This window comes from Oncorhynchus gorbuscha, linkage group LG04, assembly GCF_021184085.1.
Source record: "Oncorhynchus gorbuscha isolate QuinsamMale2020 ecotype Even-year linkage group LG04, OgorEven_v1.0, whole genome shotgun sequence".
Lineage (NCBI taxonomy): Eukaryota > Metazoa > Chordata > Actinopteri > Salmoniformes > Salmonidae > Oncorhynchus > Oncorhynchus gorbuscha.
The window spans coordinates 33,348,495-33,420,583 of record NC_060176.1 but is presented as its reverse complement, the minus strand read 5'-3'; the positions used below and the strand labels follow the sequence as shown (position 1 = coordinate 33,420,583).

Below are 72,089 nucleotides of genomic sequence, written 5' to 3'. Positions count from 1 at the left end.
TCCCAGCTCGCCGAGTCCAGCGTTCCCTCCGCTCAGGCATTTGTCCAACGTTGTGAGCGCACCTGGAGGAGGGTGAGGTCTGCACTTTGCCGTTACAGGGCGCAGACTGTGAGAGCCGCCAATAAACGTAGGATTAAGAGTCCTAGGTATTGTCGCGGCCAGAGAGTGTGGCTTTCCACTCGTAACCTTCCCCTTACGACAGCTTCTCGTAAGTTGACTCCGCGGTTCATTGGTCCGTTCTGTGTCTCCCAGGTCGTCAATCCTGTCGCTGTGCGACTGCTTCTTCCGCGACATCTTCGTCGCGTCCATCCTGTCTTCCATGTCTCCTGTGTCAAGCCCTTTCTTCGCGCCCCCGTTCGTCTTCCCTCCCCCGTCCTTGTCGAGGGCGCACCTATTTACAAGGTACGTAGGATCATGGACATGCGTTCTCGGGGACGTGGTCACCAGTACTTAGTGGATTGGGAGGGTTACGGTCCTGAGGAGAGGAGTTGGGTTCCATCTCGGGACGTGCTGGACCGTTCGCTGATTGATGATTTCCTCCGTTGCCGCCAGGATTCCTCCTCGAGTGCGCCAGGAGGCGCTCGGTGAGTGGGGGGGTACTGTCATGTTTTGTCATATATTGTCTTGTCCTTGTGCTTTCCCTTCTGTTCGTTTCCCCCTGCTGGTCTTATTAGGTTCGTTCCCTTTTTCTATCCCCTCTCTCCCCCTCCCTCTCTCTCTTCTCTCTATCGTTCCGTTCCTGCTCCCAGCTGTTCCTCATTCTCCTAACTCACTCATTTAGTCTTTTCACACCTGTCCCCTATTTTGCCCTCTGATTAGAGTCCCTATTTCTCCCCTTGTTTTCCGCTTCTGTCCTTGTCGGATCCTTGTATGATGTTCGCTGTGCTGTGTCCTTGTCTCGCCCTGTCGTGTCTTGTCTCCTTCAGATGCTGCGTGTCAGCAGGTGTCTTAGTCTGCTACGGTCGGTGCCTTCCCGAAGCAACCTGCAGTCAATGGTCGAGTCTCCAGTCTGTCCTCGTTACTACGAGTGGATTTAAGTTTTTTCCTGTTTTGTTTTCTTCTTGAGTTTTCCAGGATTATTACTTTTGCCATATACTGGAATAAAGACTCTGTTTTCGCTAAGTCGCTTTTGGGTCCTCATTCACCTGCATAACAAAGGTATGATGTTGACATGATCAGTCCAATCAAAGCTACGGTAGTTATAACGCAATTTGACAGCATTATATCTGTGTCCAATGACCTTCAGCCTTCTTGGACGGGCACTTCTAATGTAACTCTATGGCAGCACCCAGGGGCTTGAGTTTTCAATCTCTCCCCGTAGATCTTGCGGTGAAGTAGAGAGAACACTGAGCCAATCAAGGAGCAACTAGAGAACATTACCAACCCCTACGCTCCGTATTTTCCACTGGCTCCAACCACCATAGAAAGCACTGAGCTAGGATGAAACACCTGCAGTTTGGAGCTGACTTAGTCAAGAAAGCAAAAAAGAGACCATGTTTGTATGCGGCTTTATTAGCTCAATGATTATTCTTTTTTTAATATTGTTTGCAAGCTGATGACAAAATAACATGCAAAATAGGCAAAAATGAATGATGGGTCGCCACTGACGGTTCTATTTAGCACCTTCATATCAAAGATAAATACAGTGCATTCGGAAAGTACTCAAAACCCTTGACTTTTTCTACAATTTGTTACGTTACAGCCTTATTTAAAATTGATTAAGTCATTTTTTCCCTCATCAATCTATACACTACCTCATAATGACAAAGCAAAAACAGTTTTTCATACATTTTGGCTAATTTATAAAAAACTGTTTTTGCTTTGTCATTATGAGGTATTTTGTGTACCCTTTACTCAGTACTTTGTTGAAGCACCTTTTGCAGTGATTACAGCCTTGATTCTTCTTGGGTAGGATGCTACAAGCTTGGAATACCTGTATTTTCTCCCATTTTTCTCTGCAGATCCTCTCAAGCTCTGTCAGGTTGGATGGGGAGCATCGCTGCAAAGCTAGTTTTTGCTCTCTCCAGCGATGTTCAATCGGGTTCAAGTCCGGGCTCTGGCTGGGCCACTCAAGGATATTCAGAGACTTGTCCTGAAGCCATCCCTGCATTGTCTTGGCTGTGTGCTTAGGGTCGTTGCCCTGTTGGAAAGTGAACCTATGCCCAAGTCTGAGGTCCCGAGCGATCTGGAGCTGGTTTTCATCAAGGATCTCTCTGTACTTTGCTCCGTTCATCTTTCCCTCGATCCTGACTTGTCTCCCAGTCCCTGCCTCTGAAAAACATCCCCACAGCATGACACTGCCACCACCATGTTTCACCATAGGGATGGTGCCAGGTTTCCTCCAGAGGTGACGCTTAGCATTCAGGCCAAAGAGTTCAATCTTGGTTTCATCAGACCAGAGAATCTTGTTTCTCATGGTCTGAGAGTCTTTTTTTAGGTGCCTTTTACTGAGGAGTGGCTTCTGTCTGGCCCCTCTACCATAAAGGCCTGATTGATATTTAATCCATTTTAGAATAAGGCTGAAACAAAATGTGAAAGAAGTCAAGGGGTCTGAATATTTTCCGAATGCACTGTATACCAGTTTAATCTTTGGATTCATTTGCACTTCCTAAACTATTTCCACCTTCATATTATGATATTCTGTATAGAACAAAGGAGCAATGAAATGCGAGTTCCTTTTAATGCAGCACTATTATCATTTGGAATTATTTCAAATCATGTTTTTTTCATCAACAAGAAATGTTCTAGCCTTTCACAAAATATTTGTCTCTTGAGCTTTTGTTTTAAATGGAAGATGAGTCTGAAGTGTGTGAGTGAATGCTCTCTTCACTCTCAGTCCCAACTAATTCCTTGAGAGTTTGCATATCATTCACATAGCTGGATATCTTCAATATTGATTGATGCCTATATTATTATAACTGTACTTATCGTGGTAATTATTGATTGATTACTCTTCAAAATTGTATCCAATGACAACTGAATCAGTATATGGGAATGATAGTGTAATTATAGTACATTAGCAAAGGCTCTGGCTGTACCCAAAATAGACCACATGACAACCCTTGTTACCTATTTTTAATACTGTTGGCGTACAGTGTGTCACACCCAGAGGAAATTAAATGTCAGACATGTGTTATCACATTTATCATCACAGCTACCCTCTCAAAAAAGTATTCGCTACACTGACCACCAGTGTTAATTGCCTCATGGCCAACATAGATCACTTTCTCGCTCCACACAATGTTCTCTGTGCCCCTTTCACTGATTGGCCGAAGTAAATGTTGTCATCGTTCTGCCTTGGACATGTCTGGTGCAATACTATGGGAGTGGATTACCAATTGTCTTCATTTTAGACCTCATTCAGCATGTGAGTGGTAGCTTGATTGTTGTGGTTGATTTATATGGCAATGATTTATTGAGCTTTTTAGATGTTATAACCTATTCATATTAAAAAGATCTATGTGATGAAAAGTTATTTTGGATTTTATAGCCCTGTTTATCTGAGACAGGTTAAGTTCACTATACAAAGAAAACAAAAATGTTCTATGGACAAAGAGGAGAAATTATAATAGTAAAATTCAATTAATGAATCAGATTTATTGTGAAATGTATCTATATTGTATACATCAACCAGTCATGTCAAGGTGGCATAGATGACTATATAAAACTTATAGTTTTTAAGCAAAGATAAAATAAATGCAATTCAATTTTAAGAATTTGTAGGGATATCAAAACATTTTCTGTGGGGCACATTTACATTTTTTTAGGCTAAGTGTTGTCTTGCGCAATTGTTTTCAGAGAGATAAGACAAAGGAGTAGTGGCAGTATAACATTTTCAGAACAAATACTATTACCACTCATCTGCAGTCAGTTAACACACAAAAAAACACTTAATATCAATTGTAGCTTCAAGCAGTGGCTGCGGTCCAAACACTTAAAATACACCCTCGTCCACTTACCCTCACCTTATGCCCTTGGGGGAATCTCAATGATTAGATGGCATTGAGGTAAAGTGAACTGTTGCACTTGCAATATAAAGACACTGGTTGCGGTCCAAACACTAAAAAGACACACCCTATCCCCTCAGTCCTCAAATTAAGTAGACACTTCTGATGACGTGTCATGACGTCTGACGAGAATAAACGTGCAGTGCAATGGGCAAGAGAGGAAGGAATGATTTTTAAATGGACCACCCTTGACCGGAAATTCGTCACTCATTCATCCCGCAATGATTGTGTTTTCAGCCACCGGTAGCTTGTGGGTGCTTTATATGCACCACAGTCAATTATGAGTGCATGTCTACTTATATTAAATATATCATTAATATAAGCCTACTGTATGAAAGCTAGCAAATGAATTAGCTAACTAACATTTGCCTGCCTAGCTGGAACTTCTGAAGAAGGAACATTTTTTTATTTCTACAATTTCCAAAAGATAACCAAACAAAAACACATTTACTTTTTACAAGACGTGTTTGTGTCGTCATGTGCATTAGTAGCACAATTTCAAACTTATTTGCATTTGTTTCTACTTACATTTGTATGTTGATTTCTCCATTGATGTTGTTTTTAAGTTTTCACAGACTTTTCTTAGCGGATGTACTATTGTCGCGAATTGAATTATGGGGAGTTTCAGGCCCCGGAGTGAACATAATTGTACACTTGCAAAGCCGACTAAACACTAGGGCTGAGGGGCTTACGTTGCAAACTTCCCTTGCTTGGCTAATCATTTGGACTGCCCTCATTTTACCTCAATGCCATCCAATCATTGAGGTTGTCATATGCAGTCAAGGAGTTGTCAAGAAGATGTCAAGGATTTTCTGGTCATAAATTAGAACCTGATACATTCATCAGTTTTACAAGTAACACGATCCACAGCTACCCAGTCTAGCCTTGCTGCTCTAGCCTCTCAGGGGCCACCGTCTTCAAATGTGGCGCGAGCCATTCAAATTGAATAAAAGGGGATGATATCAAATGACTGATGCGATCTAGCCAGAATGAACAGAACAAGCCAATCCTTCTTTTGGTGCTGGTGTCATTGGAGTAGTGGGGGCGATTAGAATAAGGCCAGTGTGGGAGGCCCCTAATGCTGAGCTGAGCACTACTACAGCTCTACTATAGGTCCCCTCTAAACATAATGTCATCAGACGTAACAAAGGGAAGTAACGTTATGTTTCCCCCTCCCTTCCAAACTCTTCTCAAAAAGGCCAGATGACACGAAGGTCTTATGTTGTCCCCACTTAAATAAAGCTCAGCAGGGGGCGCGGAAGAGGGGAGACTTTCATCGGCACCACATCCACCACGACAGGACTATACAGTACATCCTGTGACATTGAGGCTCCTTGGGAGAAGAAGATTCATACCCACAGAAGGTTTGTTTTTAATGATCTATGCATGCTGTTCCTCTTATTAGTCCAGCTGTTTGGAACTCATTGTCTCATCACTAATATCTGACTACATATACTGTAGCTACTATCTACTACCATACAAATACATATTCAAGATGAAAAATGTATTACTGTCAAGAGTAAACATAATTGACATTGATTTTTTGAGCCATTGAGAAATGTGAGACATTGCGTAGCTTTTTCAAACCAGAATCAAATCTAGCAGAATTTATTTGAGTCCATGTTAACTAATTAGATGTGTATTTTCTTCTAGGAAATGAATGTGGCTCTTATTCATGATAAGCTTTTTATAAAAGATCTCTGGGAACAAAAAATTGCTAAACATGACCAAAGGACAGAAACTGAAGACATGAGGAAGAAAAGTAGTGCTCTCACCAAGTAAGAATTGTTGGACATTCTGAAGGGATACACTTTTGTGCTATAAGAATACTGCACAGGATATGAGGAAAGGTTATTCAAGGGAAACAAAGGTCTATTTATTTATGTTTTTGCAGAACTTTTCTTGTTCATATTTGGATTAGGAATACATCCTGCTATGAGTGATAAAACTTCCACAATTTAGGCGATATCACTTTCGACGCACATGCTACATGTAACAGATCATGATTTTGTCACGAGCAAAATGTTAACACTAAGGGCATCTCAGGACAACTTACACTGACAATCATATTAAAGTACTTGGCCATAAGAATCTCTAACCACAAAAGCAAAAGCGCACTCTAATATCTCATAACCCCATGGCTTGTCCATAGCTAGTCCATGTAATCATGTGTATATCCCTGATCTGAGAAGGACTGGAAAAACTTTAGGGAATCCGATATGATAATCAGAGTGTTGAGTGATATTAGGGGATGCCATATTCCATGCTTAGCTGTCCTACAATAACCTGTGCTGCTTTAAGGTTAGAGGATTATCAGACACAGCAGTGTCATAGCAGTGTCACAGCAGCAACAAATGCAATAAGCCAAGTATATGTGAGGAAGGTGGCAGAGCCATCCTCACAATACTGGGCACAAGAGCATGGTGTCACAAATAATAAACCCATTGGAATTCCTAGAGGAATTGTCGTAGAAATTTTGCCTGGGTAACAATACACATACTATTAAGTAGCCTAAAGCAATATTGGAAACATATGGCTTATGGAATGTGTCTGACTTTTAAAAAATTATAATACTTTGTCTTTACATAGGCTGCGAGACGAATGGCACCGAAGGCTTGAGAGTCGAACAAAACATCTGAAGAAATTAAATGACGAACTTCTGAGGAAGAGCAAGCTTGCCAAACAGGCAGATGACACATAACGGAGTGTTGCATTTGTCACCGCTGTTCTCGTGAAGAGTGATGTATTTTTTCTGATATGAATAAAAACATGTTTTATCATGATCACTCCTGTTTTGTCTCACACTGAGGGAAGATTCACTATTGACCATACTTTTTAGTCTAGCATTATCTATACTTAGGTTTAAGGCTTACGCATAGGCTTAAGTAGGCTTAAGTGAACGAAGTGTACACACTTGCAGTTAAAACAGGTTGAAGAGTGTTGGAAACTGACCCGAGGAGTTCAGTTTTCTCAAGTGTATTCTAGTATCACTGTAAAAGGACTGCAGAAGTCAACTATATACATTGTGCCATTTCTACATGGAACAATGACACTATTGGTATGAATATAGGAAGTTTTACTGAGATCATGTATAAAAATATGAAAGTAAATGTTAGTTTGGGACAGATTACGTTGGTAAATATGCCAAATGATTTTGCAAGTTGATTTATTTCTGTTGGAAAATACTCAGTATCCTAAGCAGTCGGTGAAGGCATGTAGGTATTTATCACTTTATAAGCGGTCCTTCTGTAGCTCAGTTGGTAGAGCATGGCGCTTGTAACGCCAGGGTAGTGGGTTCGATCCCCGGGACCACCCATACGTAGAATGTATGCACACATGACTGTAAGTCGCTTTGGATAAAAGCGTCTGCTAAATGGCATATATTATTTATTATATATAAGCTATAGGCTAGTGGCTATGAGTAGATCTTTTTAAATTCTAAGGCCTAAGACACTTATGCTGATATATTTGTGATACCTCCTCAGGAGCAGCCGAAGCATCACCCAGAGGCGGGTGCTACACTGTTGTCGGTGGTGCACTAAGACATTCAGAGGAAGTATGGGGGAATGAATGTTGGAGGTGGCAAGGTGCCTTGAAGAAGAGCCTGTCTGTCAGGCTGACTTTCTCCCGGACCCTGGCTACTGTAACTATCAATACCCTTATCTTCACTCAATCCTGCCTTTCCGAACTGCCTCTACTTCTATCTGAAGTAGGCTAGAGACACCATTTGCGTTACATTTTTTTTTTTATATCTATAAATTGCTGTGCCTGTGTTTATTTTTTGCCTTGCTGTCAGGCTGACAGGGACTACAATGATAGGGACTACGATGGAAATAAGTCTCTGACTTTTGTGATATCCTTGTCATGTTTAAAAAAATGTATTTACTGTGTTCTACGTATTAACTGGTAATTAGAAATATATCTATCTACCTCTATTCCAGTGAAATTGTCAGCCACTTGTTTTGGTAGACATATTAGCCACTCTAAAATATGCAGTTTTGTCACAAAACACAATGCCAAAGATGCAATTGGAATGCTGACTGCAGGAATGTCCACCAGAGATTTTGCCAGAGAATTGAATGTTAATTTCCCTACCATAAGCTACCTCCAAAATTGTTTTAGGGAATTTGGAAGTACGTCCAACCGGCCTCACAACTACAGACCACGTGTAACCACGCCAGCCCAGGACCTCCACCTCCAGCTTCTTCACCTGCGGGATTGTCTGTAATAAAGCACTTCGGTGGGGAAAAACTCATTCCGATTGGCTGGGCCTAGCTCCCAAGTAGGGCCTAATGAATTTATTAAAATGTTCTGATCTCTTTATATGAACTGTAACTCAGTAAAATCTTTGAAATTGTTGAGTGATGCATTTATATTTTTGTTCAGTGGAGTTAGAACAAGTTGTCAGAGCACTACCACTGTGACATATTCACACAATGAATAGCCTAAAACATTGGAATATCTCAGCTGTTAGCTATTACTGTACCGACCACTTGTCAGTCTATAGAGTAGTCCTAGCCAATTTTGCATGCTGGTATTATTTTCCAAGACCAATGCTAGTTGTCCATCTTTCAACATCACTATATGGAAAATCAACAGTTTGTCATGTACAAACATTTTCAATTACAGAATGGTCAAAGAACATAAAACATATAACACAAGAAGATCATTGAAATTAAGTAAATACAGCACAACTAGAGGGCACAAGGCTCCCCAAACGCTTCTGACATGCAGCCGTTTGCACCCAACAGGTGGTCTGAAGGGCATTCGTTATCATGTCATGTGTACTCTCTGTGGTAGGCAAATATCTGACTGACAGCAGTGGCAAAATGTGTTTACTGCCCTGTCAAACTACAGATGGTATGTCACTGTATCACACTCAAAATATTGATTCCTGGTGCCAATGCTGAAAGATGTTGTCATGAGCATGATTCACTGCTACTCAGCAATAGCCCAGGTTCTCACCCTGTGTATCTTGTATAGTATGAGAGTCAAAGTCTAGACCCATGTTGACAAAAAAAAAATCCCAACTCATTATAGCAAAATAGGTATTGTAATAAAGGCAAAGTCAGCTATGCACAAAGTAAACAGCTATATGCGGCCAACTTATCACATCATATCGTCGAGTCTCAGTTTAAAGTAGGCCGTAACAGTTGGAGAGTTTGACCTCTATAAAATAATTTAAACCTTAAACATCACCACTCAAAGTACAATTTTATTTATACACTACCGGTCAAATATTTGAGGCATTCTCTCAACTAGCTTCACCTGGAATGCTTTTCCAACAGTCTTGAAGGAGTTCCCACAATTACTGAGCACTTGTTGACTGCTTTTCCTTCACTCTGCGGTCCGACTCATCACAAACCATCTCAATTTGGTTGAGGTCGGGAGATTGTGGAGGCCAGGTCATCTGATGCAGCACTCCATCACTATCTTTCTTAGTAAAATAGCCCTTACACATTTTTGTCCCATTAAGCCCAAACCAGATGGGATAGTGTATCGCTGCAGAATGCTGTGGTGGCCATGCTGGTTAAGTGTGCCTTCCAAATAAATCACAGACAGTGTCACCAGCAAAGAACCCCCACACCATAACACCTCCTCCTCCATGCTTTACATTGGGAAATACACATGCGGAGATCATCTGTTCACTCACACCACGTCTCTCAAAGACACATCAGGTGGAATCAAAAATATCAAATTTAGACTCCAGACCAAAGGACTAATTTCCACCGGTCTAATGTCCATTGCTCATGTTTCTTGGCCCAAGCAAGTCTCTTCTTCTTATTGCTGTCCTTTACTAGTGGTTTCTTTACAGCAATTCGACCATGAAGGCTTGATTCACAGTCTCCTCTGAACAGTTGATGTTGAGATGTGTCTGTAATTTGAACTTTGTGAAGCATTTGTTTGGACCGCAATTTCTGAGGTTGGTAACTCTAATGAACTCATCCTCTGCAGCAGAGGTGACTCTGGGTCTTTCATTCCTGTGGTGGTCCTCATGAGAGCCAGTTTCATTATAGCGCTTAATGGTTTATGCGACTGCACTTGAAACTTTTAAAGTTCTTGAAATGTTCCGTATTGACTGACCTTCATGTCTTAAAGATATGATGGACTTTCTTTCTCTTTGCTTATTTGAGCTGTTCTTGACATAATATAGACTTTGTCTTTTACCAAATAGGGCTATCTTCTGTATACCACCCCCACCTTGTCACAGCACAACTGATTGGCTCAAACGCATTAAGAAGGAAAGAAATTACACAAATGAACTTTTAGCAAGGCACACCTGTTAATTTAAATGTATTCCAGGTGACTACCTCATGAAGCTGGTTGAGAGAATGCCAAGAGTGTGCAAAGCTGTCATCAAGGTAAAGGGTGGCTATTTGAATAATCTCAAATATAAAACATATTTAGATTTGTTTAACAGTTTTTGGTTTACTACATGATTCAATTTGTGTTATTTCATAGTTTTGATGTCTTCACTATTATTCTTCAATGTAGAAAATAGTTTTAAAAAATAAAGAAAAACCCTTGAATGAGTAGGTGTTCTAAAACTTTTGACTGATTGTCATGTTCGCCTTAGATGGTAGTCTTCTCCCCAGTATCAGATATGAGACACTACCTTTAACCCTCACAGTATCTGGTAACCACAGTGAGACCATTTCCTTTTTGATTTTTCGTTCACCTTTTACACCTGTTGTTTTGGGTCATCCCTGGCTAGTATGTCATAATCCTTCTATTAATTGGTCTAGTAATTCTATCCTATCCTGGAACGTTTCTTGTCATGTGAAGTGTTTAATGTCTGCTATCCCTCCTGTTTCTTCTGTCCCCTCTTCTCAGGAGGAACCTGGTGATTTGACAGGAGTGCCGGAGGAATATCATGATCTGCGCACGGTCTTCAGTCGGTCCAGAGCCAACTCCCTTCCTCCTCACCGGTCGTATGATTGTAGTATTGATCTCCTTCCGGGGACCACTCCCCCTCGGGGTAGACTATACTCTCTGTCGGCTCCCGAACGTAAGGCTCTCGAGGATTATTTGTCTGTTTCTCTCGACGCCGGCACCGTAGTGCCTTCTTCCTCTCCCGCCGGAGCGGGGTTTTTTTTTTTTGTTAAGAAGAAGGACTCTGCGCCCCTGCGTGGATTATCGAGGGCTGAATGACATTACGGTTAAGAATCGTTATCCGCTTCCCCTTATGTCGTCAGCCTTCGAGATTCTGCAGGGAGCCAGGTTCTTTACTAAGTTGGACCTTCGTAACGCTTACCATCTCGTGCGCATCAGAGAGGGGGACGAGTGGAAAACGGCGTTTAACACTCCGTTAGGGCATTTTGAGTACCGGGTTCTGCCGTTCGGTCTCGCTAATGCTCCAGCTGTTTTTCAGGCATTAGTTAATGATGTACTGAGAGACATGCTGAACATCTTTGTTTTTGTCTACCTTGACGATATCCTGATTTTTTCACCGTCACTCGAGATTCATGTTCAGCACGTTCGACGTGTACTCCAACGCCTTTTAGAGAATTGTCTCTACGTGAAGGCTGAGAAGTGCGCCTTTCATGTCTCCTCTGTCACATTTCTCGGTTCTGTTATTTTCGCTGAAGGCATTCAGATGGATCCCGCTAAGGTCCAGGCTGTCAGTGATTGGCCCGTTCCAAGGTCACTTGTCGAGTTGCAGCGCTTTCTAGGTTTCGCTAATTTCTATCGGCGTTTCATTCGTAATTTCGGTCAAGTTGCTGCCCCTCTCACAGCTCTTACTTCTGTCAAGACGTGCTTTAAGTGGTCCGGTTCCGCCCAGGGAGCTTTTGATCTCCCCAAGAAGCGTTTTACGTCCGCTCCTATCCTCGTTACTCCTGACGTCACTAAACAATTCATTGTCGAGGTTGACGCTTCAGAGGTGGGCGTGGGAGCCATTCTATCCCAGCGCTTCCAGTCTGACGATAAGGTCCATCCTTGCGCTTATTTTTCTCATCGCCTGTCGCCATCGGAACGCAACTATGATGTGGGTAACCGCGAACTGCTCGCCATCCGCTTAGCCCTAGGCAAATGGCGACAGTGGTTGGAGGGGGCGACCGTTCCTTTTGTCGTTTGGACTGACCATAAGAACCTTGAGTACATCCGTTCTGCCAAACGACTTAATGCACGTCAAGCTCGTTGGGCGTTGTTTTTCGCTCGTTTCGAGTTCGTGATTTCTTATCGCCCGGGTAATAAGAACACCAAGCCTGATGCCTTATCCCGTCTCTTTAGTTCTTCTGTGGCTTCTACCGATCCCGAGGGGATTCTTCCTGATGGGCGTGTTGTCGGGTTGACTGTCTGGGGAATTGAGAGACAGGTTAAGCAAGCACTCACTCACACTGCGTCGCGCGCGCTTGTCCTAGTAACCTTCTTTTCGTTCCTGTTTCTACTCGTCTGGCTGTTCTTCAGTGGGCTCACTCTGCCAAGTTAGCTGGCCACCCCGGCGTTCGGGGTACACTTGCTTCTATTCGCCAGCGGTTTTGGTGGCCTACTCAGGAGCGTGACACGCGCCGTTTCGTGGCTGCTTGTTCGGACTGCGCGCAGACTAAGTCAGGTAACTCTCCTCCTGCCGGTCGTCTCAGACCACTTCCCATTCCTTCTCGACCATGGTCTCACATCGCCTTAGACTTCATTACCGGTCTGCCTTCGTCTGCGGGGAAGACTGTGATTCTTACGGTTGTCGATAGGTTCTCTAAGGCGGCACATTTCATTCCCCTCGCTAAGCTTCCTTCCGCTAAGGAGACGGCACAAATCATCATTGAGAATGTGTTCAGAATTCATGGCCTCCCGTTAGACGCCGTTTCAGACAGAGGTCCGCAATTCACGTCACAGTTTTGGAGGGAGTTCTGTCGTTTGATTGGTGCTTCCGTCAGTCTCTCTTCCGGTTTTCATCCCCAGTCTAACGGTCAAGCAGAAAGGGCCAATCAGACGATTGGTCGCATATTACGCAGCCTTTCTTTTAGAAACCCTGCGTCTTGGGCAGAACAGCTCCCCTGGGCAGAATACGCTCACAACTCGCTTCCTTCGTCTGCTACCGGGCTATCTCCGTTTCAGAGTAGTCTGGGGTACCAGCCTCCTCTGTTCTCGTCCCAGCTCGCCGAGTCCAGCGTTCCCTCCGCTCAGGCGTTTGTCCAACGTTGTGAGCGCACCTGGAGGAGGGTGAGGTCTGCACTTTGCCGTTACAGGGCGCAGACTGTGAGAGCCGCCAATAAACGTAGGATTAAGAGTCCTAGGTATTGTCGCGGCCAGAGAGTGTGGCTTTCCACTCGTAACCTTCCCCTTACGACAGCTTCTCGCAAGTTGACTCCGCGGTTCATTGGTCCGTTCCGTGTCTCCCAGGTCGTCAATCCTGTCGCTGTGCGACTGCTTCTTCCGCGACATCTTCGTCGCGTCCACCCTGTCTTCCATGTCTCCTGTGTCAAGCCCTTTCTTCGCGCCCCCGTTCGTCTTCCCCCCCGTCCTTGTCGAGGGCGCACCTATTTACAAGGTACGAAAGATCATGGACATGCGTTCTCGGGGACGTGGTCACCAGTACTTAGTGGATTGGGAGGGTTACGGTCCTGAGGAGAGGAGTTGGGTTCCATCTCGGGACGTGCTGGACCGTTCGCTGATTGATGATTTCCTCCGTTGCCGCCAGGGTTCCTCCTCGAGTGCGCCAGGAGGCGCTCGGTGAGTGGGGGGGTACTGTCATGTTTTGTCATTGGTTATCATGTCTTGTCTCTGTGCTTCCCTTCTATTCGTTTCCCTCTGCTGGTCTTATTAGGTTCTTTCCCTCTTTCTATCCCTCTCTTCCCCTCCCTCTCTCCCTCTCTCGCTCTCTCTCCCTATCGTTCCGTTCCTGCTCCCAGCTGTTCCTCATTCCCCTAAACTACCTCATTTACTCTTTTCACACCTGTCCCCTATTTTGCCCTCTGATTAGAGCCACTATTTCTCCCTCTGTTTTCCGCTTCTGTCCTTGTCGGATCCTTGTATGATGTTCGCTGTTCTGTGTCCTTGTCTCGCCCTGTCGTGTTTTATCTTCTTCAGATGCTGCGTGTGAGCAGGTGTCTTAGTCTGCTACGGTCGGTGCCTTCCTGAAGCAACCTGCAGTCTATGGTCGAGTCTCCAGTCAGTCCTCGCTACTACGAGTGGATTTCAGTTTTTCCTGTTTTGTTTTCTCCTTGATATATCCAGGATTATTCTTTTGTCATATACTGGAATAAAGACTCTGTTTTCGTTAAGTCGCTTTTGGGTCCTCATTCACCAGCATAACACTGATAGTGTACACCAATATACCACCTGGACCCAGGCCCACTCAATCAGTGTTTCAAATCAGACATCTTTTGTCTTTTTACCAAAACACAGTATTTGATTTGGGCAGGAGCTCACTGGAATTGAGTACCGGCACCTCAAATTTTCTTCTGCTTGACTTCCTCTACCTCCTATAGAATATTAGCTCAAAAGTATTGAGGAGTTCCTGCACCTAAATAAAAAAACACCCAAAATGAGTACTGGCACCTATTTCAGTCCAAGTCAAGCACTGGCCTAAACAGGCATATGCCATCAGATAGAATTCATAGCAAGAAGTAGGATGGGGTGGGAAAGGGATATATGCTGAATAAAAATATAAACACAATATGCAACAATTTCAAAGATCTTACTGAGTTACAGTTCATATGATAAAATCTGTCAATTGAAATGAATTAATTAGGCCCTAATCTATGGATTTCACATGGCTGGGCAGGGGTGCTGCCATGGGTGGGTCTGGGAGGACATAGGCCCATTCACTTGGAAGCCAGGCCCACCCACTGGGGAGTCAGGTCCAGCCAATCAGACAGAAATACCCCACCCCCCAAAGACATTTCCGCCAGTGAAGAAGCCGGATGTGGTCTTCGGCTGGTTGGATGTACTGCCAAATTCTCTAAAACGACATTGGACGCAGCTTATGGTAGAGAAATGGACATTCCTGCAGTCAGCATGCCAATTGCACACTCCCTCAAAACTGGAGACATCTGTGGCATTATGTTGTGTGACAAAATTGCACATTTTAGAGTCGCCTTTTATTGTCCCCAGCACAAGGTGCACTTGTGTAATGATCATGCCGTTTAATCAGCTTCTTGATAATCCATCCACCTGACAGGTGTGGCATATCTTGGCAAAGGAGAAATGCTCACTAAATGCTCACTGTAAACACATTTCTGGGAAACATGGGACCAACACTTTATATTTTTGTTCAGTGTATATTGACAATAATAATAATAGTAATACATGTTATTTGGCAGATGCCTTTCAGGACAGTCAAGAACATTGTACATTAAAAGTAGGCCTACATAAAATCTACTGCTGTACATAAAATCTATTTAATGTAGACCTATGTAATGAAATAGAATTATGGTTGATTATTAACTTGCTTTATCTTTTTGCTTTATCTTAGCCAGGTCGCAATTGTAAATGAGAACTTGTTCTCAACTTGCCTATCTGGTTAAATAAAGGTAAAATAAAAAAATAAAAAATAAAAATAATTAACCAGGAAAAACAAAGCCCACAATTTTTTTTAAAGAGACCGCAAATAGAAAAGGATGCTGGAGCATTTGCTAAGTTATTTGATATCAGTGATTTCACTATGAAGGGCCTCCAGTCACCCTCTATATCAATCACTGATTATACCAATCTAATCAAGGGTCGTAAAGACAGTTTCAGTATATTCACAGACAATTCTAAAGGTGATTTTGATAAACTCATTAAGCTTAAAGATGATTTGATGGTCAAAAATGAATTCCACTACAGCCCCATTGATGTGAATGGGGAGCTTGTTCGGTCCTCCTTTTTCTGTAGTCCACGATCAGCTCCTTTGTTTTCCTCACGTTGAGGGAAAGATTGTTGTCATGGCACCACACTGCCAGGTCTTTGACCTCCTCCCTATAGGCCGTCTCATCATTGTCGGTGTTCAGGCCTACCACCATTGTGTCGTCAGCAAACTTAATGATGGTGTTGAAGTCGTGCTTTGCCATGCAGTCGTATGTGAACATGGAGTAAAGGGAGTACAGGAGGGGACTAAGCCCGCACCCCTGCAAGGCTCCCGTGTTGAGGATCACTGCGGCCGATGTGTTGATGTAAACTTCTGACCCACTAGTCTTGTGATGCAGTGAATTATAAGTTAAATAATCTGTCTGTAAACAATTGTTGGAAAATTGCTTGTCATGCACAAAGTAGATGTCCTAACCGACTTGCTAAAACTATAGTTTGTTAACAAGAAATGTGTGGAGTGGTTGAAAAATAAGTTTTAATGACTCCAACATAAGTGTATGTAAACTTCCGACTTGAACTGTAAACCCTTAAAACATAGAAGGAAATAACTTCAAAACAATGGTTCTTTTGCATTTGGTTGTATTACTGTAAAGTCTACTCCCGAGTGGTGAAGTGGTCTAAAGCCCTGCATCTCAGTGCTTGAGGCTTCACTATGAACACCCTGGTTCAATTCCAGGCTGTATCACAACATGCTGTGATTGGGAGTCCTATAGGGCGGTGTACAATTGGCCCAGGTTTAGCCGGTGTAGGCCGTCATTGCAAATAAGAAGTTGTTCTTAACTGACTTGCCTAGTTAAATATATATATTTTAAATACTCCCATTCCTCCCCTCCGGCGTTCGACGTCGCTGGTATTACTAACCACAAGTCCTGGGATCCATCATTATGTACACCTGCAGATCATTTTGATACTCACCTGGACTCCATTTCCTTTCTGATTACCTCCCCTTTATCTGTCACTCCCTTGGGTTCCTTCATCAGTCGGTATTGTTCCTGTATACATGCATTATCGCCACTGTTGTGGTGTCTCGGTTCATGTTTGTTGTTTTATGAAATGTTGCACCTGCTTCTCGACTCACAGCGTCTACTTTACAGAATACCGACTCTAACTATGGAAGCAGGAGGAACATTGAATATTTCTGACGGTTGACGAACAGGGTTACCTGCTACTTCAACACCATAACCAGCTGGCACAACTGGGGATGGCAGGGTAGCCTAGTGGTTAGAGTGTTGGACTAGTAACTGAAAGGTTGCAAGTTTAAATCCCCGAGCTGACATGGTACAAATCTGTCGTTCTGCCCCGTGAACAGGCAGTTAACCCACTGTTCCTAGGCCGTCATTGAAAATAAGAATTTGTTCTTAACTGACTTGCCTAGTAAAATAAAGGTAACATTTTTTTTTAAATATGGAGGAGGTTCTTTGCATTTTGAAATGTCTCAAACACATCCAGGAGGTGTTGCCTTCAACCAGCAGAGGATACTCTACAACCAGTCGACCCAGCGAGCCAGCGCAACAGCCCATTCAGCAACCTGCTCAGGTCAGCTATGGCCATTTATCCCTCCCGGATGAGTATGATAGTACACCATCCACAAGCCGTGGCTTCCTACTTCTACTTTACACACCAGATGGGAGCCCCCACCACCAAGAGGTCCAACGTTGCCGCGGTTATTTCTCTACTGACTGGCGGGAGTTGGAATGGGCTACGGCCATCTGGGAGACAGGATTCCTGTGAGGGGTTCATGGCTCTGTTTTAAATGTATTTTTGATAATTCCCCAGAGGGTAATGCTCTATTGCAATTACGACAGGGGAACATGACAGCTTCTGAGTATGCGTTCACCTTCCGGACAGTAGTAGCATCCAGTGGATGGAATGAGCCGGCTATGCTATTCAGAAGAGGTTTACTCAAAGAAGCCCAGATGGAACTGGCCTGTCGAGACGATAACCTCACCCTGGACACACTCATTGCGATGGCTGTCCGGATAACCAACTTCAGGAAAGCCGGTACTCATCGCTTCTCTCCTTTCCTCAGTGAACACTCGGGATCAGAGCCTGAACCCATGGAGGTAGATGTCACACACCTCAGAGGACTTAATGAAATCACCACAAAGTATCGGTACAATCTCCCATTGGTGCCATCGAATACCGCCGCAGGACCCAGTTCTTTACCAAACTCAACTCAGCGTCTCCGTTACAATTACCAACATAAATGATCACACAATCAATATTAGTCACAAAATAATAACTTAGGTTCCTCAGTAAATGTTCCGTACCTCGGGCATAAAAAAAAGTCAGTGAACCCAAGTGACCTCAGGCACGCAATTGTCCATTCATAAAGATGAAGCGTATAACAAGAACCATGCGAAATACAGCACCATGCACATTCCCGGCCACACAACAACACAAATAAAGATTCACGATTTACAATGCCTTCGGAAAGTACTCAGACCCTTTGAATTTTTCCACATTTTGTTACAGCCTCATTCTAAATATTAATAATGACAAAGCAAAAACACATTTATTAAAATTAAAAACAGAAATACCTTATGTAAATAAGTATTCAAACCCTTTGCTATGAGACTTGAAATTGAGCTCCGGTGCATCCTGTCTCCATTGATCATCCTTGAGATGTTTCTACAACTTGATTGCAGTTCACCTGTGGTACATTAAATTGATTGGACATGATTTGGAAAGGCACACAACAGTCTATATAAGGTCACACAGTTGACAGTGCATGTCAGAGCAAAAAGCAAGCCATGAGGTTGACGGAATTGTCCGTAGAGCTCTGAGACAGGATTGTGTCGAGGCACAGATCTGTGGAAGGGTACCGAAAAATGTCAGCAGCATTGAAGGTCCCCAAGAACACAGGGGCCTCAATCATTCTTAAATGGAAGAAGTTTGGAACCACCAAGACTCTTCCCACAGCTGGCCACCTTACCAAACTGAGCAATCGGGGGAGAAGAGCCTTAGTCACCTCCCTAACCAAGAACCCGATGGTCACTCTGGAAGAAACCTGGCACCATCCCTACAGTAAAGCATGGTGGTGGGAGAATCGTGATATGTGGATGTTTTTCAACAGCAGGAACTGGGTGACTAGTCAGAAGCAAAGGAAATATGAACGGCGCAAAGTACAGAGAGATCCTTGATGACAACCTGCTCCAGAGCGATCAGAACCTCAGACTCGGGCGAAGGTTCACCTTCCAACAGGACAACAACCCTAAGCACACAGCCAAGGCGGAGTGGCTTGGGACAAGTCTCTGAATGTCCTTGATTGGCCCAGCCAGAGCCCGGACATGAACCCGATTGAACATCTCTGGAGAAACCTGAAAATAGCTGTGCTGAGATGCTCCCCATCCAAACCTGACAGCGCTTGAGAGGATCTGCAGAGAATAATGGAAGAAACTCTCAAAATACAGGTGCGCCAAGCTTGTATCATCATACCCAAGAACACTTGAGACTGCCAAAGGTGCTTCAACAAAGTACTGAATAAAGTGTCTGTATACTTATGTAAATGTAATAATTCCGTTTTTTACATTTTTTATAAATGTGTGGACTCTGTGTGGAATTATAGTGTTTAACATGATTTTGAAGGACTGCCTCATCTCTGTACCCCACACATACAATTATCTGAAAGGTCCCTTAGTCGAGCAGTGCATTTCAAACAGATTCAACCACAGACCAGGGAGATTTTCCAATGTCTGGCAAAGAAGGGCACCTATTGGTAGATGGGTAAAACACAATAAAGCAGACATTGAATATCCCTTTGAGCATGATAAAGTTATTAATTACACTTTGGATGGTGTATCAATACACCCAGTCACCGCAAAGATGCAGACATCCTTCTGTAACTGTTAAGGTTCCAGAGTTTAATGGTTGTAATAGAAACCTGAGGATGGCTCAACAACATTGTAGTTATTCCACAATATACTAACCTAATTGACAGAGTGAAAAAAGGAAGTTTGTACAGAAAACAAATATTCCGAAACATGCATCCTGTTTGCAACAATTCACTTTTTGTCATTTTTTTTTTTTTTACCTTTATTTAACCAGGCAAGTCAGTTAAGAACAAATTTTTATTTTCAATGACGGCCTAGGAACAGTGGGTTAACTGCCTGTTCAGGGGCAGAACGACAGATTTGTACCTTGTCAGCTCGGGGGTTTGAACTTGCAACCTTGCAGTTTCTAGTCCAACGCTCTAACCACTAGGCTACCCTGCCACCCCAATGAATACAAAGTTTTATGTTTGGGGCAAATCCAACACAACACATTACTGAGTACCACTCTCCTTATATTAAAGCATAGTTGTAGCTACATCATGTTATGGATACTGTGGTGTAATGTTACAAATTAGACATGCCATGCATTTTGTTACTTAGAGTACTGTCTATTGTTATATGATAGTGTTTTTTCTACTGATACAAACTGTCTTTGAGTAACTTAGTCATGTGGCCAAGGGCCGTTTGGGGGTGACCACAATAAGTGATACATCCTGTTATTTTGGTATCTACCAAGGGCACAGCTGTGTAGAGATATGCAAGAGAACAGAAACTAGCTGGAGCAGCAGCACCTAAATATCAGCAGAAATAGTAACAAAACATCACTTGTCTGCACTCTATTCTTCCACCCATGTCTTCACACATCTGCTAACTGCCACGTAGACAGAGGTTGTACTTTTCTATAAAAGCTGAAACCCAACTCTGTTTATTGGGCTCCTAACTCTGCACCATTGAGTGATTTGTTTACCGCTTCAGATTTAAAAGTCTTATAATAAAGTTGATGTTTTAAGAATCTACAGTGTCTCTTCATTTGGGTTAGAATTTCCACAATAATTATTGGAGACAAAGATGATCAGCTAATTCCGCTTGCGGATCGTTCCCAGGGACACCAAGGTTAACTGTGCATAGAGGCTAGGTTAGACGTGGCTCAGGGAGCCCACACTCCGATTGAGAGGAGCAGAAGGGAACTGCCTCGGACCCGGCAGGGAGTGAGGCGCCATCCCGAAAATACAGTGTTAAGGGTGAGACTGATTTTCTTAAACACAACCTCCAATTGGGGAAAGTTCTGTTAACTTTTAGAAAATCTTGTTCTGGAAACAGGTCATGTGTGTTAGAGATACCAGGACAGTCCTGTTGAAAGCGATTCCATGATAAGATCCTGTGGTACTATAAAGATACCAGGACAGGATCCTGATGAAAGTATTCCAGGACAAGTTCCTGAAGTAATATGCCATGGGTTACGATCGTTAGATGTAAATGCATGAGCTATGTGATTCCAGGACAGGGTCCTGAGGTAGAAATAAGAAATATTCCTGAAGGTTAAAACATTTTTTATTGTAGAAAATAAGGAATTAATTAAACAGTTGATTATAATTGGGATTGACTGTGGTGGAAGAAGAGGAGGACCAATATGCAGCTTGGTAAGTGTCCATATTGATAATTTTTTATCAAATTAAATAAATATAAATATTTAACATTCATGAAAATACAAGTATTATACATCAAAATAAAGAGTAACTTCTTGTTAATCCAGCCGCTGTGTCAGATTTCAAAAAGGCTTTACGGCGAAAGCACACCATGCGATTATCTGAGGACAGCGCCCCGCATACAAACACATGAAAAACATTTTTCACTTTTGTTCGATAAAGTCCTTCTTTATATCCATAAAAACTCAGTTTAGCTGGCGCGCTTCATTCAATAATCCACAGATTTCTCTTCTTCAAAATGCATACAAAATGAATCCCAATAAACTTATCCAAACAAGTCAAACAATGTTTATAATCAAACCTCAGGTACCCTAATACGTAAATAAACCAAATTTAAGACGGAGAACAGTATGTTCATTACCTGAGATAAATAACAAAGAACGTGCTTTCACCCACGCGCTTGGAAACACTACAGCCAATTTGTAAGTCGCTCTGGATAAGAGCGTCTGCTAAATGACTTAAATGTAAATGTAAATGTACAGCCAAAATGGGAGCCACTTAGAAAAACTACAACTTCTGGCTTATTTTTCCAAAAACCAGCCTGAAACTCTTTCTGTTGACATCTAGTGGAAGCCCCAGGAACTGCAATCTGGGAGGACTTTGCCTCATAATAAGTATGAAAGCCATTGGAAACAGTGGAAGGCTGTAGTCATTGAATGCTTATAGAGTATCTAATTGGTTAGGACCCAGATTGCAGTTCCTATGGCTTCCACTAGATGTCAACAGTCTTTAGACATTGTTTCAGGCTTGTTTTCTGAAAAATTAAGAAGAATGAGACCTTTCTCTCAGTGGACTGTAGAATCATGCAGTGCTGGTTTTGCACATGACCGAGTGTGTGCCCTTCGTTGTTTATCATTTCTATTGAATACGCAATTGTCCGGTTTAAATACTATCAACAATTGACAACCTGAGGATGAATTATAAACATTGTTTGACATGTTTCGACAAACTTTACTGTTACTATTAGGATGTATTCGTCTGCATGTTTTGACCGCCTTTGAGCCAGTGGATTACTGAACAAAACAGAGTTTTTGGGATATAAAGAGTGACTTTATCGAACAAAACTAAGATTTATTGTGTAGCTGGGACTCTTGTGACTGCAACCATATGAAGATCTTCAAAGGTAAGTGATTAATTTTATTGCTATTTCTGACTTTTGTAATTCCTTTACTTGTTGTAAAATGTTGTATGCTTTCGTAAGCAGGGCGCTGTCCTCAGATAATCGCATGGTATGCTTTCGCCATAAATCCTTTTTGAAACTGACAAAGCGGCTGGACTAACTTCTCTAGGGTAGGGGGCAGCATTCTGAATTTTGGATGAAAAGCGTGCCCAAATTAAATTCTACTCAGGCCCAGAAGATAGGATATGCATATAATATATGCATATAATTGTTAAAATAGTGTATGTGAGTATAACAGAACTGATTTTGCAGGCAAAAACCTGAGAAAAATCCATTCAGGAAGCAGGATTTTTTTTGTTACTGTAGTTTTCTATTCAATGCCATTACATTGCAATATCCATTGATTTAGGACTCAAATTGCAGTTCCTATGCCTTCCACTAGATGTCAACAGTCTTCAGAAATTGTTTCAGGCTTGTATTCTGAAAAATGAGGGTATAAGAGCAGTCTGAATGAGTGGACCCTGCAGTGTCACAGAACTTTTTAATGCTTGCGACCGAGAGTGCCTTTCTTGTTTACCTTTTATATTGACAACGTTATTGTCCAGTTGAAATATTATCGGTTATTTAGGCTTAAAACAACCTGAGATTAGAATATAAACATTGTTTGACATGTTTCTATGTTACATGTTACAGATACAATTTGGATTTTTTGTCTGCCTGTTGTGACTGCGTTTGAACCTGTGGATTACTGAAGAAAACGCGCAAACAAAAGGTTTGAGGTTTTTGGATATAAAGAGAGACTTTATCAAACAAAACAAACATTTATTGAGTAAATGAATGTCTTCTGAGTGCAACCATATGAAGATCATCAAAGGTAAGTGATGATGGCGATGGAAATGCATTTGGCAGTAAATCTACTTCAATTCGGTAAATGGCACTGTGTGCTCTTTTCAAAGGATGGATCCCAGTCGGTTATGGGTTATGGGATACAGGGGGTCGAGGGTGGTCTGCCGGGCATTGGGATGACAAACCAACTCGGGATGGGGAGGGCTTTTAACGGGTGGAATAGTAGGGACCAATTGGAGGTTTACTTAGTAGAAAGGCAAAATCATGGTACAGCTATATAGACACTCAATCATCATGTTACTTTTTAATGGTACGTTTACAAACATATATTTTGATAAAAATAATTGAAAGATGTGTCTCATTATGGTAGGTGGTGAAATAAGTATAGCCAGTTACAATTGTAATGGCCTAGCAGATAATAAGAAAAGACAATCAGTATTTACCTGGCTAAAAGAGAAGGAATATAATATATATATTGTTTACAGGAAACACATTCAACAGTTTGAGATGAAGTTTTGTGGAAAAAAGAACTGGGGGGGCGAAATATACTTCTCCCATGGGTAAAGAAATTCAAAAGGGGTGATGGTTTTAATCAACAATAATTTTGATTCAAATGTGTAAATTGTCCAAACAGATCCTCAAGGTAGATGGATTATTTTGAATATGTTATTGGACAATAAACAGATATGGCTTATTAACCTATACGGTCCAAATAATGATGATCCAAGCTTCTTTGAAAATATATATAAGAATCTATCAACTCTACAAGCAACACTAGACTCTATTATTATGTTGGGAGAATTTCATACGGTCTTAAATACCTCTGCTTGAGGCAATTGGGGCCTTTAAGGATGGGAAAAATCCAGGGCTGGATGGCATACCAGTGGAAGTATACAAAACTTTTTTTGGTATACTCAAAGGACCATTATTGGCTTGTTTCAATCACTCCTATATAAATGGTAGATTATCAGACACGCAACAAGAAGGTCTGATATCATTATTACTGAAACAGGACCCAAGTGGTATATATAAAGATCCAGTCCATTAAAAAAATTGGAGACCTCTTACACTTCAGTGTTGTGATGCAAAAATCCTAGCAAAATGCTTGGCACATAGACTTAAAAAAGAATTGTCAGATATTATTCATCCTAATCAGACAGGTTTTTTACATGGACGATACATTGGTGATAATATAACACAAGTACTGGAAACAATAGAACACTATGAAATATCGGGGACACCAGGCCTGGTTTTCATAGCTGATTTTGAAAAAGCTTTTGATAAAGTACGACTGAAGTTTACATATAAATGGCTAGAATATTTCAATTTTGGAGAATATCTTTTAAAATGGGTTAAGGTTATGTATAGTAACCCTAGGTGTAAAATAGTAAATAATGGCTACATCTCAGAAAGTTGAAAACTATCTAGAGGAGTAAAACAAGGTTGTCCACTATCAGCATATCTATTTATTATTGCCATCGAAATGTTAGCTGCAAAGATTAGATCAAACAATAATATTAAGGGATTAGAAATCCGTGGCTTAAAAACTAAAGTGTCATTGGACGCTGATGATTCATGTTTTGTTTTAAAACCACAATTGGAGTCTCCCCATTGCCTCATAGAGGATCTAGATACTTTTGCTATCCTCTCTGGATTAAAAGCAAATTATGATAAATGTACCATATTACGTATTGGATCACAAAAAAATGCACATTTTACATTACCATGTAGTTTACAATTAAATGGTCTGACGGAGATGTGGACATACTCGGTATACAAATCCCAAAAGAAAGAAATGATCTCACTCCAATACATTTTTATAGAAAGTTAGCAAAAATAGATAAGATCTTGCTACCATGGAAAGGAAAATACCTGTCTATTTGTGGAAAAATCACCCTTATTAACTCCTTAGTTATATCACAGTTGACCTATTTGCTTATGGTTTTGCCTACACCTAGTGACCTGCTTTTTAAATTATATGAACAAAATTTTTGTATTTTATTTGGAACGGCAAACCAGATCAAATTAAAAGGGCCTATTTATATAATGAATATGAATTCGGTGGGCAGAAATTCTTAAATATTAAAGCATTAGACTTCTCACTAAAGGCATCAGTCATACAAAAGTTATACTTAAATCCAAACTGGTTCTCTAGTAAATTGGTACAAATGTCTCATCCTATATTCAGGAAGGGCCTTTTCCCCTTTATTCAGATTACACCTGCTCAATTTCTGTTGTTTGAAAAGGAAATAATCTCCAAAATATCTTTATTTTTTAAACAAGCCTTAGAAAGTTGGTTGCAATTTCAATTTAATCCACCTGAAAGGACGGAACAAATAGTACAACAAATATTGTGGTTACATTAAAATATACTAATTGATTTAAAAAACTGTATTTATCGATTTATTTTTATTTTTAAGGTATACTTTTAGTGAATGATATCATAAATAGGACCGGTGGAGTTATGTCACACATGCAGCTAACACAGACATATGGAAATGTCTGCTCTACCCAACATATCAGGCGAAACCCGAGGACAAACCATTCAGATTTTTGGTGTTTCATTGGGAATCCAGATTTCTAAGGGACTTGCTTTCAGTTCCTACCGCTTCCACTGGATGTCACCAGTCTTTAGAAATTGGTTGAGGTTTTTCCTTTGTGTAATGAAGAAGTAGCCCTGTTCAAAACAAGGTACTATTTGATAGAGGTGCGTGACCAGAAAGCTGGCGTCAGTTTGTTTTCTTCCTGTATTGAACACAGATCATCCCGTCTTCAATTTGATCAATTATTTACTTTAAAAAATACCTAAAGTTGTATTACAAAAGAAGTTTGAAATGTTTTGGCAAGGTTTACAGGTAAGTTTTGAGATATTTGTAGTCACGTTGCGCAAGTTGGAACCAGTGTTTTTCTGGATCAAACACGCCAAATAAATGGACATTTTGGATATATATGGACGGAATTAATCAAACAAAAGGACCATTGGTGATGTTTATGGGACATATTGGAGTGCCAACAGAACAAGTTTGTCAAAGGTAAGGCATGATTTATATTTTTATTTATGCATTTTGTGTCACGCCTGCAGGGTTGAAATATGTTTTCTCTCTTTTGTTTACGGAGGTGCTATCCTCAGATAATAGCATCGTTTGCTTTCCCCGAAAAGCCTTTTTGAAATCTGTCATTATGGCTGGATTCACAACACGTGTAGCTTTAATTTGGTATCTTACATGCCTGATTTCATGAGCGTTTGATTTTTATAGGAATGTATTTGATTTTGGCGCTCTGGATTTTCTCTGGCTTTTGGCCAAATGGGACGCTACTGTCCCACATATCCCAGAGAGTTAATATCCTTTGCAAAGACAAGGGCCTCAGTATTGTACTACCCCCGGAGAAATGTAATATCGTGATGCTGTCCGACATGGTCTCATTGGCATTAGTTACTGACCATGCGCCCCTCACGTGGATGGCTGGTAAGAGAAACAATAACAACAGAATAGCCAGATGGTTTTTGTCTTTACAACCGTTCTCTTTCCATGTCATCCACAGGGCCGGATTGAGGACACGACCAAGATGGTGCGTCTGGAGCCCGACCCTCCGGTTCGGTCCTGGGGGGGAAGGTATGTGGAAGGCCCACCAGAGGGCAGGCTGGGCTCACGGATAGTAGCCCAACAAGGCATGGGAGACAAGGTAACCAGAGGCAATTGAACACAGCTGACGGTACTAATGACATATTCTCCTTCCCCTATAAAAGAGAGAGAATGGAACCAGTAGAGAGGGGAGGGGAAAACTATCTCTGGAAGATGGCCACCTAGACAGAGGAGCTATCCAGGAAGAACCACTAAGATGGTGACAATACCGTGACTTTTGTTGTAGTTTAAAGATAATCCTATCGCGTTCATGTTTCATCTGGAGAAGATGTATGTTTTTCCTTGGAAGGTTTTAATTGATTATGTTGGAGTGTTTGTGTTTACATTTACATTTAAGTCATTTAGCAGACGCTCTTATCCAGAGCGACTTACAAATTGTGTTGACCAAATGCCCTCAATAGAGAACTGTGTTCAATCAAGAAAACCCACTCCTGACTCGTTTATTCCACCTTCCCGCTTTAGAGTGACGCCCAATTACTTGGTCAGCTCACATTAGTAACAGTAATGCCTCTGATGGACATGCGTGGATGTGCACATCGTACTACTGGTTTAGCATCTCATGAAATATTCACACGAAGACCCATGAGAATACTAAACACCCCATTCCCACAGAATAGGCTGACACTGATGTACTGTGAGGACCAAATGGTAAGTTACTGTCCTGCACTTAACAATGTTCTGAAATCTATTCTCACCCAGGGTAAAAGCTGCTTTACCTGGACCACTCCACAAACTTCAGCCAGGCGATTGGGTGGTCATCAAGGACCTCCGCAGAAAGACTACGCACCAACCGCACTGGACTGGTCCATTCCAGGTGCTACAGACAGCAGTGAAGGATGCAGAGAGATCTACTTACTCACGTCAGCCACTGCAGGGAGGTTCCCCACAATCCAGGTGACGAATTGTCGTCGGCGACTCTAGTGGCCATAGGAAGACCAGGACTAGACTCTAAGCATCATTTCGTACACTAGAGTTGAGGAACAATGGGAAAGTAATTCTGCTTTGAAAGTTGATCAAGTTAACCTCACTTTTGAAAAAAATGGCCCTTGAATGTTTTGGTAAACCTACTGGAGAGCTCTTCTTTGTCTACACCCATTCAGCATCGTTCACACCCTCTTAAGCCTTAACCCCGCTCAACACTTTAAGGATTAACATGTGAGGCCATGTACTAAACAACCAAATATTTCAAGAATAGAGGCTGGTTTATACTACGGGTGTATTTGTAAATTGTTATGGAGATTCACATGGTTAAGGTAATGGTAAGATAATGACTAAATGATTAATACGTTCCAATTAATGTTAAGGCCATAACTAACAGTATTCCACCCTGTCACTGTATAATGGAGTAAAATGTGTTTGAATCATAAGACTAGAATTCTTGATTGTATGTGCATAAAAAAGAGGAACTGTTAACAGACAAGAGACTGTGGCAGACAACTTGTGACAACTGTGAAACTGATAACAGGGAAGGAGGTCTCCCCACCCAGGAAGGGGAGAAACCGTTGTGCTTGCAGTAGATTGTGTAACATGTTGCAGGATATGATAAGCAAGGTATGTGTTGGAGAAACCTTGTAAACATCATTTCCAGTGTTAGAGGGGCATTTATATTACCAAATGTGAGGTATAAAAGGCTATGTGCATTGTATGATTTTTAGCGCTCTCGTGAATAAACCTTCTGACTATTATAAGCTTGTCTGTTTCATTCAACTAGAATCTTACAAATTCTGGGTTGCAGACTGAGCAGTTTATGAACATAGAGAACATAAGTGCGACCTGGGCGTTCATAAACGTAGAGCTTTGTCAAATTGCCCTTTTGTAATTTCAGAGCATTTCGCTCTCGGAGCGTTCAGAGCGCACACTGGATGCTCTGGCCGAGGAGTAGGGTTGATCCCAAGCTAACGTTGGCTAGCTTGCTAGCTACTTCCAGACACATGAGAGAACAGCTCACTGACTTTTTTACTCGCCCTAGCAGAGCTGGTTAGGCTGTTATGTTATGACTGTAACTGTGCTGCTGGCAACAATTTAATTACACTTTTCTGCCAACATTTACTTAGACCGGCCATATTCAACAGGTATTGAGCATTCGCAAATGTGTCAGTTATTCTGCGCTTTGGCACACTCGGATGAGAGTGATCTGAAATCTGAGTAGATAGTGAGAGCGAATTTACCAGCTACCTTCTGACAAAATTAGAAATGTGTAACTTAAAATATAGCTAGCTCTATCTTACCTTATCATGGATAGACACTTCTCCCTCTCTGTCACGGAGGCCATGGATGCCCTTAGTTTGAAGATGTAATCCAGAGACAGGCGTTTTATACAGCCTTTTGTGTTCTTTTTGTCTCCCTCTGCATATTTGCAATCAAAGGCCAGAATTCTTCTTAGCTATCATATTCAAATTCCTCCGGGCCTTTCAGTAATTTCAAACCTCGGTCCTCCAGAAAGGGGAGATCAACACTTTGATATCATTAAAAAAAGCTGCATTAGAAAGGATTACCTACAAATACTGACCAGCTCATGTTAGACAGAAGCGTGCTACATGGCAAGACCAATCTGAAGCCAGTGTAGGGAGGCTAGCACAAATTTATTTGGCACTAACTGAAGTTCATTTAGTGCTTTATCCGGGTAGCCGGAAAGTAGAGCATTGCAGTAGTCTAACCTAGAAGTGACAAAAGCATGGATTCATTTTTCTGCATAATTTTTGGACAGAAAGTTTCTGATTTTTGCAATGTTACGTAGATGGAAAAAAGCTGTCCTTGAAACAGTTTTGATATGTTCTTCAAAAGAGAGATCAGGGTCCAGAGTAACGCCGAGGTCCTTCAGTTTTATTTGAGACGACTGTACAAGCATCAAGATTCATTGTCAGATTCAACCGAAGATTTCTTTGTTTCTTGGGACCTAGAACAAGCATCTCTGTTTTGTCCGAGTTTAAAAGTAGAAAGTTTGCAGCCATCCACTTCCTTATGTCTGATTTACAGGCTTCTAGCGAGGGCAATTTTGGGGCTTCACCATGTTTCATTGAAATGTACAGCTGTGTGTCATCTGCATAGCAGTGAAAGTTAACATTATGTTTTCTAATGAGATCCCCAAGAGGTAAAATATATAGTGAAAACAATAGTGGTCCTAAAACGGAACCTTGAGGAACACCGACATTTACAGTTGATTTGTCAGAGGACAAACCATTCACAGAAACAAACTGATATCGTTCCGACAGTTAAGATCTAAACCAGGCCAGAACTTGTCCATGTAGACCAATTTGGGTTTCCAATCTCTCCAAAAGAATGTGGTGATCGATGGTATCAAAAGCAGCACTAAGGTCTAGGAGCATGAGGACAGATGCAGAGCCTCGGTCTGACATTCTTTAAAGGTCATTTACCACCTTCACAATTGCAGTCTCAGTGATATGATGGGGTCTAAAACCAGACTGAAGCATTTCGTATACATTGTTTGTCTTCAGGAAGGCTGTGAGTTGCTGCACAACAGCTTTTTTTTTTTAAATTGAGAGGAATGGAAGATTCAATATAGGCCAATAGTTGTACAAATATTTTCTGGGTCAAGGTTTGGCTTTTTTCAAGAGATGCTTTATTACTGCCACTTTTAGTGAGTTTGGTACACATCCGGTGGATAGAGAGCCGTTTATTATGTTCAACATAGGAGGGCCAAGCACAGGAAGCCGCTCTTTCAGTAGTTCAGTTGGAATAGGGTCCAGTATGCAGCTTGAAGGTTTAGAGGCCATGATTATTTTCATCATTGTGTCAAGAGATATAGTACTAAAACACTTGAGTGTCTCTCTTGATCCTAGGTCCTGGCAGAGTTGTGCAGACTCAAGACAACTGAGGTTTGGAGGAATACACAGATTTAAAGAGGAGTCCATAATTTGCTTTCTAATGATCATGATCTTTTCCTCAAAGAAGTTCATTAATTTATTACTGCTGAAGTGAAAGCTATCTTCTCTGGGGGAATGCTGCTTTTTAGTTCGCTTTGCAACAGTATCAACATTTGTTTTCGGGTTGTTCTTATTTTCCTCAATTAAGTTGGAAAAATAGGATGATCGAGCAGCAGTGAGGGCTCTTCGATTCTGCACGGTACTGTCTTTCCAAGCTAGTCGGAAGACTTCCAGTTTGGCGTGGCGCCATTTCTGTTCCGATTTTCTGGAAGCTTGCTTCAGAGCTCGGGTATTTTCTGTATACCAGGCAGCTAGTTTCTTATGACAAATATTTTTAATTTCTAGGGGTGCAACTGCAGTCAGGTGGCAGATTTTATTTTATTTTTTATATATATATTTTTTTGTGTCTGGAAAGGCATCAAGGAATCTTTGGGTTGTCCGAGAATTTATAGCATGACTTTTGATGATCCTTGGTTGGGGTCTGAGCAGATTATTTGTTGCGATTACAAACGTAATAAAATGGTGGTCCGATAGTCCAGGATTATGAGGGAAAACATTAAGATCCACAACATTTATTCCACGGGACAAAACTAGGTACAGAGTATGACTGTGACAGTGAGTAGGTCCAGAGACATGTTGGAAAAAACCCACCGAGTCAATGATTGCTCCGAAAGCCTTTTGGAGTGGGTCTGTGAACTTTTCCATGTGAATATTAAAATCACCAAAAATTAGAATATTATCTGCTATGACTACAAGGTCCGATAGGAATTCAGGGAACTCAGTGAGGAACGCTGTTTTTGGCCCAGGAGGCCAGTAAACAGTAGCTATAAAAAGTGATTCAGTAGGCTGCATAGATTTCATGACTAGAAGCTCAAAAGAGGAAAACGTTGTTTTCATTTGTAAATTGAAATTTGCTATCGTAAATGTTAGCAACACCTCCGCCTTTGCGGGATGCAAGGGGGATATGGTCACTAGTGTAACCAGGAGGTGAGGCCTCATTTAACACAGTAAATTCATCAGGCTTAAGCCATGTTTCAGTCAGACCAATCACATCAATATTATGATCAGTGATTAGTTAATTGACTACAACTGCCTTTGAAGTGAGGGATCTAACATTAAGTAGCCCTATTTTGAGATGTGAGGTATCACAATCTCTTTCAATAATGGCAGGAATGGAGGTCTTTATCCTAGTGAGATTGCTAAGGCGAACATCGCCATGTTTAGTTTTGCCAAACCTAGGTCGAGGCACAGACACGGTCTCCATGGGGATAGTTGAGCTGACTACACTGACTGTGCTAGTGGCAGACTCTACTAAAATGGCAGGCTGGCTAACAGCTGCCTGTCCTGCAACCTATTTTATTGTGAAGCTAGAGGAGTTAGAGCCCTGTCTATGTTGGTAGATAAGATGAGAGCACCCCTCCAGCTAGGATGGAGTCCGTCACTTCTCAGAAGGCCAGGCTCGGTCTTGTTTGTGGGTGAGTCCCAGAAAGAGGGCCAATTATCTACAAATTCTATCTTTTGGGAGGGGCAAAAAACAGTTTTTAAACAGCGATTGAGTTGTGAGAATGCTGTAGAGCTCATCACTCCCCCTAACTGGGAGGGGGACAGAGACAATTACTCAATACCAACACATCTTTCTAGCTGATTTACACGCTGAAGCTATGTTGCGCTTGGTGACCTCTGACTGTTTCATCCTAACATTGTTGGTGCCGAGGTGGATAACAATATCTCTATACTCTCTACACTCGCCAGATTTAGCTTTAGCCAGTACCATCTTCAGATTAGCCTTAACGTCGATAGCCCTGCCCCCTGGTAAACAGTGTTTGATCGCTGGATGATTCGTTTTAAGTCTAATACGGCAGGTAATGGAGTCATCAATTATACCCTGATGAAGACAGCTTGGCTCTCGAAACGTTGGTATTAAATTTTTGGATCTGAGCTCCAAGAGTGTGCGGCTTTCTTTTATTGTCAAGTTTCTACTCCGCTAGCCAGCACCTCGTCTTAATAGGTGTGCGTTTCTTTTTCTTCTAAATGGAGTCACCAATGACTAGGGTTTTCAATTTGTCAGAGCTTCTGGTGGGAAGCTTCGGCGTCTCAGACCCCGTAATGGGAGGAGTAGAGACCAGAGAAGGCTCGGCCTCAGACTCCGTCTTGCTGCTTAATGGGGAAAACCGGTTGAGCATTCCTACAGCATTTCCCTGCGAGGGGATTTGTACTAACGTTACTATCTGTACTTACTGGTGGCACAGACGCTGTTTCATCCTTTCCTACACTGAAATTACCCTTGCCTAACGATTGTGTCTGAAGCTGGGCTTGCAGCACAGCTATCCTCGCCGTAAGGCGATCGTTCTCCTGTATAATATGGGTACATCGACTGCAATTAGAAGGCATCATGTTAATGTTATTACTTAGCTTCGGCTGTTGGAAGTCCTGACGAACCATGTCCAGATAAAGCGTCCGGAGTGAAAAAGTTGAATGAAAAAGAAAAAGTTGAGTGAGGGAAAACTAAAAATATAAATGGTAATTAAAAATTTAAAACTTTTAAGTTGTCGGGCATCAAATAAGGTTGGCAAGAAAACTCACAGCGACACGTAAACAAGTCTGCAACCTCAGTCACTCAATTGTCCTCAATAAACAGTGCATGAAACAAACTTTGATCCTTTCTGCTTTAATCCTGTAGTGGTTCTGCCACCAGGGAGAAGTTTGACACAAACCGATGGTACCATCCTTCCATCCCAAGGAACCGTTGAAGGGCATTGAGGGTGGTTGGCACAGGGAAGTCTTGGTCTTTTCAGGATCTACATGAATGCCGTCAAGAGGTCACCATAGGAGCTTCAGGGAGGTTTGGCAGAAGTTACTCTTCTTCATGTTCAATGTCAGACCAGCTTCTCTAACCTTGTCCAACAATGCCTGAAGATCTTGAAAGTGTTTTTCTCTGGTCTGGTGTTGGGAAATAATCAGAATTGGTTGGTAACATAGGTAAGATGTTTTATATTCATCATATGCTTATGAGTTATTTCTCATAAGAATGTATTTTGTTGTACTATAGTGGTGGCCATTGGCAGTTATCTGTTCTATGTCAAGACTAAGTTGCATGGGCCGCAGAGAGGGGAGAGGTCAAGGTGTCATCGTGTGAACATATCTTTTGCTCCACTGTGTCTGTGTGCCAGTCACTCCCTACTTTTCCCATCGGGGAGAGGAGGATGGCAGTGTCTGGAATCATTCTATGCTCTCTGTGAGCTTGTCCAGGATTGGTTGTATTTAGAATTGGTTGTATCTAAATTACAGTTTGATATATACATGCCTGTTGATATGGAGGATTGGTTTATGATTCTGGGTTTGAGGAAGGAGACAAAGCTGAACGATTTATTATGTCTATGCTATCTGACTATATGTGTTCTTTGCTATTAAAGGATCTCAGTTGCAATGTAGAGGGGGCTCTCAGAGAATTCATTGATAGACACTGAATTGATCTGAGAGTCACAGGGTTGTGATAGAGCTCATATAATTAAAGATGGACTTTGATAACTAACTCTGACTTGTGTTGTGGTTTGCACTCATGATTTGGTAAATAGAGGACATTTCCACAACACTGGGCATAGATAATAACAGTATATATTCCAGGTAGGTGAAACAGATCTTCCCTTTGAACTCACCTAACATAGTCTACCTGACTCTTTGGATGGTGGCAGGCGCATTCTTTAATCCAAAAAGCAGGAATGTTTTGTGCTTCAGGAGTTTGGTGCTTATCAGGCATTAACTGTACCAGAGCAATGGCAGAGAAGACTGCCACACTTGGACCCCAATCATGTAACTGTGTAGCTTCTGCTTGGAAGAAATGCTTCTCGCTCTGATTGTGTGGAAATCAGTAGTGCGATGTCCATCTGGACACCACTGAACCACATGAAATCAATTTCCAACACGACAGGAAAAGTAATAACAGAAGGAATCATATAGGAGTGGTTACACAGGCGGATTCCCACCTCACTCCATCCGGGTGGTCTTTCAGCCTCACCGTCAGCCAGATATAATGGACCTATTGTCCATGGCTTCCTGTTCTCTTGGGGACCTTTCACAGCTTCTCATTGAACAGCGTGTAGGATGATCCAGTGTCCAGGATGGCTCTTCCTGTCCAAGGGCCTATGGACAAGGTTAACACCAGCTGGTGCGGTATTTGCTGAAAGGAAGAGGATGCCGATGGGTGGGCGTAGGCAGTGACTCTTGGGGTTTCAGCTCTGGTCAGAGCACCCGGAGTAAAATGGTCGTTCTTGTGATGAGAGTTAGGTGTGTTGGCCTGTTGTGACTTGCTGTACAGATTGTGGTTTCTGGATGAGTTTACTTGATACTGATTTGGACATGTAGCTGGAGAATGTCCCGCTTTGCTACATCTCCAACAGAACACCGGAGGGATCGATGGCATGGCTTGGGTATTTGTTTGGGTGTCTGTTTCTTTCTCTGTTAATATTGCTGATGACATTCACTATCATTCTTCAACAGCTGTCCCAGTCTAACCAGTCCATCTACAGTGGTGACCGAGTTGATAGGCTAGCAGAGGGTTGTTTTTTTCCCTTCAAGATCAACTTAATAACCTCTTCCTCCTCAATGCCAGGTTTTCACTCCTGCACAAGGAGTAGTAACTGTATGCAAAGTCACGGATGCTCTCACTCTCTTCTTGAACTCGATTCCTGACTGTCAGCCAGCTCATCTGTGTAGTCCTCAGACAGAAAGGTAGAAGACGCAGGCCTCTATAACTCTGCCTCTTCCTTTTTCTAGTATCAGGGATTTGGGCCTAGTCCAAGATGAGCAGTATTTCCTTCACCGCCGACTAATTGAAGTAGAAATCCTCATTGAAGGTTAGTGATCACTGTTCTGATGTCAAGAAGATATGTTCGGTCATAGGAAACAACGGCAGAAACATTATCTAAAGAAAAGTTACAATAAGTAGGAAAAAACACAATAGCACAATTGGTCAGGAGCCCCTGATGAAAAATCTGAAAATACATTTGAAAATGACATAATTCATGTATTTTGTCATTTTTCATTACTGTAAAACATTACCATTGTTAAATGTTATTTGACATAATCACTTGTGTGATAAATGTGTTTTACATCTGGAGGAAACCTGGCACCATCCCTACGGTGAAGCATGGTGATGTTTTTCAGCAGCAGGGACTACTAGACCAGTCAGGATCGAGGGAAAGATTAACAGCGCAAAGTACAGAAAGATCATGGATGAAAACCTGCTCCAGCGCGCTCAGGACCTCGGAAGGTGAACCTTCGCCGCAGTCTAACAGTACAACGACCCTAAGCACACAGCCAAGACAATGCAGGAGTGGCTTCGGGACAAGTCTCTGAATGTCCTTGAATGGCTCAGCCAGAGCCAGGACTTGAACCCGATCAAACATGTATGAAGAGACCTGAAAATAGCTGTGCAGCGACACTCCCCATCCAATCGGACAGAGTTTGCGAGGATCTGCAGAGAAGAATGGGAGACATTCCCCAAATACAGGTGTGCCAAGCTTGAAGCATCCTACCCAAGAAGACTTGAGGCTTTAATCGCTGCCAAAGGTGCTACAACAAAGTACTGAGTCAAGTGTCTGAATACTTACGTAAAAGGATGTTTTTTCGTTTTTATAAATTACCATTTTCTAAAAACCTGTTTTTACTTTGCATTATGGGGTAGTATGTGTAGATTGAGGATTTAAAAAATACATTTTAGAATAAGACTGTAACGTAACAAAATGTGGAAAAAGTCAAGGGGTCTAAATACTTTCCGAATGTCCCTATACTTGTGTCTACCATATTGATCAATCTGTGTAGGACGTATTTGCACTGTTGAAGCATAAATTGTTCCAATTGGCAAACACATGTAAGTAAAAACAGAACAAATTTAAATTATATTTCATGAATTTGGTGCTTTAATGTTCCCTATGTCATATCAAGTCAGGCATGGCATGAATTACACAAGAAAAAAGATTTAACAGTTGCAACTAAAGAATTCTAAGTAAAGATTTTCTGATACAGAAAATACAGAATCAAGGAATGACATTTTCTCTCTCAGGGACACCAAATACTTCACTGGCCTTTCTATGAGGAAACAGGGTGGTTTATATGCATTCACAACAGGGAATATTAGAAACACAATAACACAACATAAAATAGAGAAACAAATCATCTTTGCACAGGGTTTCTGGGTCAAAAGGAAATAAATAAAACCAAATATATATATATATATATATGCATGCATACCAGTCAAAAGTTGACACAGCTACTCATTAAAGGATTTTTATTTAAACTATTTTCTGCATTGCAGAACAATAGCTTAGACAAACTATGAAATAACACATGGAATCATGTAGTTAGCAAAAAAAAAGTGTTAAACAAATCCAAATATTTGAGATTCTTCAAAGTAGCAACCCTTTGCCTTGACAGCTTTGCAGACTCTTGGCATTCTCTTAACCAGCTTCATGAGGTAGTCACCTGGAATGCATTTCAATGAACAGGTGTGCCACGTTAAATACATTTGTGGAATTTTTTTCCATCTTAACACATTTGAGGCAATCAGTTGTGTTGTGACAAGGTAGGGGTCGTATACAGAAGATAGCCCTATTTGGTAAAAGACCCAAGTCCATATTATGGCAAGAACAGCTCAAATAAAGAGAAATGATAGTCCATTATTTTAAGACATGGTCAGTCAATGCGGAAAAAATTCAAGTGCAGTCGCAAAAACCATCAAGCGCTATGATGAAACGTTCTCCCATGAGGACCACCACAGGAAAGGAAGACCCACAGTTACCTCTGCTGTGGAGGGTAAATTCATTAGTCAGATTGCAGCCCAAATTAATGCTTGAAAGAGTTCAAGTAACAGACATCTCAACATCAACTGTTCAGAGGAAACTGTGTGAATCAGGCCTTCATGGTCGAATTGCTGCAAAGAAACCACTACCAAAGGACATCAATAAGAAGACGAGAATTGCTTGGGCCAAGAAATACAAGCAATTACATTAGACAGGTGGAAATCTGTTCTTTGGTCTGATGAGTCCGAGATTTTTTGTTCTAACCGCTGTGTCTTTGTTTGACGCAGAGTAGGTGAACGGATCTCTGTATGTGTGGTTCCCATCAGAAAGCATGGGAGAGGAGGTGTGATGGTGCTTTATTTATTTAGAATTGAAGGCACACTTAACCAGCATGGCAACCACAGCATTCTGCAGCGATACGCCATCCCATCTGGTTTGCGCTAAGTGGGAATATCATTTGTTTTTCAACAGGTCAACGACCCAACACACCGCGTGGCTGTGTAAGGGTTATGTGATCATGAAGGAAAGGGAGATACCTAGTCAGTTGTCCAACTGAATGTATTCAACTGAAATGTGCCTTCCACGTTTAACCCAACCCCTCTGAATCAGAGAGGAGCAGGGGGCTGTCTTAATCGACATTCACGTCTTGCTCAGGGGCAGAACAACAGATTTTTAACTTGTCAGTTCAGGGATTCGATCCAACAACCTTCCGGTTACGGGTCCAACACACTAACCAATCTGCCGCCCCTAAAAAGGAGGGTGATGGAGTGCTGCATTAGATGACCTGGTCTCCACAATCACCCGACTTCAATCCAATTGAGATGGTTTGGGATGAGTTGGACCGCAGAATGAAGGGAAAGCAGCCAAGTGCTCAGCATATGTGGGAACTCCTTCAAGAATGTTGGAAAAGCATTCCAAGTGAAGCTGGCTGAGAGAATGTCTAGAGTGTGCAAAGCTGTCATCAAGGCAAAGGGTAGCTTCTTTGAAGAATCTAAAATATATTTGAGGGTCTTCAAACACTTTTTTGGTTATTACATGATTACATGTGTTATTTCATAATTTTGACGTCTTCCCTATTATTCTACAGAAAATAGTAAAAATAAAGAATGAGTAGGTGTCCAGATTTTTGACTGGTACTGTGTGTTATATATATATATATTTAAATACATTTAAAATGACTATAATGTGAATGCTTTTAACATTTTACAAAGTGTAAACCAAATAAGTCTTGTGTGTAGAAGTAGAGAATGAAAAATGTCCCACACCATGTCTAGCTAATAGGTAGCCTACATTGTTGGCCAATAATCATTAAAAAAACAAAAACAAATATATTTAGGGTACATATTAATTCTGAGGACGCAGACAGCATTGCATAGCACAACAAAAACTTACACTTGACAGTGTCAGGATGTTGAATGAAGACTTTGGTATTGAATGCCAAACATTTCAGTTAAATGCAAACACTGAAAATGAGGTTTCCCAGACACAGATTAAGCCTAGTCCAGGACTAAAAAGCAATTTCAATGGAGACTCTCCATTGACCATGCATTTTAGCCCAGGACCAGGCTTAATCTGTGTCTGAAAAACCTGTCTTAAAATGTCACATGCTGCTTCAAGTCTCTCCTCCTTTTTCAATTAGTAGGCTTGACTACACATACCATGCTCACTCACACATATGTAATCATGGCTATCCAAAGGAAAAAGCACAAAAAAACACAAAAAAATATTAAACGAGGACCATCTCCTGATTTTTGAAATTTCCAAAATGTCAAACACCTGTACCAATGTTTCCCTTTTTTAATTGATGGCATTTGCATTTCCAAAGAAATCATCTTGATTGCCCATCATGAAGTCCAAGTCCTCCCCACGAGTTCCTCACCGCCTCTTCTGTGTGTAAACTGGGTAGGCGAGCGTGACATTTAAAGAATCATTGTGCTGTACGAGTGACGTGTGGTGGTAATGCAGGACTAGTTCTTTTAGGGAACCATACAGGTTATATGGCTCTGCAAATCCATAGCCCGTATGACTCTTGTTGATAACACAATGCTTCACCTCACCCTCAACACTGCAAAGATAGACATTTTAAATTAGAATACATCAAGTTCAGAATACATCCAAATTCAATGTATGGACTATTTTACATGGTTCTGAAAATAAAGAATGACCTGGTTTTGTTACATGTTGTCAACTTGATCATTTAGAAACACACCAAGGTCAACTTTTCCTTCTTCCTTCAGTCTCTCTCAATGTGTAGCATGAGGAGAATCAGTTTGTTTATTATGAATATGATCTAGCATGACAAATCTGATCAATATGCTAATCAAGTTGCCAATATACACTCAATACTAATGCTGCATATTAACATCAAAATCTGTCAACACATTAAGACTGAATAATCGGATCTCATTAAATAAGATTGTTTAGGTCTTAAATTATTATGACACTAAACTCAAATCATGTGTCTCATGTGGAATTTTTTTCAGGGTGATTAGATAGCCTAAAAATCTGTCGCTATTCCCTTGAGCACGGCACTTAACCCGAATTGCAACAGCGGTGCTATTACAATAGTGACCCTGGCACCAATCCTTACGGGTGTCTCAGGGGGGAGTTGGGATATGCAAAAAAACACATTTCCATTAACAGGACAAATATAAGCACCCCGCAAACTTGTATTATTAGATACATACACAACACTGCAGGCGTAGCAGCCAGCTTTGCTACTGTCCCGGACCAGGAATGTTCCGTCCTTCTTCCCCCGGAGCAGAGCTTCTGCCTGCAGCCGGTTGATGTTGCCTAGCCTCCACGAACGTTCATCATGATGTGGGAGGTCCTCGTCGTCTTCAACCATTGAGTACTCACTGGAATACAATAATCACATTAGTTTTATACAACTAACTTTTGTTTGAATTACTCCTTTAAAAAGAGACATGCAAAAGGAGACAAAACTTTGAAGTGGATCTTTAAAAAACAATCAAAAGTAAAAGCGTGGGAAATGGATACTTACTCCTCTGGGTTTTCATTCTTGATACCCAACCATTCATTCAGCTTCTTCTGCCTCACTCCCTTTTGTGTCAGCCACCTACCATGAGAAAATAAAAAAAGGTTTTGTGTCAGTCATTTAGTAACGGGACATTATAGACAAAATATTTGATAACAGCAAAGACTGGTGCTATACTTACATTAGGTAATGGTCTCTGGTCTTGCGGAGCTGAATTAGATCAGGTTTGATGCTGTTCATCTTCTTATCGATCTCCCTGTAATCCGCTGCTTGCTTTTTCAGATCATCCTCCAGGTGCCGTTTGCTGTCCACAATCTCACTTATTCTCGATTTCAGTTTGTCGTAGTTTCCCATGATTCTAGGAGAAATAATTATTGTTGTCAAAAATACGTCACCTATTGTCAATATATGAGACAGCTGTTGTACTTCTATAAGAAAGGCACATTTGGCTTCTCCAACAGTGAAGCAATCTGAGTAGTTGTAGCATCAACAAAACTCCAGTGATTCTGTGGGTATACAAACTTCTACTATACTATTACCATTAGTGATGCACCGATATGACATTTTTGGCCGATACTCAATACTTTCCTTGCCAAAAAAAAACAATACCGATAACCGATATTTAAACATTTAGTGGCCTTTTAAGCATTCTAGTACAGTTAAATAGTTACACACACACTGACAAAGCGGTTTAAGGCACTGCATCTCAGGGCAAGAGGAGTCACTACAGTTCCTGGTTTGAATCCAGGCTGTATCACATCCGGCTGTGATTGGGAGTCCCGTAGGGCTACACACAATTGGCCCAGCTTCGTCCGGGTTTGGCCATTATTGTAAATAAGAATTTGTTCTGAACTGACTTGCCTGGTTAAATAAAGGTTTTACACACCACACAGTTATTTTGTTGGTCCCCATTACCAGTAAAACATAATCAAAAGCTATTTCTTTCACTTACTTGCTGCGCTGTTTCTTTGTTCAATCGTTTCATTCTCAACCAGGATTTCTATGGAACACCATTTGGGCCTTTGCGTGTCAAATAAGCTTGTTGACCAATCAGGACCTGAATATGACTGCATGTCACATAATATTTGAACACGTTTGATTTTTTTACGTAGTGATTACACTATCATCTGTATTTAATATGTCACAACGATTCCTTGATATTTATGCTACGATGCTTGTAAAGTTGTCTCGCGCACCTACATTGCTGGTCATAAAAAAAAGCTAGCTAGCTCATGGATGCAAACAATGTTCTTCCCCCAAAATATACCAAAAAGACAATGTTTCAGTAGCTATAGTTGGCTGGCTAACTATATAGCTAGGTGTCACCATCTAAAATAACCCTAATTTATAAGACAGTTCTTATTTGATGAATGGTGGTCGGACTCATCTATGTGAAGATAGCCACAATAGTGTACTTTGCAGTTAGCCTTAAAAATAAAAGAATGTCAGTGACAGAGATGCAAATGAATACAAATAGTAGAATAAATCATGCTAAACAAGGTTGGAATGTTATATAAAACCAACAAAAGACAATTAGTTAATTTGACAAATCTGAAATCACACAATATATTTTACTTTAGAATTGCATTGGGAGGGGGGGCATACTTATATCACTGTACACTATTACCTATGGATTGTGGATCAATGACATGGGGTTTCAGTCTACTCAGTGACACCCAGAGAACATTAGTGTCGTCGCTCTTATTGCGGGACTCAAACAACTTGAGCCACATTTGATCCACATTTATTTAAACCTATGTGTATTGAACACTATTCCCGAGGAAAAACCATACTTTGTGGATATTTTGGAGTCCGATAACTCTGAGGATGTTGGGAAAAAATAGCTTGGGTATTGAGTAGACCAATACCCAATTTCATTGATCCCCAATCCTTACGTAAAGCTGTACAATATGAATGTCAATACACACAATAGGCTGACTGGGGAGGTGATTTCACAGTCACAGTCCCGCGATAAGAGGTACAACGCTAATATTTGTGTAAACTCTTCAGTTGTGTTCTGTGGGTGTCACCGAGTAGACGGATACCCCATTTCATTGCTTCACATTATCTAGTCTAAATATGGAATGATTCCACCAATTGTAACCTTCTGCATCACTTTCAAAGAAGGTACTTTTATTTTGAAGGCAAACTGCAAATTCCCCTATTGTGCCTAGCTTAATAACACATAACCCGGTCCTGTCGAGCCTCACTAGCCAGATGAAGCTAGCTGGCTGCTTATAACGTTAACTTTGGGCAACAGGGTTAAGTAGTTGACTAGCTATTTATTTTCATGAACTGAGGTTCAATTTCAATAGGTGAACAACAAGTGGCTACCTAGCTAATACTTACCAGGATTCCTAAATCATTGTTAAGAACAATGAAAAGGACTGAAGTTTCGACTGGTCATTGTTTTCAGGCTGGTTGTATTGGTGCTAGCTAGGTACCACGCTAAAGCTAGCTAGCTACCCCAAAAGTTGCGGTTGAACAAATAATGCTTTATTACCAACAGTGTTTTCTTGTTTGCAGACTTTTTATACAGTTTTGACAGTGCTACTGATAGTAGTGTTGGCGCTTGGCTTGCACGTGCAAATTCAGAACACACAACATTCTATAGTAGAACTGTCAAATAAAAAAAGCGTATTAAACACATCAAATAGTGTTATTGTCAAATAGTGTTATATGACATGCAAAATACCCAAATGGCGTTCCATAGTATGTTGTGAAGCTAAGTGGAGTGACGCTATTACTGTGTAACTCCGGTAGGGCAACATCTGAAAAATAGAGCACTTGGTAGTGTGTGCTGGTGCTCGACCAGTCGCGAAAGTCAACATCACCCACGACAGAGAACGGTTGATTGTCAAGGGCAATGAATTCCATAATCTTGGTGTTAATGCATTTCGCCTTTGAGTTGTCTCGCTGAAATGTTCTTACTCTTCCAAATGACTGCTCAAATTGAACTTGTTGGAAGCGTGCGCTTAGTATTTTGCTGCTTTTGTTCTGTGTAGCGCTGTATTTTTCATGGCGTCATTACATGATCTACTTATGTTATATATAGGTATGCACGTCAGCTTTGACATCGGTTTTGCACATCGGCGCTAAACTAGACATCGGGCCGATGCTGGCATTTTTAGCTAATGTAGGCTGATTCGGATACGCTCACCGATACATCGTGCATCCCTAGATATTAACCACTTTATCATAGAACTGAACTGTGATTAATGTTAGCTACATCTTTGGTTGAAAAGATAATATAAAAGATCATTTTCATTATTACCTCTGGATTTCTTTATCGTTACCCTCTCTCCTGAACTTTTCAATGTACTCCTTGCTATAGCGCTCTTGGGTTTGGCACTGCTCCTCAAAGATCTTAATGGTTTCATTGAATGCCTCAATGGCCGTTCTCTTCATTTGAATTTCCTGAGGAAAACAAAGAACCGGAGGTTGGATACAGTACAATCAAAAATGATTCAATCACAATTGAATGACAATAGCAATTCACCTGTGATGTTCTTGTATACTCCTCGTACAGACGATCGTACTCTCGGTTCTTCTCCTGGAACTGAAGGTGGTACTCCTGCAGCCTTTTACCGACAGCTTCAATGTTGTCCTCTTTAACAACCTGGTCCTGCAGGAGACAACAAAGCAGTTAGAGGAACAAATCTCACTCGGTCATCTGGCAAAAAAAAGTTCTGGGTGACACTCAAATGCCGGATATGAAAATGAAGCACTGACTGTGCTCATAGAATAATCTGACCAAGGGATCTCTTATCTTTGAATACGTGTAGCTTCCATTTGTGTTTAAATTGTGGAGGCACCCTTACCTGCTGGAGCCTTGACACTGGGTACAGCAGTCTCACGTCCAGCTTTGGGTTGTACTGGGCTAAGGACTCGTGTCTGTAGTGATTGATGAGCTCAACCACCGAGTTGAATGTCAGTGGGTCCGAGAAGCCGTATTTCCCATCCCGATGGAATATTTTGATCAGTTTGTTATTTCCTCCTTTCCTATGAGCGAGATCAAAAAGGGAACTTTGAAAATGGCCATATGTCTTTAGGCCAGGGTTTAATTTTAAATATACCGGACATTTGAGAAATATACCGGACCCATATGCATTGTGTGATTAAGGGCGTCCACCAACGGTGCTCAGAATGACAGAAATCACATTTAGATTATGGTAATTCATCTTAACAGAACATGCAACTCTAGGATGCAACGGTGTGTGTCCTTCTAACCGAATTCTGATGCGCACTTTGAAGACGTTAGAATAACTGCCACTTTTCCTCAGCCAACAAGACGAGTTACAAACACCGAAATTACTAGCCTATGTCAATCTACTATTCGCCATAGTAGAAAAGTTTACCTATTCTCTTGGTCAGTTTGCAGTTCTAGCCTATTCCAAACAGACTAAGACAGTTGTGGGATCCCTAATTTATATAACCAATTTAGCTACATAAGAATAACGTTAGAAAGCAAAATCAGGCTGATGCAACAGATTTGAACGTTTAGTTTAAAATGTTGATAAACTATTATTTCTTCGCATTATAAGCTCACGAATGCTTGTTCCATAATTTAATTAGCCGGGAAAATACCATTTCCAAAAGCGCACCGAACATAAGAGCGGCAGAGATCAAAATATCCGTTAGAGATTAAGAAAGAGGGAAGATCTAATGATGCAACAACTAGGCTTCTAATATGACTAGGATTGTGTCTTTGGCTACTGGACAATGAAAAAGTTTCTTTGAAAACCATTCGAACACGAGCAAAAAAATAGGCTATTAGTTTCAATGGCATATGGAAGTCTTTATAAAGCAATTGTTTATATGGTCAGATTTTGGCTAGGCTACTTCAAAGCAAGGTAAGACATGCCTCATAATATGAAGCAAAACAATCATGTTTAAAACAATTAAGTTTGTTTTTTAAATGCATACTGCCCCTAGCTCATTGCAAAGTGACACACTGAAGCCTGCCTGCCTACCCTTGCCTGTGCACTTGAATGGCAAAATGGGAAGCGTGCGTCAATGACCAGTTGAAAAATAAGTTTGCTATTTAAAAAAACAGTTTTGATGGCCACTATTTAACATGAGACTGCGTTTAAAATTGATGCGCAAGTTATAAAAGCATGTTTCACTCCAGCAGAAAGGAACGAGCTGTAGTAGCAGCTCTCGTGTGCATTATCTGTATGCTGCCAATTGAATTCCACTCGATTATGCAAATTAACCTACAGACCGATAAGCATGACTGGTCAAATGTATTTCCATCGACTGGTATTTCCATCAATTAATAGGCTAAAAGCATTATTTTGCTATGGGATTTTTTTATTTTCTTATGGACAATTTTATTTATTGGCTTTTCAATTATTTGATTTAAAAATAGTCTATTACCAGTTAACAGAAACCCTGCATTAGACAGAGCAGGATATTAAGAGTTCCATATTTAGCAACCATGCGATTCACAACGTACCTCAGAGTCAGTGTGTAGTCTCCATGCATTTTGGTGGATGCATCTCGGACCAGAAACGTACCATCAGCTGTGTCTCTCAGCTTCTCATTCACCTCCTCCCTACAAGAAAACGAAGGGTTATGCTACAGTTTCTTCACAAATCCAATAGGACTCATTATCAAACTGGAAACCAAGAGATTTTCATCACAAGACACTGACCATTATTAATTGAATTATCATTAAGATCATAAGGGCTTGCCTTGAGATGTCTCCCCAGTACCACTCCCCGTCTTGCAAGGCCATGTTGTTGTTGAACCCGTTGTTTGGAACTGGGGTAGTGGCCTTTGGTGGTTTCGGGGGCAAAGCTGCGGCAAGAAGAGAGAATGAAGCTGTAAATTTCCAGTCTCACAGCGCATAACTTACCTTTTCTGAACTTGTGAAATTTAAGTTGACTTGATTAGGTGAGTGAGGAAGATAGCTACCAGAAACAGGCTTAAATTCCTCAAAAAAATTGCAATGGTTCATAATAATGAGTGTAATGGCTCAAAACTAAATACCTACATGTAGGCTATTGTTTGGTTTATTTGTGTCAACTACTGCATTACCAGTTAAGTAGCTACACTTTGTTGCATAAACATAATGACCAGAAAAAAAGGGGGAAAAAAGTGGAAATGTGTTATTTGGCCACATTTTAATGTAACAATATCAAAATATTATGATGACAGACTAAATAAATAAAAGAAACTGAGAAAATGAGGACTGAATGCAAAGACATTAAATCCAAAAAGAAGTACGCCTCTGTACACCATAACTACTCCTGTGTGAAATAGTAGTACTTCGCTGCAGTTCATCTGCTCTCCCAAGCTATCAATGTAACATAGCCTAATCATCACAATGCATGTAGAAATACCCACAATTAAAATACGTTATACAGCCTAATGGTAACATCTCACAAAAAAAATTATGTAGGAGGATGCCAAAGAAACACATGCAAACCACAGATGGCGAACAGATGTTGCGCTGGAGGGGATGGCTCCCGTTTTATGGGCTCTCAACCAACCATGTTATTCGTTATTTATTTATTTTTCGCATTGTTTGTAAATCATTTTGTACATAATGTTGCTGATATGATATGATCTCTTATGACCGAAAAGAGCTTCTGGACATCAGAACTGCGATAACTCACCGTGAACTGGACATTTTTTTTTTGCTTTGATGAGTTGGATTTACTCCAGACAAGGAAGGCCCTCATCCACAACATTCGCAGGAGAAAGGGACATATCGCGGAAGGAGGCCGGGGTGCCTTGTGAGGATATGGCGGAGAGCGGCTAATCTGCCTTTACCATCTTTACTATTGGCCAACGTACAATTGTTGGATAATAAAGTGGACGAACTACAAGCACCCATATCCGGGTCATTAAAAACTGTAATATCTTATGCTTCACTGAGTCGTGGCTGAACGAAGACATGAATAACATACAGCTGGCGGGTTACACTGTATCGGCAGGATAGAACAGCAGCCTCTGGTAAGACAGGGGTGGCGGTCTTTGTATATTTGTAAACAACAGCTGGTGCACAATATTTAAGGAAGTCTCAAGGTTTTGCTCGCCTGAGGTAGAGTACATCATGGTAAGCTGTAGACCACACTACCTACCTAGAGAGTTATCTATATTCTTTGCAGCTGTCTATTTAACACCACAAACCGATGCTGGCACTACAACTGCACTCAATGAGCTGTATACAGCCATAAGCAAACAGGAAAACATGACTGCCTGACCAGGCACGACTCAAACACCATCAAGTTTGCCGATGACACAACAGTGGTTGACTTGGAGCCTCAACTCGGGACTCGACTGATGACTTGAAATGATCTGGTCAGGTTTTGTAAAGTTGTCACTCATTGTGGCACACAGTCTCCGTGGATTACTGGTGTTCTAAAATGGCAGACGGAAGGGAGGGTGGTGCGGCAGGTGCCGCTTCTCCTACGAATGCTGTTATTTTATCTAAAGCATCAGGTGTACGCCGACCCCAGCTAAGTAACTCATGCAAAGATTTAAAGCTCAATGTGTTTTTATCTCCAGTACATTGCCATGATTGTCAGTTATGTAGCTGCTCTACTGATAATCTCAGTGCGTCCTTGCTGGGATGACAATCAATCTACTGGCGGAGAATATCAACACCAAACACATTGGTTCAATGTTCCATGGGAGAGGACAGTACACAACATACCATGGGAGAGGACAGTACACAACATACCATAACGTTTTGAATAATAGCCATGTCTACCTCGCTCCCTATTCCACTGAACCACTTAGGCATAACAAAGACAAGTCTAACATTTATCAGAAACTGTTAAACTACCTGTTCACTACCCTCCTGCTCTCCAGGGATGTGCAACTGAATCCTGGGCCTAACATCACCGAACCAGCGATACTCACCGGAGTGGAAAGCAGTGGATGGCCTTATCCACTGATCGTCTCCGCTATGGAAGTGGGTGAGTGCTATGATCCCATGGTTTAACTCGACTCCAGGATGGAATTTAACTCTTCAAACATACCCAAGTCACTATATGCAATCCCTGACTCTGCTTCTGGTATGCAAGCCGTTTTAATTAGCTCCCCGCATCCAGTGCAAGCAGGAGGGATAGTTAATTACGCTACCGAACTGCCCCTAATCAAAACAAAACAAAAACGGCCTTAACCCAGCCGTCAGAAAACACAGAAGATTTTACTTTTTTTCAATGTGTCAATCACTCTCGAGTCATCTGGGACCCACGAGCTAAGCCCATAAGTGTCATTCCAAAAAGTGATCAAATTCAACAATGACTTTTACCCTTATTGGAATGTATAGACCACCTTCCACCAAAAGTGTGTTCTTTCGATAAGTTTAATAACATGCTTAGGGAATGTGATTTTGGGAAAGAGGTCATCTTAATGGGAGATTTTAACATTAATTACGAAGACAAGTCTTGTAGGAAAACCCTCAAACGGATCACTAATACCTTTGACCTTACACAGCTAGTTAAAGGGCCAACCAGGGTGGCTATAAAACACAGATTGATTTAGGCTATCATAATCTGACACTTATAGCCAGAAAGCTTTCTAAGAACAGGTTTAACCTCTATTGTTAGAAGGCTGGATCAACTAAGAATACCTAAGAGTGAATGAAATTATTTTGAAAAGGAAATTAAGGGAATTAACTGGAATGATCGGTCCTATACAGATGTGGAAGCTGAAAGAAAAGCCCATCTACAATCCAGACTGACTACAATAAATGGTTTCCTAAAAAAAGTCTAATCCAAACCTTGGCTAAACGGAGAAATCTGGAAATTGATGGAAGAACGAGATTATGCTCTAAACAGCCCTAAAATCCAAATTAAAGCATGACAGACGTATGTTTACCATGTTGAGAAATAAGGTGATGTAAGAAATCACAGGCCAAGGCAAACTTTTTTATTAACATAATTGGTGAAGCAAAGGGAAATTCTAAATTGATCTGGGAGAATCTAAAAAAGTTAACAGGGAAAGACCACAGTAACACTGCAAAAAGACTAGAAATCATGGTGAATAACAATCTAACACAGGATGCAGTCGAAATAGCAATAACCTTCAATTCCTACTTTATTGACTGTCAGGGTACTGACACAGAACCCCTCTGCTGCAGAGGATAAGTTCATTGGAGTTACCAGCCTCAGAAATTGCAGGCAAATTAAAGGTACACAGAGTTCAAGTAACAGACATCTCAACATCAACTGTTCAGAAGAGACAGCATGAATCAAGCCTTCGTGGTTGAATTGCTGCAAAGAAACCACTACTAAAGGACACCAATAAGAAGAGACTTGCTTGGGCCAAGAAACACGAGCAATGGACATTAGACCAGTGGAAATAAGTCCTTTGGTTTAGAGTCCAAATGTGAGACTTTTGGTTCCCCAACCACCGTGTCTTTATGAGACGCGGTATGAGTGAACCAAAAGATCTCTGCATGTGTATTTCCCACCATAAAGCATGGAGGTGGTGTTATGGTTATGGTGTTGGGGTGCAAACCAGATACACCATCTCATCTGGTTTGGGCTTAGTGGGTCTCAGCATTGGTTTTTCAACAGGACAATGACCCAACACCTCCAGGCTGTGTAAGGGCCATTTGATCAAGAAGGAGAGCGATGAGTGCTGCATCAGATGACCTGGCCTCCACAATCCCCCGACCTCAACCCAATTGAGATGGTTTGGGATGAGTCGGACCACATGATTCCACGTGTGTTATTTCATAGTTGTTATGTGTTGACTATTATTCTACAATGTAGATAATAGTAAAAATAAAGAAAAACCCTTGAATGATTATATGTTCTAAAACCTTTGACCGGTAGAGGCTGGAAGTAGCACAGGGTCAGCCGCAGAGAAGCTCCACTTGAGCAGGTTAAGTGCCTAGCTCAAGGGCACAAAGGCAGTAGATTACATCAGAGATTCTGGTACAAGCAACCCTTCAGTTGTCGGCTCACTCAAGTTTACAAAGTGAACTCCAGTAACTGAATCCTTCTCAGTACCAAGATGCTTCTATAAAACAATAATCAGCGCCATCAGTCACTATCATCAGTGAGCCATGCTCTTATATTGAGCTTAAAATAGACTACATCTTTACCAAATAGCTACAATACTCTATGGTTACAGTATTCGCTCTCCCTCTCTTGCAAACACAGAACAATCATTCAACCTTAAATTCTCACCAAAAAAAAAGATCCATAAACGATACTAATACGCATGAGCATCTCAGAAAACAGTTTTTGTACTTGATAGTTTAATCCAGCACTAGAACATATACTGACACTATTTAGTAATTACTAAAAGAAAAAGTAACCAGCTATGGCCCATGCAAGAGTTTTCTATCTTCGAGATCTTGTCAGCAATTAGTTCAGCAGACATGAAAATCACATTAAATTCCAAATATGAAACATAAAAAACATGACTTGTATTACCTGGAGCAGCCTGGGTTTCACTCAATTCACTGTTGACCAAGATCTCTAGAATCTTGATAAGGGAATCCAGGCTGGCCTCACAGCTGAGAGATAGAAAATGGTTACATTTATTATCTGCTGCATCCTTATTTCATTGACCTGTCAAAGGCTTTCGATACTGTTGATCACTCACTGCTAATTCAGAGGCTTTCCTCAATTGGTCTTGACCGGGATGCATGTAAATGGTTTAAACATTACTTGACAGATATAACTCAATGTATATCTACTGATGGTGTTAAATCCGTCTTCCTGGATATTACGAAAGGTGTGTCGCAGGGGTCGATTCTGGGTCCTGTAGCTTTTACCGTTTACATTAACAATATTGACTTGTCTGTAAAAGGTTGTAACCTGTACTTGTATACCGATTATACTGTTGTATATGCTATTGCCCCCACGGTTGACCAGGCACTATATGAAATACAGTCTTCATTGTATTAAAGATGAACTTTGAGCTGAAATTAGTTCTGAAAGCGGGTAAAACTAAGTATATGTTGTTTTCTAGAGCGCATAAAAATAAGTTTGATGATTTAAGCATATGTACTTTAGATGGTGTCCATATTGATCGTGCCCCTGTTTACAAATATCGGGGCATCTGGATAGATGAAAATCTGTCTGAAAAAGCATATTGATGAGTTAGTTTAGAAGCTGAGAATAAAAACGGGCTTCTTCTATAGAAATGGGTCCTGCCTCTCGCTAAATTGTAGACCGTGTTTTTTCTTTCTTTCTGCTTGCATTTTGTATTTATATTCTGATGTGTGTATTTTCTGTAATTTATGTCATTCAGGGCTCATCTGTAAAAGAGACCTTGGTATCAGTATGACCCCTTGATCAAATAAAGGTTAAATAAATTTGGTATGTGTATTTAAACACACAAAAAATAATCTGTTCACATTCTACAGTTACTGTGAGTGTTACTGTCTCTATGACATGTTGTTCTTATACTGCCCTCATACATAAAAGCATTCCTGTCAGCATAATTGCCCCTTGTGGGATAAATAAAGTATTTCAATTGTAATTGTATACTGACCTTGCTGGTTGAAGCCTGAAAAGCACAGGGCTAAAGATTTCCGCCAAGTCTCTGACACAGAGTTGGTTTTTGCTGGTGTTCTGAGAAATCCGGCAGAAATGTTTGATGAGGCAGTAGAACGTGAGGCAGTATTGGGGCGGATGGTTAGATGAGCTGGCTATTCTGCGCAACAACTGGGCACAGTCCTTTGGATCCTTTACCTCTGTGAGCATGAAAAGAGGAAACAGTTACACAAGGTAAAGATTAAATCAATGACAACCACTATTAACATGTACTGCACAGCATTGCCCTGGAAAACTTGCCACAACATACTATAACTTTATTTGTATGGTGAGCCACCATACGGTCCGTGGGCCGCTTCTTGAGTATACATTTGGTTTGAGGGATTCTATTAGTTTTATAGCCATCAGGTCTTACTTACCCTGTGCTGCATGAATCATCTCACTTTGGAGAGAGGTGGGAACAACTGGATTAGGCAAATCCTGCAGGTATCTCCAAAGGCCATCACATAGCGACTGTAGGTCCAAAGGCTCCAAATCTGTAAATGCATCAATAAACTTAGATAGTAGAGATGAACGCAACAAATTTGACAGTTACAACAATCACTTGGTTAAGAAAAAAAATCAAAATTCTCAAGAACTATTAAAAATGGGAGAAGTAGTATGGTGGAAAAATTGCAAGATTATGTTATAATACTTTTATTGCATCAAATGGCTGTTTTAAGCAACAGAATAGAGTATTCTGTTAACTATTGTGTGTGTGTTCTACTGAGGACGGGCCTCTGGGAGACAACACTGACAGGAGATTTACAATGTTTTTTGGGTGATAAAACCTAAAGAGCATTCCAGAGCATGAGTTAATGTTTCTGTTCTATACGGGGCCAGACACTGGTCTCTATACAGTGAAAACTGTTGACACAGCAGATACTGTCTGTTATGTATTATAGAAATCTTCCATACAAATCTTAACCTTGTGACCCATTCTATACATCTTTTGTTCGTCAGGGGCGGCAGCGTAGCCTAGTGGTTAGAGCATTGGGACTCGAATCCCCGAGCTGACAAGGTACAAATCTGTCGTTCTGCCCCTGAACAAGGCAGTTAACCCACTGTTCCTTGGCCGTCATTGAAAATAAGAATTTGTTCTTAACTGACTTGCCTAGTTAAATAAAGGTTTTAAAAAATAATAATTTAAATGTAGGTTGGAAGGGGTGTATCTTGGCTATAAAATACCTTTGTACTTTTGTCTCGGGGCTCTCAACTAATCATCTGAGTGTAAATTGTCAACCAGCCATCATTATCGTAGAGCACTCAATCGATTCACTTTATGTGTGTGCGTTGTATTGTCCTGCTCCCTTATTAATAAGTGATTCAATATTTAGTTTAAGTATAACTCTGATTTGTGTGATAAGTTTGTCTCGCCTCATTTGATAGTAAAGAAATTAACCACCACATTAAGCACAATCTGCCACTCACTCACCACAGTCAGTGAACTGTCTCATATCCAGCCCAGAAGCTGCTGTGAAAGTTCTATAAAGGGTTGGACATTCCAAACCTGCAGGACAGAAAATAGGATCAGGAGGTGGATTTGATTAACCATTTCAATGTAAAAGCAAAACATTCACCATCGTTAACTACTCCCATGCACCAGGCCACAGTCTCTTCTTACCTTTGCCTTCTATTGCCTCCAGAAGCTTGACCAGGATGGGTGATGCAGTCTCTGGAGGAGCAAACTGTTCTGGCAGATCTGGCAACATGAAGCCTGTACAACAGAAAGATGACGTACCTGAAGCTTTCTAAACTGCTACCGGACAGTTGATTGTTACCTGATAACAAATACCCATCTTGCTCACCTTTCCTTTATAGGCATTCAATTAAAATGAAGATCTTAAGATCTTACACACAGCAATGGTTGTGTCGCATCTAACAAGCCTGCACAGATATTCATTTTTCCATGCGGAGTCACAGCACTGTTGTAGGTATAGGCCTGCCTTACAGTAAATTATTAGTATCAGATCAGAGTTACACACAAGCATTTGCTGTTTTGCCTCTTAAGCTTCCTTTGTAAAAGCTTATGAAGCACTCTAATCCTCCACATCAGCGTTTTCATAGATCCATATTCAGCACAGCTGCTCTTCCTTGGCTTGCTGCACATCTGCAGCTCAGTGCTTAATACTAGTTGTAACCAACTCAAACTGATGAAACAGCAAGCCAAGGAAGAGCTGAAACACAAACTACAGCCTGAAATTCATGTCTATGCACAATAACATTCATAATCAACAGTGCAAAAAGATAGGTCACGGTAATTTAAAATCAAATTGGTAGTACAGTACTTTAAAACCGACAAGATAAAAACATCAGCAATGTAACCTGATGTACAACTACTTACCCTCTGATTCTGAATCTGTCCTGGCTAGATCTGATGTGGAAGGAAGAGGCCTAGGTGGCCTTGGTTTTGGTGTTGGTGGTGAAATTACTTTTCTTCCCACAAACTCAACGTAAGTCCCGGGGAAGTCACCTTTTTCATGAGTTGTCTCATTGAATCCTGGCAGCCACCCAATCTCATCTGGTTTTTCTTCAGCCCAATTAGGGCAGCCTAGGGCCAGCAGAGCACCCTTGCTCACCACAAGTATATCGCCTACATGCAAATCAATGTCCTCCTCCCTCTCCTTTTTATAGTCATACAGTGCTCTGTACTGGTATCCTTCTGAAGTCATCTTTATATATGATATCTTTTTCCCAATACACAATTTAAGACCAATAAGATTTGGCCTGAGGTTAAAAATCGACTATATTCTTTCTAACAACGCATGTTTCCTCCATCTCCATTTTATGCAGATCTTCTTCCCCCAAAAGTATGCAGATTCAGCACCTCCAAATGTTAACATTAAGGTTCTGTCCTGTTTTTCAATACACCCTCATTATGCTTCATGCAATACAATCCCAAAGGCATCGGCATCTGTAGTCCCATGAAAGCATCTGTCCAGGATGGAGACAAAATGTATATTCAGAAATCAAAATCAAAGAACTGTGGTAGCTAGATTGTTGAAATCATGTGTTGTTTCACAAGCTAACGTTTTTAATGATTTCAATCACCAACAAAACGGTGATTGTCTATGAATAAGAAACGTTAATATCTAGCTAAAGTTACTGCATACTTGAAGCTATATAAGGTTCCACATTTGATAAAGCAATGTGTCTTTGTTCGTAACAAAGCTAGTTAGCTTGGACATACTGTACTAGCTATACACCAATAGTCTTAGCTGGGGATTGGGGAAGTAGCTAGCGGTACTAGCTAGCCGGGAAGCTACGTCTATTAAGACACCTCCACAAACCCGGTGCGCACACACCATCCAAAGGACAAACACAAAAGTAATGTAAAAATACAAATGATAAAAACATTTAGATTGAAGAAGCCATGCCATTCGTTGTGTAACTAGTTAGTATGTAACATTATTAGCTAACGTTAGCGAGCATGAACACAGGCCCGTGAAAATGTGGAATTTCTACGGCCTCAGATTTGGCAGATGGCTACTTTAGCTAGCTAACGTTGGTTGAATAGTTACCTTGTTGTTATTTTCCTCTGAAAAAAAACTTCCGAAAACACATAAATCAGATTTCATTGGGAAGTGCAGGATAGACGCGGTCTCCAAACCATAGCTAGCTATGATATCGAAAATGCATCCGGGTGCAGTAACAGCTAGTAGCAAACCGCAGTGCAGCTAGTTAGCCGGTCGTCACTAGTTAACACAGCCACAAAGTCAGGGATTATATGTCCGAGATAAAAAGTAGTGGATATTCGCTTCTCTCAGCAATAGCTATTGAACCAAGCATGCCATGACAATAAAGATATTCTGAATAAGGGGAGGATGGTCAAAAATCCACAACTTGTTTTTTTGTAGAGGCAATTCAGTGTATATTGTATTTCTTGCATGGCATGACTATGAAAATTATATATTGTGAAACGGGAAAGGAAGGACAAAAATCCACAGCCCAGCCCCCCAATTCTAATGTCAATTAAAAAATTTAAAAAATTGCAGACAAGTATATTTCTATAACATGTTTGAGATTGTAAATTGATCATGCAAATTAAAGTTGTGAAAAGACAGTAAAAAGAATAGTCACGAGCCTCCATTGAATCGGTGGCCACTAATTATTTCTGTTTTGTGGTCAAAACAACAAAGAGAAGAGGTGCGTAACTTGCTACAGTATACAAAAGTTTCGGTCTCACAACCTTTACGAGACAAAGGTCTAAAGTTGAATGATGGGGAAATGTAACCAAACTCTTAAACAGAGCACTAGATGCAAGGACTGGCAGTCCCTGATAATGAATTAAACTATGAAACATAAATCAAATTAAGATAAAGGGGGGCTATTAAGGAACCATTCAGCAATTGTGTGATTTTGTTAACAGAACCACTTCACTCGTTCTGCTTCCACTGTGGGATGGAGAACCTGGAGGGCAAAAATATATTTGATTGGCTAAGCGACTACACAAGTGTATATATTATATTGATGTCATTACATAGTTAGGAAAGCAACACATAATTAAGGAATCTTATAGAGAGATACTGTAGTTAAGGATAATGAGTATTATATTGGAAAACAGTAGATAATCTGCTTATGTACTGAGTTCTCCCCTGCTTGGTACAGAGGGCATCTCTGATTAACCCAGGAAGCACACTAGCTGACCCATACCACAATTTCTCCAGGGACACTAACGTAGCTCATTGCCATTGCATTCTACCATTCTGGTGAGCATGGCAACAGGGTTATCTCATCCAGCGATAAAGCCAGTTACGGAAGTCTTTGAATGCAATATAAAGTCAGTTTGATTATCTTGTCTTTATTGTAAACTCAAATACATTTTTGTAGACCTTAAGTGAAATGCTTACCAAAAATACCACCGAAAAAGTAAGAGATAAGAATAACAAATAATTAAAGAGCAGCATTCAATAACAATAGCGGGGCTATATACAAGGAGGTACCGGTACAGAGTCAATGTGCAGGGGAACCGGTGTCGAGGTAATATGTACATGTAGGTACATGGGGGGCAATGCAAATAGTCTGGGTAGTCATTTGATTAGCTGTTCAGGAGTCTTATGGCTTGGGGGTAGAAGCTATTTGGGAGCCTCTTGGACCTAGACTTGGCGCTCTGGTACCGCTTGCCTTGCGGTAACAGTGAGAACAGTCTCTGGAATCTTTGACAATTTTTAGGGCCTTCCTCTGACACTGCCTGGTATAGAGGTCCTGGATGGCAGGAAACTTGGCCCCAGTGATGTACTGGGCCGTACGCACTACCGTCTGTAGTGCCTTGCAGTCGGAGGCCGAGCAGTTGCCATACCAGGCAGTGATGTAAGCTGCAAAAACCTTTGAGTATCTGAGGTGAGGACCCATGCCAAATCTTTCCAGTCTCCTGAGGGGGAATAGGTTTTGTCGACGGTCTTGGTGTGCTTGGACCATGTTAGTTTGTTGGTGATGTGGACACCAAGGAACTTGAAGCTCTCAACCTGCTCCACTACAGCCCAGTCGATGAGAATGGGGGCGTGCTCGGTCCTCGTTTTCCTCCACAATCATCTTCTTTGTCTTGATCACACTGAGGGAGAGGTTGTTGTCCTTGCACCAGTCAGGTCTCTGACCTCCTCCCTATAGGCTGTGTCATTGTTGTGTCATCAGCAAAAGTGATGGCGTTGGAGTCGTGCCTGGCCATGCAGTCATGAGTGAACAGGGAGTACAGGAGTGGACTGAGCACACACCCCTGAAGGGCCCCTGTGTTGCGGATCAGCTTGGCGGATGTGTTGTTAAATACCCTTACCACCTGGGGGGCGGCCCGTCAGGAAGTCCAGGATCAAAATGCAGAGGGAGGTGTTTAGTCCCAGGGTCCTTAGCTTATTGATGAGCTTTGAGGGCACTATGGTGTTGAACTCTGAGCTGTAGTCAATGAATAGCATTCTCACATAGGTGTTCCCTTTGTCCAGGTGGGAAAGGGCAGTGTGGAGTGCAATAGAGATTGCATCATCTGTGGATTTGTTGGGGCGGTATGCAAATTGGAGTGGGTCTAGGGTTTCTGGGATAATGGTGTTGATGTGAGCCATGACCAGCCTTTCAAAGCACTTCATGGCTACAGACGTGAGTGCTACGGGTCGGTAGTCATTTAGGCAGGTTACCTTAGTGTTCTTGGGCACAGGGACTATGGTGGTCTGCTTGAAACATGACAGTATTACAGACTCAGACAGGGAGGTTGAAAATGTAGAAGACACTTGCCAACAAGTAAGTCTATAGGCTACTAGAGGAACTAACCTCTGGCTGTTGTGCCCTTGGGCGGAATTTAATAATTAGAATTCCCTTCTCCCAACTGCCGTGCTCCCGAAGCACCTCACACTCACATGGCTCTCTCAGATATCTCAATTCTTATTAGCTAACGGACATCATGTGATGGGGTCCTTTTCAAAGGTATGACACATCATGACACAACTGTGCGAGTCCCTCGTATCAAATTCCGAGGTGCATATTGAAGACATTCACATTTACTTTGTCAGCCAACAAGATGAGTAGGCCTAACAAACAGCAAAAGCACTAGCCATGTCAAGCTACTATCCCCAATAGTACGAAAGTTGACCTATTCTATTGGTCAACTTGTCCTTCTGTGCAATAAATAAATATTCAAAACATGCTCTGGGACAGTTGTGGGATGCGATAGATCCCAAATTAATACACCCACTCCCATAAAAAAAGGTTTAAAAGCAATGAGGCTGATGCAACAGATCAGAACATTTAGCTTAAAAGGTTAAACTATTAGGCTATTTCTTCACAATATTAGCAAGAATGTGTGAAAATGCAATCAATTAGAAGGAAAACACTGTTCTCAAAAATGACAGCAAATGCCATGTAATGCTTTATTATCATTGAGCATTTTTATGGTGAAAATGTTCTTCCCCAAACTTGAAACTGTATGCCAGTAAGGCTCTACACCGGTTATAAAGTAGATTAATGTGCTTATTTGTAAGAAGTTATTTGGCCACTTTAGTTGTGATACAAACCTAATCAAAACATATACAGTGCCTTGCAAAAGTATCCAACCCCCTTCGCGGTTTTCCTATTGTGTTGCATTACAACCTGTAATTTAAATGGATTTCTATTTGGATTTCATGTAATGGACATACATTTTAATATTCCAAGTTGGTGAAGTGAAATAAAATTTTAAAACTTTTTTTTTTAACTCTAAAAAATAAAAACGGAAAAGTGGTGCGTGCATACAGTGGGGCAAAAATTATTTAGTCAGCCACCAATTGTGCAAGTTCTCCAACTTAAAAATATGAGAGGCCTGTAATTTTCATCATAGGTACACTTCAACTATGACAGACAAAATTAGAAAAAAAGTCCAGAAAAATCACATTGTAGAATTTTTAATGAATTTATTTGCAAATTATGGTGGAAAGTAAGTATTTGGTCACCTACAAACAAGCAAGATTTCTCTGGCTCTCACAGACCTGTAACTTCATCTTTAAGAGGCTCCACTGTCCTCCACTCGTTACCTGTATTAATGGCACCTGTTTGAACGTGTTATCAGTATAAAAGACACCTGTCCACAACCTCAAAGAGTCACACTCCAAACTTCACTTTGGCCAAGACCTAAGAGCTGTCAAAGGACACCGGGGGGGGGGAATAGTTATGCATGCTCAAGTTGTGTTTTTTGTCTTATTTCATGTTTGTTTCACAAGAAAAACTATTTTGCATCTTCAAAGTGGTAGACATGTTGTGTAAATCAATAGATACAAAAACCAATTTTAATTCCAGGTTGTAAGGCAACAAAATAGGAAAAATGCCAAGGCGGGTGAATAAGGCACCGTAGGTGCATTTAAGAATCAGCTGTCAGAGCAGCTTACCTGTACACAGACAATCTGTAAATAGAACACCCAACTACCTCATCCCCATATTATTACTTACACTCTTGCTCTTTTGCACCCCAGTATCTCTACTTGCACTTCTATCACTCCAGTATTAATGCTGAATTGTAATTATTTTGACTCTATGGCCTATTTATTGCCTACCTCCCTACTCTTCTACAAGCTGCCAGTCCTCAATGCCTCATTGCCTGCATCCGTAATGGGTCAGCGGTCAAACGACCTCCACTCATCACTGTCAAACGCTCCCTGAAACACTTCAGCGAGCAGGCCTTTATAATCGACCTGGCCGGGGTATCCTAGAAGGATATTGATCTCATCCCGTCAGTAGAGGATGCCTGGTTATTTTAAAAAATGCCTTCCTAACCGTCTTAAATAAGCATGCCCCATTCAAGAAATGTAGAACCAGGAACAGATATAGCCCTTGGTTCTCCCCAGACCTGACTGCCCTTAAAACATCCTATGGAATTCTGCATTAGCATTGAACAGCCCCCGTGATGTGCAGCTTTTCAGGGAAGCTAGAAACCAATATACACAGGCAGTTAGAAAAGCCAAGGCTAGCTTTTTCAAGCAGAAATTTGCTTCCTGCAACACTAACTCAAAAAAGTTCTGGGGCACTGTAAGACCTCCTCCCAGCTGCCCACTGCACTGAAGATAGGAAACTCACCACTAATAAATCCACTATAATTGAGAATTTCAATAAGCATTTTTCTATGGCTGGCCATGCTTTTCACCTGGCTACCCCTACCCCGGTCAACAGCACTGCACCCCCCACAGCAACTCGCCCAAGCCTTCCCCATTTCTCCTTCTCCCAAATCCAGTCAGCTGATGTTCTGAAAGAGCTGCAAAATCTGGACATTCTGTATACTTCTGGCCCTTCTTTGGACACGGTGTTAACAACCCTCCAGGCAAGCTTCAATGCCATACAACTCTCCTTCCGCGGCCTCCAATTGCTCTTAAATACAAGTAAAACTAAATGCATGCTCTTCAACCGATCGCTGCGTGCATCTGCCCGCCTGTCCAACATCATTACTCTAGACGGCCCTGACTTAGAATATGTGGACAACTACAAATACCGAGGTGTCTGGTTAGACTGTAAACTCTCCTTCCAGACCCACATCAAACATCTCCAATCCAAAGTTAAATCTAGAATTGGCTTCCTATTTCACAACAAAGCATCCTTAACTCATGCTGCCAAACATACCCTTGTAAAACTGACCATCTTACCAATCCTCGACTTCGGCGATGTCATTTACAAAATAGCCTCCAATACCCTACTCAACAAATTGGATACAGTCTATCACAGTGCCATCTGTTTTGTCACCAAAGCCCCATATACTACCCACCATTGCGACCTGTACGCTCTCGTTGGCTGGCCCTCGCTTCATATACTCGTCGCTAAACACACTGGCTCCATGTCATCGACAAGACCCTGCTAGGTAAAGTCCCCCCTTATCTCAGCTCGCTGGTCACCATAGCATCACCCACCTGTAGCACGTGCTCCAGCAGGTATATCTCTCTGGTCACCCCCAAAACCAATTCTTCCTTTGGCCGCCTCTCCTTCCAGTTCTCTGCTGCCAATGACTGGAACGAACTACAAAAATCTCTGAAACTGGAAACACTCATCTCCCTACCTAGCTTTAAGCACCAGCTGTCAGAGCAGCTCACAGATTACTGCACCTGTACATAGCCCATCTATAATTTAGCCCAAACAACTACCTCTTTCCCTACTGTATTTATTTTGCTCCTTTGCACCCCATTATTTAACCGTAGTCTGGCTTTTTTATGGCGGTTTTGGAGCAGTGGCTTCTTCCTTGCGGAGCGGCATTTCAGGTTATGTCGTTATAGGACTCATTTTACTGTGGATATAGATACTTTTGTACCCGTTTCCTCAAAGATCTTCACAAGGTCTTTTGCTATTGTTCTGGGATTGAGTTGCACTCTTTGCACCAAAGTACGTTCATCTCTAGGAGACAGAACGCATCTCCTTCCTGAGCAGTATGACGGTTGTGTGGTCCCCTGGTGTTTATACTTGCGTACTATTTCTTGTACAGATGAACGTGGTACCTTCAGGCGTTTGGAAATTGATCCGAAGGTTGAACCAGACTTGCGGAGGTCTTGGCTGATTTTTTTCTTCACATGATGTCAAGCAAAGAGGCACCGAGTTTGAAAGTAGGCCTTGAAATACATCCACATCCTCAGCTATCAGAAGCTTCTAAAGCCATGACATAATTTTCTGAAATTTACTAAACTGTTCAAAGGCACAGTCAACTTAGTGTATGTAAACTTCTGACCCACTGGAATTGTGATACAGTGAATTATAAGGGAAAAAATCTCTGTAAACAATTTTTGGAAAAATTACTTGTGTCATGAACAAAGTAGATGTCCTAACCGACTTGCCAAAACTATAGTTTGTTAACAAGAAATGTATGGAGTGGTTGAAAAACAAGTTAATGACTCCAATCTAAGTGTATGTAAACTTCTGACTTCAACTGTACACACACACACACAAAAGTATCGTGTTGATGAAGAAACACTTTCTCGCAAAAACCTAGTGGCTAGGTTCCCATCCAATTTGCAGCAGATTTTGATGCATATATTTCTAAAATCTAAATAATACAATATAAGCATAATCCTACCAGATGTTTCCATCTGATTGAATTTGAGGATAAAAGGCTGTGGGTGATGATACTGCACATAAAAATAAACTATTGCTGTTAAATTCTCATGTACAGAATTAAAAATACAAGTTGAATGGGTTTCCATCAACCTTTCAACTCTATTGATGGTTTTGTCGCAAAAACGTTTGGTTATATTGCAAATGTGCCCACTCTGGTCTTGGCACATGCGATCTAGCCAACAGTTCGCAGATACAGTGCGGCTAGGCTACCTACATTGAGATTATTATGGGAAAGAGTTATATTATTTGCATTTGTCAAAACAGCAGCCAAGCATCGATCATCTTGTCATCAGAGTAAGACCTTCGATATTTATTGGAAAGGAGCATCAATTTTTGTATGTTTATTTTGCAAGATGTAGGCATTTAGAATTAAATTAAGGAGTGGAGCTTTATAGTTATGTGGTGACATCAAGTTCTCTGCATACCTTCCAAATGATTTGGCAATCATAATTTATTCAAAAAACAGTTTCCAGCATCATTTTCTGCAATAACAAAAGTTTGACTGAAGAATAATGCACCCCTGTCAAATGGTGAAAAATGTTGTTGATCTTTAAAAAATGTCTCCTATCTGCTGTTTCCATTACACACATCTCATTTTTTTTGGGACATTGCTTTAAAATCGAATACACCTGAGTCAATGGAAACCTGCCTACTACAGTTAACAAAATAGATGGCAGTGACACATGGATCAAATTCTGACCATCACTAATTTCTATAAAGTGAAAATGTCTCCAAGTCTATGAACAAATAAAGTGATCTGTCCAGTGACTTGAAATTCTTCCTTTAAATAATTTCCAACATATTCACAGTATAATACATCGCAGAACACACAGATTTGTGTCAGATCCCTCTGAATGTTGGCATTGCAAGTTGGAAGCATGGAGTTCCTGATGGCCCGGTTCAGTCCTCTCCATGTATGTTCTATGTCTCCAGTGACAAAGTTCAGTTTGTCAATAACCCATTTTGCTCTCTGGCGCATGTGAAGTCCGTGCCTCCAAACAACCTTGTAGAATTGTTTGGAGAATGTTTGAGTGTTGTGAATGTATAAACCTCTCTGTGAAAAAACACTCCATGATCTTTTCACTTCCCTCTCACTATGGAGAGTATTTTTATGCTGTGCTGATGTTCCAAACTCAGAGCATGCCTGTACATGCAAGGTGGATCTCCCCAAACTGGTTAGAGCCAAGTTCTGAATGCTTTCAGCACAGGGATGAGATGTTAGTAATGGCTCAGCAGACTGCAGATGTGTTTGGATATTTTCCAAATCCTCCAGAGAAATTATCGGCGGTGACTTTAAGGGTCTAATTGGCAGCAATTTGTCACTTTCAGGTGGGAACCATGGTGTAAATACAGGCAAAACACGACAGGGGAAGTCCTCCAAGGCGTTTTCTGTTTTGTCCACTAAGATTTTCAAGCTGCCATCAATGCTTTTGTAATGCAACAAGACATCCATAAGGTTTTGCCATCTCATTCCTCACAAGTCCATATCACAGTCCTACAGAAGATTATAAGAGAAGACATGGTTAAAATCAGTATTGAATGACTGTACATCAAAAGTGCTATTTGTAAAAAAAAAATGGGTGTAACAGTCTGTTGGTTTTTTGAAGAACACGGTTTAAAAAAACCTGAAATAGCTCTGTGCTACTTTCATAGCCCAGACTGGGATCTGTCATCAGCATCTGTTATTATATTGTTGTAATGTAACACAGATATGCTGATAGGGCTGGACGATATAGCCAAAATATAATTTGACCCTATTTTTCAAAAGTTTCACGGAATTGAGTGTTTTTACATAATAAAAAAGGTCTAAATATTGGATGGGGAACTTCGCTGGACATCTATTTTTAGGTCTCTCCAGAGATATCATAACCGCCATCGATTAAAGACAGTACTGTGCAGCAGTCTTCATCGACCTGGCCAAGGCTTTCGACTCTGTCAATCACCGTATGCTTAATTGCAAAAAAATATATATATTTAAAAAAATATATATTATTATTTATTTTTTAATTGCTGAAGCTGGAGACTTACATTTCCCTCACTAGCGTTAAACATCAGCTATCTGAGAAGCTAACCGATCGCTGCAGCTGTACATAGTCCATTTGTAAATAGCCCGCCTACCTACCTCATCCCCATATTGTTTTTAATTTACTTTGCTGCTCTTTTGCACACCAGTATCACTACTTATACACCCATCTGCTCATCATCATCTGCTTATCTATCACTCCAGTGTTAATCTTCTAAATTGTAATTACTTTGCTACTATGGCCTATTTAATGCCTTACCTCCTCATACCATTTGCACACACTGCATATAGACTTTCTCTTTTTCTCTATTGTGTTATTGACTGTACACTTGTTTATTCCACGTGTAACTGTGTTGTTGTCGTTTAATTAGGCTCGTAAGTAAGCATTTCACGGTTAAATCTACACCTGTTGTATTCGGAGCATGTGACCTACACAATTTTATTTGATCTCTGAACTTTCATACCAGAAATCTTTATCACAGGTGCCGGAGTGGATGGCCACTGTTTTATGGGCTACTAACCAACTATGCTATTTTGTTACTCGCACTGAGGCAGGCAACACTGAAGCATGCATGAGAGCACCAGCTGTTCCGGACAACTGTGTGATCACGCTCTCAGTAGTCGATGTGAGCAAGACCTTTAAACAGCTCAACATTCACAAAGCTGCGGGACCAGACGGATTACCAGGACGTGTACTCAAAGCATGCGCAGGCCAACTGGCAAGTGTCTTCACTGATATGTTCAACCTCTCCCTGACCAAGTCTGTAATACCTACATGTTTCAAACAGACCACCATAGTCCCTGTGCCCAAGAAAGTGATGGTAACCTGCCTAAACAATTACCGCCTCGTAGCACTCACATTAGAAGCCATGAAGTGCTTTGAAGGGCTGGTCATGGCTCACAACACCATCATGGCGGAAATCCTAGACACACTCCAATTTGCATTCTTCTCCCCACAGATGACGCAATCTCAATCACACTCTACACTGCCCTTTCCTACCTGGACAAAAGGAACATCTATGTGAGAATTCTGTCCATTGACTACAGCTCAGCTTTCAACACCATAGTGCCCATCACTAACCTAAGGACCCTGGGACTAAACACCTCCCTCTGCAACTGGATCCTGTACTTCCTGTCGGGCAACAACATCTGCCACGCTGATCCTCAACACTGGAGCCCCTGAAGGTTGCATGCTTAGTCCCCTCCTGTACTCCTTGTTCACCCACGACTGAGTGGCCAAACATGACTCCAACACCAAAATTTAGTTTGCTGACGACACAACAGTGGTAGGCCTGATCACCGACAACGAGGAGACAGCCTATAGAGAAGGCCAAGCTTCCTGCCATCCAGGACCTCTACCAGGCAGTGTCAGAGTAAGGCTGTAAAAATGGTCAGACTCCAGTCACCCAAGTCATACTCTTCTCTCTGCTACAGCACAACAAGCGGCACCAGAGGGCCAAGTCTAATTCTAAAAGGCTCCTTAACAGCCTCTACTCCCCCCCACATTGACTCGATACCAGTAACCCCTGTATATAGCCTTGTTATTGTTAGGTAATTTTCTCAAGTTACTTGTTGATTAGATTTTATTATTTTTTATTTAGTAAATATTTTCTTAACCATTTCTTGAACTGCATTCTTGGTTAAGGGCTTGTAAGTATGCATTTCATCGGTTGTATTCGGCGCATGTGACAAATAAAATTTGCTTAATAAAAATTGAGATTTGGGACATTGCACACCGTACACATGAAATACATTGATGAAAAAATGACAGATGGTAGGCTAGTGTACAAATAGCCAAATAAAACTAAATAACTAAATTGAATTAGCTAACCTGAATTTGATTTAAATATTGTTAAACTACACTGCTCAAAAAAATAAAGGGAACACTTAAACAACACAATGTAACTCCAAGTCAATCCCACTTCTGTGAAATCAAACTGTCCACTTAGGAAGCAACACTGATTGACAATAAATTTCACATGCTGTTGTGCAAATGGAATAGACAACAGGCGGAAATTATAGGCAATTAGCAAGACACCCCCAATAAAGGAGTGGTTCTGCAGGTGGTAACCACAGACCATTTCTCAGTTCCTATGCTTCCTGGCTGATGTTTTGGTCACTTTTGAATGCTGGCGGTGCTTTCACTCTAGTGGTAGCATGAGACGGAGTCTACAACCCACACAAGTGGCTCAGGTAGTGCAGCTCATCCAGGATGGGACATCAATGCGAGCTGTGGCAAGAAGGTTTGCTGTGTCTGTCAGCATAGTGTCCAGAGCATGGAGGCGCTACCAGGAGACAGACCAGTACATCAGGAGACGTGGAGGAGGCCGTAGGACCGCTACCCCCGCCTTTGTGCAAGGAGGAGCAGGAGGAGCACTGCCAGAGCCCTGCAAAATGACCTCCATCAGGCCACAAATGTGCATGTGTCTCCTCAAACGGTCAGAAACAGACTCCATGAGGGTGGTATGAGGGCCCGACGTCCACAGGTGGGGGATGTGCTTACAGCCCAACACCGTGCAGGATGTTTGGCATTTGCCAGAGAACACCAAGATTGGCAAATTCGCCACTGGCGCCCTGTGCTCTTCACAGATGAAAGCAGGTTCACACTGAGCACGTGACAGTCTGGAGACGCCGTGGAGAACATTCATGACCGGTTTGGTGGTGGGTCAGTCATGGTGTGGGGTGGCATTTCTTTGTGCTCGCCGGAGGTAGACTGACTGCCATTAGGTACCGAGATGAGATCCTCAGACCCCTTGTAAGACCATATGCTGGTGCAGTTGGCCCTGGGTTCCTCCTAATGCAAGACAATGCTAGACCTCATGTGGCTGGAGTGTGTCAGCAGTTCCTGCAAGAGGAAGGCATTGATGCTATGGACTGGCCCGCCCGTTCCCCAGACCTGAATCCAATTGAGCGCATCTGGGACATCATGTCTTGCTCCATCCACCAACATCTGTTGCACCACAGACTGTCCAGGAGTTGGCAGATGCTTTAGTCCAGGTCTGGGAGGAGATCCCTCAGGAGACCATCCACCACCTCATCAGGAGCATGCCCAGGCGTTGTAGGGAGGTCCTACAGGCACATGGAGGCCACACACACTACTGAGCCTAATTTTGACTTGTTTTAAGGAAATTACATCAAAGTTGGATCAGCCTGTAGTGTGGTTTTCCACTTTAATTTTGAGTGAGACTCCAAATCCAAACCTCCATGGGTTGATAAATTTGATTTCCATTGATAATTTGTGTGATTTTGTTGTCAGCACATTCAACTATGTAAAGAAAAAAGTATTTAATAATAATATTTCATTCATTCAGATCTAGAATGTGTTATTTTAGTGTTCCCTTTATTTTTTTGAGCAGTGTATATTAGGTCTATGTAGCCTATATTGCGGGGGGGGGGGGGGGCAAAACAAAGACAACATTGATTTTGTGTTTAAGGGAAATCTTAGTATAAAGTGACGCGAAAGGGCAAACAACTCTCTAATGACCCTCTTAAATGTTCTGCGAATGGTCTGATGCAGTCGTTAAATAACGAGCGTTTTCAAGAACAACTTTAGAAACAGTACAGTGGTTTCTGGAAACAGCTCCGAGATGTAACAATGCTCCAACTAAGGATCTAACGATGAACGTAGCCTTAAGATGCTTTTGGGAAACCGGACCCTGGCCCAAGACAAGTGCGCTTGCCCTATAACATCAGGGGTTGCAAGTTCAAGCCCTACTACTCATCCCTTATTTTAAAGTTAAAAAACGATGTTAGCAAGAAAGCAAACAATTAACGTTAGCCATCTAGCAGTGAAACCCATGTTATTTAACCGCCACTCGCGGGGCAATGCCTTCAATTGCAAGTTAACTTAATATAATTTAATAAAATAAGTTAGCTGACAAGCATTATTTTATCTTTGTTTTGGCTAAATAGCTAACGTTATCGTTAGCTAGCTAAGTTAGCGATTTAACGTTAAAGCTACAATTAGCTAGCCAAACTGAGTGCAACGTTAGTTTACAACGTTAGTTTAAATGCTAGATTACTATGCATTTCGCTACTTTATGGTGTACATACATTCGGGTTATCAATATTCGATACTAACCGGTCGTTTTGGCTCAATATCCACAATGAGTCAGTAACCAAAGAGTAAAAAAATATATAATTTTGTTTTTTTAAATCCGCAAGCGTGTACATCCATTTCACGCCACGGTCTCGCGGAACAATGTTCATACAAGCACAGAAAATCAGGTGGTCGTCACTCGTTACAACAGCCACAAAGTCAGAAGACCCATCCAGATGAGGGAGTGTGATGACGCGTATGCCGATTGGCTAGTCGGGGCAGACGAGAAACGTGCATTTATATTATTTGGTGATCCATCAATGATTAGATTTTTTTTTATTATAGCTAATTAATAATCTTTCTAAATGAAGTGGTAATCGGATGTTTTATTCAAACTCAGCTTGCAAGCGTATCATTACGTTTGCCCATATCCATAGTTACTTGTCTTAACCCAAAATAGGTTTACGCAAATATCTGCATTGTTCTTTTAAATGGAATGTAGACAAACAAACTGAACCTAGGTTCAAATATACTTACTGGAGCAGCTCAAACTGCACATGTTATGTTTCCATGAGACGCCATTTTAACTGACTTCATTATACAAACTGACTTCATTATACAAACTCATTATACAAACCGCTCTTATAATACCCCATTGCTCTCAAATGATGGCGTCTCATGGAGACATAACATGTGCAAACAAACTGAGTTTAGGTTCAAATACACTTACTGGAGTAGCTCAAACTGCATATGTTATGTTTCCATGAGACGCCATTTTAACTGACTTCATTATACAAACCGTTCCTATAATACCTCATTGCTCTCAAATGATGGCGTCTCAAGGAGACATAACATGCGCAGTTTGAGCTTACTCCAAGAGGTAGATTTTGAACTTCGGCTCAGTGCTGCCACCTCTCATTAAATAGCTCCAATTGAAGGCTGACCGGGGTACTGCATACTGCCAGTAGCAACTACATTATCCTCTACTTTGTGCAATTTTAAAAGAATCGGTTCAAGGACATACATCTCATGTATTAGAAACAATTTTTGGTACCATGATAGCGTTATTTATTTTTTTTAAACAGATTGACCACAAAGATGTACATTTTTCCATTCACTGAATTGGTGGACACAGTTTTCTGTAAACAATGCCTGCAACTATGACCTGAAGTACTGAAGTCACCCTTGAATTTACGTGGCTTCAATGAGAAGGGGCAGTTGTTCTTCCCTGGGCTAACCCCATGACCATCTGATTGACTTGTGCTTGTATCAACAAGGCTTGCAAGAACATGATGTGAACTCAATCTACATGTCTACAGCCTTTAACTTTCTGGAAACCGACTGATCAAAAACTCCTGTTGGATATTTAACAACAATTACCGGTTTGTATCGAATATTGGTTGTACCAGGAAAGTCAGCATATGTTATAAATGGAGTCTTCACATACGACTGAATGGTGTCACGTGATCAATGACTTTGTCCATTCACATACAGTTGAAGTCGGAAGTTCACATAGACTTAGGTTGGAGTCATTAAAACTTGTTTTTCAACCACTCCACCAATTTCTTGTTAACAAACTATAGTTTTCGTAAGTCGGTTAGGACATCTACTTTGCGCATGACACAAGTAATTTTTGCAACAACTGTTTACAGGCAGATTATTTCACTTATAATTCACTGTATCACAATTCCAGTGGTTCAGAAGTTTACATACACTAAGTTGACTGTGCCTTTAAACAGCTTGGAAAATTCCATAAAATTATGTCATTGCTTTAAAAGCTTCTGATAAGCCAAATTGACATCAAATCAAAAGAAATCAGCCAAGACCTCAGAAAACAATTGTAGACCTCCACAAGTCTGGTTCAACCTTGGGAGCAATTTCCAAACACCTGAAGGTACCACGATCATCTGTACAAACAAAAGTATGCAAGTATAAGCACCATGGGACCACGCATCTGTCATACCGCTCAGGAAGAGAAGTGTTCTGTCTCCTAAAGATGAACGTACTTTGCTGCAAAAAGTGTAAATCAATCCCAGAACAACAGCAAAGGACCATGTGAAGATGCTGGAGGAAACAGGTACAAAAGTATCTATATCCACAGTAAAACAAGTCCTATATCGACATAACCTGAAAGGCCGCTCAGCAAGGATGAAGCCACTGCTCCAAAAACACCATAAAAAGCCAGACTACGGTTTGCAACTGCACATGGGGACACAGATCGTACTCTTTGGAGAAATGTCCTCTGGTCTCATGAAACAAAAATAGAACTGTTTGGCCAGAATGACCATCGTTATGTTTGGAGGAAAAAGGGGGAGGCTTGCAAGCCGAAGAAAACCATCCCAACCGTGAAGCACGGCAGCATTATGTTGTGGGGGTGCAATGCTGCAAGAGGGATTGGTGCACTTCACAAAATAGATGGCCTCATGAGGCAGGGAAATTATGTGAATATATTGAAGCAACATCTCAAGACAACAGTCAGGAAGTTAAAGCTTGGTCGCAAATGGGTCTTCCAATTGGACAATGTCCCCAAGCATACTTCCAAAGTTGTGGCAAAAAGGAATTGTCCATAGAGCGCTGAAACAGGATTGTGCCGAGGAACAGATCTGGGGCAGGGTACCAAAAAATGTCTACAGCATTGAAGGTCCCCAAGAACACTGTGGCCTGCATCATTATTAAATGGAAGAAGTTCGGAACCACCAAGACTCTTCCTAGATCTGGCCATCTGGCCATACTGAGCAATAGGGGGGAAAAGGGCCTTGGTCAGGGATGTGACCACGAACACAATGGTCAGTAAGAGAGCTCCTCTTTGGAAATGGGAGAACCTTCCAGAAGGACAACCATCTCTGCAGCACTCTACCAGTCAAGCCTTTATGGTAGAATGGCCAGACAGAAGCCACTCCTCAATAAAAGGCACATGACAGCCCACTTGGAGTTTGCCAAAAGGCACCTAAAGGACTCTGTTCTGATGAGACCAAGATTGAACTCTTGGCCTGAATGCCAAGCATTACGTCTGAAGGAAACCTGGCACCATCCCTACGTTGAAGCATGGTGGTGGCAGCAACATGCTGTGGGGATATTTTTAGCAGCAGGGACTGGGAGACTAGTCAGGATCGAGGGAAAGATGAACCGAGTAAAGTACAGAGCGATCCTTGATGATAACCTGCTCCAGAGCGCTCAGGACCTCAGACTGGGAAGGCGGTTCTCCTTCCAAAGGGACAAGAACCTTTAGCAATTCCGGCTCTCACAGAGCTGTTAGTTTTTCTTTAAGAATCCCTCCTGTTCTCCTCTTATTACCTATATTAACTGCACCTGTTTGAACTGGTTACCTGTATAAATACACCTGTCCACACACTCAAACAAACAGACTCCAACCTCCCCACAATGGACAAGACCAGAGAGCTGTGTAAGGACAT

At 41.3% G+C, this 72,089-nt stretch overlaps 3 protein-coding genes and 1 long non-coding RNA gene across 6 annotated transcripts; 2 read left to right on the top strand and 2 right to left on the bottom strand.

Annotated features, from left to right (window-relative positions):
* Nucleotides 1-5,184: 5,184 nt before the first annotated feature.
* Nucleotides 5,185-6,790, top strand: LOC124033195 (protein FAM240B). Its single transcript, XM_046345159.1, has 3 exons — nt 5,185-5,371; nt 5,661-5,785; nt 6,597-6,790. Exons 2-3 carry the CDS (start codon nt 5,664-5,666, stop codon nt 6,706-6,708), a joined length of 234 nt encoding a protein of 77 aa, XP_046201115.1. The 5' UTR covers nt 5,185-5,371; nt 5,661-5,663; the 3' UTR covers nt 6,709-6,790.
* A 13,638-nt stretch (nt 6,791-20,428) lies between these two features.
* LOC124033194 lies at nt 20,429-28,571 on the top strand. The gene is made up of 3 exons (XR_006838329.1): nt 20,429-20,808; nt 26,783-26,923; nt 27,583-28,571. It is a non-coding gene; the product is annotated as an uncharacterized LOC124033194 (long non-coding RNA).
* Nucleotides 28,572-38,615: 10,044 nt separating this feature from the next.
* Nucleotides 38,616-55,794, bottom strand: LOC124033975 (phosphatidylinositol 3-kinase regulatory subunit alpha-like). Its single transcript, XM_046346532.1, has 16 exons — nt 55,597-55,794; nt 54,420-55,009; nt 53,700-53,792; nt 53,511-53,585; nt 52,456-52,572; nt 52,035-52,236; nt 50,969-51,051; nt 46,259-46,364; nt 46,021-46,119; nt 44,384-44,564; nt 44,062-44,187; nt 43,837-43,979; nt 40,744-40,920; nt 40,569-40,643; nt 40,252-40,422; nt 38,616-39,629 (listed from the first exon to the last, which is right to left on the bottom strand). Exons 2-16 carry the CDS (start codon nt 54,745-54,747, stop codon nt 39,440-39,442), a joined length of 2,166 nt encoding a protein of 721 aa, XP_046202488.1. The 5' UTR covers nt 54,748-55,009; nt 55,597-55,794; the 3' UTR covers nt 38,616-39,439.
* A 7,146-nt stretch (nt 55,795-62,940) lies between these two features.
* zgc:101664 (uncharacterized protein LOC450064 homolog) lies at nt 62,941-69,509 on the bottom strand. Of its 3 annotated transcripts, none has more exons than XM_046345156.1 (2): nt 69,407-69,509; nt 62,941-64,109 (listed from the first exon to the last, which is right to left on the bottom strand). In XM_046345156.1, exon 2 carries the CDS (start codon nt 64,083-64,085, stop codon nt 63,327-63,329), a length of 759 nt encoding a protein of 252 aa, XP_046201112.1. In that variant the 5' UTR covers nt 64,086-64,109; nt 69,407-69,509; the 3' UTR covers nt 62,941-63,326. The 3 variants fall into 3 exon arrangements, with proteins under 3 accessions (XP_046201112.1, XP_046201114.1, XP_046201113.1); XM_046345158.1 differs by lacking the exon at nt 69,407-69,509 and adding an exon at nt 69,214-69,374; XM_046345157.1 differs by lacking the exon at nt 69,407-69,509 and adding an exon at nt 68,719-68,909.
* Nucleotides 69,510-72,089: the final 2,580 nt, after the last annotated feature.

Excerpts from the sequence above, each read along its gene's own strand:
- LOC124033195 (XM_046345159.1), top strand. The coding sequence starts at position 5,664 with ATGAATGTGGCTCTTATTCATGATAAGCTTTTTATAAAAGATCTCTGG. Across the intron at positions 5,786-6,596 it reads AAAAGTAGTGCTCTCACCAA|GCTGCGAGACGAATGGCACC; the intron begins GTAAGAATTGTT and ends GTCTTTACATAG.
- LOC124033975 (XM_046346532.1), bottom strand. The coding sequence starts at position 54,747 with ATGACTTCAGAAGGATACCAGTACAGAGCACTGTATGACTATAAAAAG. Across the intron at positions 51,052-52,034 it reads TTCAGGCTTCAACCAGCAAG|CTGTGAGGCCAGCCTGGATT; the intron begins GTCAGTATACAA and ends TCTATCTCTCAG. Across the intron at positions 44,188-44,383 it reads CAGTGTCAAGGCTCCAGCAG|GACCAGGTTGTTAAAGAGGA; the intron begins GTAAGGGTGCCT and ends TGTCTCCTGCAG.
- zgc:101664 (XM_046345156.1), bottom strand. The coding sequence starts at position 64,085 with ATGAGATGGCAAAACCTTATGGATGTCTTGTTGCATTACAAAAGCATT.